The 57,862-nt window shown below is 40.8% G+C and overlaps 1 protein-coding gene across 2 annotated transcripts; it reads right to left on the reverse strand.

The window, feature by feature from the left end:
* Window positions 1-2,467: 2,467 nt before the first annotated feature.
* Window positions 2,468-50,825, reverse strand: tpd52l1 (tpd52 like 1). Of its 2 annotated transcripts, XM_041188694.1 has the most exons (6): window positions 50,624-50,824; window positions 28,325-28,425; window positions 23,225-23,373; window positions 18,259-18,360; window positions 9,949-10,009; window positions 2,468-4,908 (listed from the first exon to the last, which is right to left on the reverse strand). In XM_041188694.1, the coding sequence occupies exons 1-6, from the start codon at window positions 50,640-50,642 to the stop codon at window positions 4,783-4,785; spliced, it is 558 nt and encodes a 185-aa protein (XP_041044628.1). In that variant the 5' UTR covers window positions 50,643-50,824; the 3' UTR covers window positions 2,468-4,782. The 2 variants fall into 2 exon arrangements, with proteins under 2 accessions (XP_041044628.1, XP_041044629.1); XM_041188695.1 differs by lacking the exons at window positions 2,468-4,908; window positions 9,949-10,009 and having other exon boundaries at window positions 18,255-18,360; window positions 50,624-50,825.
* Between the last annotated feature and the right edge of the window lie 7,037 nt (window positions 50,826-57,862).

Raw genomic sequence — 57,862 nt, forward strand, 5'->3', positions numbered from 1 at the left:
TTTCAGGCACTGTACTCTCACCCATTGCAGTCATGCCTTTAGAAGATGGGTAGAGAGGTCTCAACCATCTTCCCATCCTCCGATAGATATAATTACCTCTTTCATCTGTTTGTCATCCCTCCAGACGATATGCAACCTGAAATGTCAAGTCTTACCACTTCTTTAAAGGGACTCTTATGTTACATCATGTAAAATTTCAGTTACCTTAAAAGTCTTACTCAATGTTAAATGATGTCAGATAGAATTATAAACCTCTACAATAAAAGTGTGAATTTCAGCCTCAAGTGTCTCTTTTTTAAAAAAAAATGTCATTGCTTCAGTTTTACTTGGGTTTCTGATTGTGCTTAATTAATACTGCAGTCTCAGCTTGTGGCATGAATAGCCAATTACCATATCAATAGAAAAAAATGGTCAGGGAGCTGAGTCATTGTTGAAGCAGTTGAGAGAGAGCGCGCTTTACCTTGCATTTACTCCTTGCCACATTTAATTTGGAGTACCTGACCTAGCGACAGAAACAACTACTGCCAGACCACAATCTAACACGCCTTGGAAATTGCACAAGGGATATGGTAATTGTCAAGCAAGTACAAGATCAAACTTAACTCAAGCAGTAGTGGAGGCCCCAGATGCCTATGGAACCACAGTGTTGCAGGTCACAATTTTGAGCAGAGGAAAAACTTTGTTCCATGTAACAAAGCAACACCAATCAATCAGGACAGTTTGCTCACAGCCTCCTCCCATGCAATCCAATACTACAAGAGGAAAAACCAGAGCAGCAACCTACCATAGAAGGGAAACATTCAACCAGGTAACGTGTACACATCATTTCCTCATTTACTGACTTAACTCAGACCTACACAAAAAGTGTGGAGCTACATTGTTCGAGTGCAACACCAATAAGAAATAAACATGTATTTCTACTGCATCTTTCAAGTCCTCCAGATATCCCAAAGCACCTCAGCCAGTGAACTGGCTTTTGATGTGTAGTCGCTTACTTTTGTAGGCAAACATGGCAGCCAATTAATGCACGACACAGCCCCACCAACAGCAACATGAATGATCAGCTTCTCTTTTTGGCAGTGCTGGCTGAAAAGTTGGTTAGCACACTACAGAACCTCTCCATTCTTCCTTAAACCTACTGTATGATTGTTTATGTCCATTTAACAGGGTAGGGTATCAATTTAACGTAGTCTTGAAAAGATCGTAGCTCCAACATTGCTGTATTCCCTCAGTAGTGCATTGCAGATGCACTTCAGCGATTTGAGCACAAAAATTTAGGTTGACACTCCATTACAATATTGAGGGAATGCTGCATTGTTGAAGGTCCCTTTGTCCTGATGAGGTGTTAGATCTAGGCCCTGTCTGCTGGATGTAAAAGATCCCATGGAACTATTTTGAACGTCCTAGCCAATATTTATCCCTCAACCAATATCACTAAAATAGGTTATCTGGTCATTAATATATTGCTGTTTGTGGTACCTTGCTGTGTGCAAATTGATTGCCATGTTTCCTACATTAAAATAGCAATTATATTTCAGACAAAATTCATTGGCTCTGAAGTGCTTTGGGACATCCTCAGATCATGAATGGTGCTAATATAAATACAAGTCTTTTTTTGAAGTGTTCAATGACATTGTATTTCCAAGTCCCAGAGAATCTCCTCACTTAGAAAAGAGAGTTAACACTGAGCCACGGTAACATTGTGCTGCTTTTGTAGCACTGTGCAATCAAAATGTACAATGGCTTATGAAATATATATGTAAAAAATATATTTTCAGCAAAAGCATGAGGCCTACATTTCCACAAAACCAACTGATCATTCTGAAATTTCTATATTTAAAGCATTAAATAGAACAAAAATGGTAGGTGGGGGGAAGATGGTGACATAAGTGGTAATATCACTGGACTAGTAATCTAGAGGCCCAGGCTTATGCTCTGGGGAACATGGGTTCAAATATCACCATGGCAGCTGGTGGAATTTTAATTCAATTCATAAAATTTGTAATTGAAAGCTAGTCTCAGTAATGGTGACCATGAAATGATCATCAATTGCCATTAAAAATTCATTTGGTTCACTAACGTCCTTTAGTGGAAGAAAATCTGACATCCTTACCTGGTCTGGCCTACATGTGACTCCAGACCCAGAGCAATATGGTTGATACTTAACTGCCCTCTGAAATGGCCTAGCATGCCACTTAGTTCAAGGGAAATTAGGGATGGGCAACAAATGCTGACCTTGCCAGTGACACACATCCCATAAAAATATTTTTTAAAAATTAACATTTAAGACATCAGATATGCATTATGTACTGTCATCCCACTTCCAGAGAGATGAGAACACACAAATAATTCCCAGTGCAAATAATAGATGTGTTAATGAGAAAGTTACTTCTAAATTTTCAAACCCAATGCTGAAAGAAGCTGCTGCCCTCACACCTTGTGTTAATTAGGTTAGATGCCATCTTCATTTCTTGTGGTGCTGATTTATTTTACTTATGCACAATTCAAATACAACCAATTTTAAACCGTGCTTGATTAGAAAATGGTTAATAACAATCATCGTTAAAGTTGAAAGCAAAAAAGTAACTTGGAAATGAACAAAATAATGCTAACCTGAGTGCCACAGTAGCATTCCTGCACCTGTACTAAAAGGAAAATATTTTCAAAATGTTTATTCAAATTTACTATCAATAAAATTGGTTGGTTTCTCCTCAATAATTAGCAAAATGTGGGTTTGAACTTTGTATAAGTCTCTGCTGAAAGCTCCGAGTTTATGTAGTAACTGGTGAGGCATTCAGACCAACTCAGTTCCAGATTAGCATTGAGTTAGCTACAAGTCTGGTACAATGATAGTAGAAGCATTGCAATTAGTCTCAGTACCTTTGGAGAGGAACTATTGCAGGTGTTCTGGATGGCTATGTAATTGGTCTGTTAAGCAAAGAAAATTGCCAACACTTGCATGTAAATCATTGTAACTTGGATGAGGTACCGGATAACAACTGGTGCTCAAAGAAACTGAACCTAGCAGTAACTTTCATGGAAGTGGGAAAAAATAATCTGGATTTTTTTTGGACAGGTTTTGAGACATAAAATATGTTTGAAAGTTCTAATTCATCTTCCTATCCTCCTGAAAGTACAGAAAGGGTTAACCTCTTTCTGCTCCGTCACATTAAAAGGAATAACTTCTTCATTTCCTCCCCCTTCCACAGTAAAAGAAAGACTTGCATTTTCATGGCCACTGGATGTTGAAAAATGCTTTACAGTCAATGAAGTGCTATTTATGTGAAATGTAGTCACTATTATGTGGGAAACATGGCAGCTAATTGCGCTCAGCAAACTCCCACAATAGCAATGTGATAATAACCAGATAATCTGCTTTTTTTATGGTATTGATCAAGGGATTAAACATTGGCAAGAACACCAGGGATAACTCCCCTGCTCTTCTTCAAAATACTGCCAAGGGATCTTTTAGATCCACCCGAGCAGGCAGATACGGCCGCGGTTTAACGTGTTAACCAGAAGACAAAATCTCCAACAGTGCAATCCTCCTCCAGTGTTACACCTTAATTTTTGTGCTCAAGTCCTGGAGTGAGATTTGAACCCAGAACCTCGTAATTCAGAAGCGAGTGTGCTATCAAGTGAGCCACAACTAACACAAAGGACAAACATCTTAATTTCCTCCCCTGCCGCACAGTACTGAAAGCACTATCAATTAGTCAATACATATAAATTTATTTAATTTAGAATTTATAAATTTAAATTTTCTGAACATACTCCTCTTGTGGGGTGGGGAGAGAAATCTGTTCTGACAATGTTAATGACACATTTTGGAATAATGACACTAGCTGAGATTTGGAAATTTCAGATTATAACATTTTCATATGCAGTATAACAATTGAATAAAAAATATTTCTCAATTATAGCATCTTTAGAATGACTTTCATTTTGGTGTTGGTTTTTTTAAGGCAATCATCTCTTGATCATCCTTCCTTTTAATTTCGTCTGGTGAGCTTCCAACTAAGAAACTGGACCACAAAGTAAATAGTGCGTGTAGGTGCTGAGCAATTACTCTATTTATGCATAAATCCATCCTGGGTCTCCCCATAAAAACACATCCAATTAGAGCTTTACCATTATTAATTGAGAGGCAAAGCTAATGTAACATTCAAAATTTTGAGTATTCTGGATATTATGTATACAGTATCTTAAAAATGCTTCCAATTTACATCAAACACAATGCCAAATTATTTTAACAGAACAAGCTGATTGTAGAGTCAATTTAAAAAACATTGTAAATTGCTAATTCTACTTCTAAATACTTAATTTTAGAGCACTTCACTTCATGACCATCAAGAAGTTGCAAATAGAGCTGGTATCAAGAAATTATTTATCCATTCTTTTTTTCTGTAAGACCTCAAACTGGAGTACAATACATTAAGTCTTCAGAACAGTGTTTTATAAAATATTTCTTAAAACAGGTTTTGCTTGAAGCATGTGTAACTCAATGAATTCTGTTACAACACAAGTACAGATAGAGCTTAGAATAAAAGTTCAGAATAAGCTCTTTATAAATATAGTAAAGACATAGTCAAAGAATATAAGTGTGTATGAAACAATTTTCTTTTGATAACATGTAGAAAGTTTTTTCCCACTATTTTGTTTTGAATAATTCCAGGTTGTCTTTCCCAACTCACTCAGGAGAGACAGGTCTACTGGATTTTAAATAAAATCTAGTAACACCAAGATTTATACATTGAGATTTTACAGTGTTAAAGGAAAGATTTAAAAAACTCCAAAGTCTTCATTTGGATGATTTCCTGCAGTTGATTCCTGGACACTTGCATTGACAGTAGAGTTCAGGACATCTTCAAAACTTCCACTGCTGTGGGCAGGCACACCAACTTTACACTAAACAGACAAAATTATTGAAGGCATTTTGAAAAATCCACAGTATCAGAGAGGTTATGTCTGCTCAATAACCTCTATATAACAGCAACACATTTTTGATCAGTCTGAATATTATGGTTACATTTCAGTAGTCAACTTACTAGGTCAGGAGCTATTTTTAAACTAATTCTAGAGAAACAATACACCCAACAATAAATAACTACATTATCCAGATAAAGAGAAGAAAAACAGTTTGAGTAAGTAACTAAAAGGAATGGAGACCACCTTAGGGTGTCAATTATACTGGGAGAGATGAAAGGCCAAAGACTACTGAAAATACGTTTGACATTATGAAGTAGTGAGGAATACTAATCATACTGGCAGTAAAATCAGCACACGTCGGGTAACAGTAGCACAGGACCTACACATGATTGACTATATAACCTCAGACAGGAGGCGAACACTGAAAATTCGGAGTAGCCTCAAGAATCCTGATTTAGCAATCTATTATTTAACCTGATGATTACCTTAAGTATAACGTTTCCCCCTAGCTTTGTTATTTATATCTCTATTCCACAATGAATTTGAAATTAAAGGAAAGCTTGTGTGAAAAACAAATCTCTCACAACTTGTTTATTTAAAAAGCACCTCTCCTAAAATTATTTATACTTTGGCACTGTGTAGTTAAGTGTCTAACAGTCTTTTAACAGGACTGTCTGGCCCTGTTCATGCAAGGAACTAGTATTATCACTCAGCCAATCCATCTCCTATGGACAAATGTTAGTGCACAACAATATTTTAAAAATAGGTGCATCAATATCTTTTGATGTTTATTAGAACAAAAGTACTTGTGCAGAGTACATTGTGCATTTAAAGAAAATTAAGATCCACCTCTCCCAATCTGTTGGTAGACCGTCAATTGGCAAAGGCAAGGAATTTAAACAGGATATACAAAAAAGAAACAGCTGAAAAGACTGGAGCTGTGAAGTCAATTTAACAAAATACCAGAAATACTCAGCAGGTCAGTCAGCATTTATGGAGGGAGGAACAGCTAACATTTTGGGTCTGTGACAAGCAAGTGAAAGGAGGACAGGGTTGAAAAAAGAACAAAAAGGTCTGAGATAGGGTGGCAGACAGGAGATAAAATGACAAAAGAGTTTTCTCTTTCTTTGCTTTGGGGTGGCAGCTGATTGTCCTTCTGCCACTCACACCGCCTCTAGACACATCTTTCATATCTTTACTTAATCCATTACTACTCCTTTTGGCCTTGCATAATCAACACTTTTGTCATTTAATCTCTCCCGTCTTCTACCCTATCACAGATCTTACCTTTTAAGCAAGTTCTTTTCTAGCTCTGCCTCCTCTCAATTGTTTAAAACCTATTACATTTCTAACTGTTCCCAGTTCTAATGTAAGGTCACAGATCTGAAATGTCAATGCTGTTTCTCCACAGAAGCTACCGGATCTGCCAAGTTTTTCCAGCATTTTCTGTTTTTCAGATCTCCAGCATCAACAGTTGTTTGGTTTTTGTATAGTTGTAGTTACTCATTGAAATCAAACTAATCTTGGAAGCATAATTCTGCACTCAATGAAAACTAAGTGGTTCCAGATGTGATTTGTAATCTTTGCACAGGTGGCTGAATATACAGCCACTACATTAACCATCAGGAAGGCAAAAAAAAATTCAGACAGAATTCACATTCTCAATTGTTATTCAATAATTCTTACTGAAAGTGCAGCTGTGAATATTTGGTAAGGATAGCATCAAACTGGACTTTTATGCCCCCAAAGTTAATTGCCTACCAACATAATAAATATGCTTACAGTTTTTTTTTACACAGTGGAATGTACTGCCCTCGATGTGTGTAACTATTACACAAGGAGAATATAAGCTCATTCGTTATGGACAGCAGTTACATGTGGTCAATCTGTAACCTGGAATTATTAAATAATGTTGAGAAGGTTAGGACAGGGATCTATCAAGAGTAGCTTAAAGTCTTTATAAAATAATCCTGCAAAAATATTTTAGGCAGTTTTCTACTCTTTTGAATGTATCAATTATCGTAGGTTGTCACTGCATACTTTCCAAGGTGTTGCCTAAGTGGCCATTCTTAATCTGTGAGAGATGTGAGGCTGTAGAATTCATTTCCAAGGTTAGTAGTTGAGGTAGAAATTGTGTCAATACTCAAGTTTAGATTAGATAAATGTATGGTGGAAAAGCAAAGATAAATATGACTCAGACTATTTGCAAGACTAGAATGCAAGAGCCAAGATGGACTTGATTGGGCTGAATGAAGTTACAACTCAGAAAAAGAACAATGTGACTTGAGTGTTTTATGTTTTGGTTTGCACAGCTGCACTTTCAGTAAGAATTATTGAATAACAATTGAGAATGTGAATTCTGTCTGAATTTTTACAGACCAGATCCTCCTCCATCTCTGAAGGAATAATATGGATATTAGACTTTCCTACAATGCCTTGATGAACAGTGGCAGCAGGCGCAGAGGAACGGACCATCTCCATGTTCCTCTGCAAGTCACACACCATCTTGACTTGGAAATATTTTGCTGTTTGTTCATCATTGCTGGGTGAAAATTCTGGAACTTTCCAGCCAACAAATAGAGGAAATAGAAATAGTTTAAGTAAGTTATATTTGTATTTGTAGGTGTTAGGAATAAGTTTTAGCTTTAAAGTTTAAGTTTGATTTGAATTTATGTATCTGTGTGTTAAGAAAAGGTCAAATTGAGTTTTAGTTTCACTTTAAAAGGTGCCTGCATTTCTAATGTGAGTTTTACGACTGTTGCAGCTAAGTTAAACAAACAAGAGTAGGGAAATTGGGCTGTTGCCTAGCAGAAAGGGTCCAGGGTGGCAGGTCCCTCCCACAGAGACACACAGAAGAAACCAGAAACAACAGGTTGATTTGGAAGCTGTTTGAGTTCAGTTGGTTTTGAAAGTAGCTGCCAGGAGAGACTGGAGAAAAGGGAACAGATAGCAAGTCCCAAACTAAAGAGAGCCCAAAATGCAGGGGACTGGAATAAGAGAAAGTCCCAAGCAGACCTTCTGGTAAAATGAAAGACGGGAACCTGGAAAGAGTCATGTTAAGTGAAGTTAAGAGTGAGGGGCAGACAGAAAGGCTCCAAGCTTCAGATTTAAAGAGACAAAAGCTGCAGAAAACAGACTTAAAGTGAGAATAGCTTACAAGAGACGCTGAAAGTCTGTAACTCTTCGCTATGGGCATGTGAAGCAGTGGTGTACTGTTGACGGCTGAGTCAGTGAGAGAGAGAGAGAGAGAGAGAGAGAGAGAGGAAGACTGCTTGAATGCATGTGGTGACTCAGGGGAAAGGAAGATCAGAAGGAGAGTTCGAAACCCTGGAGGTGAACCCTTGCGGAAAGCGTCTGAAAGAAAGTGTTGCCTTGGGAGAAGATTCCAAAGTGAGTCCTTCGACAGTGGAGATTGGAAACCCTCGTGAAAGACGGAGTTCAGTGAGACTGGTTGACTCACGGTGTGTCAAGCATCTGGGGGAGTTGAGGAGAGATCCATAGCATCTGGTTGAGGTGGCATCTGTCACTTGGTTTCAGAGTGTGGTGTGTCTGACCACAGGTTATCTATTGGTTTACATGGACTGTATACTTATTATGAACATTAGAGTATAAGATAGCTTTTGTAACTTGTGTTAATCCTTACAAATCTGTAATATATCTGTAAAGGTATACTTGTGGGTGAAGGAGTATTTTAACATAGTTCATCTTTTCTTGTTTAATAATTTGCCTATTTCACAAGTGGGCAAGCATACTATCTATACCTCCAATTTAGTATCATCCACAAATTTTGAAATTGTACTTTTGATTCTTGATCATTGGTCCATCAAAATATGTTTCCTTATCTGCTAGATGCTGGTTTAGATGCCCATCAGAAATCTAAACTATACCTACCAGCTCTGTTGTCCTTTAAATTTACCCTCTACTAAACTCAGTTCCATTGTAATATTTCCAATATTATTGCACGAAGTTCCTCTAAGACAGTAAAGTATGAAATCCTGAAATGTGACATGCCTCTCATTTGCCTTCTCCCCTTTTCAGTGACTGGGTCCCATTAGTCCCCTACTCTCTTGACCTCAATATTGCAAATGATCACAACTCCTCAGGGGTAATTTTGACTTTGGGAAATGGAGTAAAATGGCTAATATTGGATTGGCCATCCATTATACATCTCCCAGTAATTTTCATTTCCATTGAACCAAGTGATTAATGTGTCAACTAAGTTCAGAAAACTTAGATAAATTTATGCTGAACTTGTATTGAACCTTGGCTAGACATACAGAGTGCTGCATTCAGTCTGGTCGCCATATTATAAAAAGGACATAGAGGCACTGGAAAGGGTGCAAAGAAGATTTACAAGGATGACATCAGAAATAGATGGGTATACATATCAGGAAAGGATCGACAGGCTGGGTTTCTTCTCTCTTGAAAAAAAGAGAGTGACCTAATGGAGCTCTTTACAATTATATAAGGTTTTGATAGAGTGGACACAGAGAGAACGTTTCCTCTTGTGGGAAGAGCATAACTAGAGGCTATCAATATGAGATAGTGACCAAAAAATTCAATAGGGAATTCAGAAGAAACATCTTCACCCAAAGTGTGGTAAGTAAGTGGAACTCGGTCCCACAGGGAGTGGTTGAAGCAAATAGTATCGATTCATTTAAGGGGAAGCTAGACCAGCACATAAGGGAGAAGGAATAGATAGTATAATGATAGACTTAGATCAGAAAAGATGGAAGGAGGCTCAAGTGGAGCATAAACACCAGCATGGACTGGTTGATGTGCCGTGTGCCCTATGTAATTGGATACATGTATGAAGCCTCCTATAAATGTGGGACTTAATTACTTTAATTAATTTTGAAGAATGAAGATGATCTATGAAATTTCAAATGTATTAAGGAAGATAAAAGGTGAAATTCTAAATGCAACATAACCAGATCAAACCAAAGTAATAAGCTAGGTTTAAGAAGTATGGCAGTGCTGACATATTCCACCATCAAATTATAATAGCAAAATCTTTACCTTCAGACTGCTAACTGTAGTTTCGACCCGCTCCTCAAAGGACTTGAACATCGGAGAATTTCTGTGGCAACAAGAAACATTGAATGATTTGTGTTCTGCAGTTTTATTCACTTAATAGAGTGAAGGCAAATGGCTCTCACATTTCGGTAAGACTTTATAAATATGAACAGTTTTACTAAGAATCACATTTTAATACACTCTATGTATAGTACATTCCAATTTATATTGGCAGGAAAAACAGCACCATAACGTGTTTAGTTTAAAAAAACTGTTGAATTCACTATTAATGAACTTCCAAACTATTGATGAAGTAGTACATTGAAAAACTTTACAATGGCTCAAAGTAAGTTTCTACTTATTGAAGACGGGTACATTACCCTAAGCTGATGGGGCCTAAGTGTTCTCAAAATACAGATGCAACTAGTAAAATTTACAGTTAAGTATATTTTAAGAACAGAACACAAATTTAACAACAATAGGAACTTTAATTATGCTAACATACAAGATAGCAACCATAAATTGCTCTGTTAGTAGTATGGCATGGTTTCACCAATAGACAGGCAATAACAGTGGCCAAAAATCATGGCTGCTGTCAAGCTAAATACTGCTTCCTCTGCAAACTGTAAATTAACCAGCTTTAGGACAACTTGTAAAGTATAATGACTTCTGTGCTGAACTGATAAATCCAGGAGGTGATATTGTTCAAAACTTACTGTTGGCAATATTGGTAAATGAATACTTAATATGTTTGAGTGGAGTCACTCTGTTCACTATTTACTGGAATTGTAAACCAATTAAAATAACCTATGTCTACATTACAGACAGAAGGCAAGTCTTATGAATGTGTTAAAGATTTTGTCTGTTAGAATCATCAAATAGGCTAATATTTGACAAAAAATATTTCTTATTCCCTATTCCAGCTTAAGTACTTATTGCAGAATCTATGGTAGTGGTAGGCAATTCCAAAACCACTTCAATGGAGGACCAGAAGAAAGGCAGTTGGACTAATCAAAGCTATATCTTCTGGTTGTTGTTAACTGTTCCTGCATCTCTCCTAAATGGAAAGTGCCTTTTCAAGCCAACAAAAAGGCTGGGCTTAGGTTAAATGGGCTTCCTAAACTTGCAAATGGGAACCATACATTTACTGAACTCTGGTTTGTTAGAATTAAAGTTAAAATACATAATTACTGTCTACAAATAGTAATTCCTCCCTGACACCACTGGGCCATGTAATTCCTCCAAGCCAGGTGCATGGTTGTGAGAGTTTATTATCAAAGTAAAATTATTCCAATAAACATGAAAATAACGTTGGAGGTAATCACAACTCTGTTTTGATTTTTAAGTGGCAACTGATGTATGGGGGAATAAGTCTTAAAACTTTACCAATGTAAGTAAATTGGTAATTCTAGTAATCTGATTTAATCTACCCTGATTGATAAGCATACATCTCCATCAAACCAGCAACTCCATTCACCAGTTTCTCATCTTGAAACAAAAAATGTTCCCAAGCCTTGGAGAAAGTTTCAAAAACACTTAATTTCTCCCCCAAATCATAAAAAAGTTTAAGCATTTAGCTTTTAGTTAATGCGGTCCAAACAAAATCTTAAAGCTAAAATTTAGCTATGTCTCAATTATGTCAACACACATTACCTCATAGCTGGCATACTAATTGAATGCTGCACAGGGTAACTGGCACAGGGAAGCATTAAGGAAAAAAAACATTATGTTTAAGTCAAGCCTTAAGTGTAGAAAAAAGGCCACAGCTAAACACTTATTAAACAAAACTACTTAACATTTGGAATACAGGCAGTGACCATGTTAACATACAAGAAAACATTTAAAGCTGGTATCATAGATGTAAGGAGGAGGCTGCTGTGTCTGAATCTGCTCTGCGCTGGAGCAATGCAAAATTAATCCCACTGCCCCACACACTTCCTATAGCCCTGTATCATGCATTGTTCTAGCTGATGACCATCTGTTACTGAATTTCCAGATGGAGGAAATAGTCCTTATTTATTTTTAAGACCCTTCATAATTTTAAAGTCTACTAAATCTCTTCTAAGCCTGCTGTGCTCCTATGGAAATTCTCCTCAAAACTATAATTTCCCCATTCCCATGAATCTACAGCCTTAATGTTCTTTTAATAAAACTGCACACACATTTTAACTGTGGCCTAAATCAACACATTTATTATTACTCATTAATTCTTGTACTCTGCATCTCTATTTATAAATCCCAAAATAGTATTGGTTTTAAAATGTTTTTATCTACCTGCACTCATTCTGTTTGGGAATTATATATATGAATCTCTCCATTCATGCACATTTTTCAGCACCTTTCCTTTAAGTGTATATTTCCATTCCTGGTTTTACCTTCTGTAATGTATTAACTCATTGATTAACACGTTAAATTGTTTCAACTAACTCTCTGTCTACTCCACAAGCATGTGCCTCACTGAAATCATTGACCATTCTCCCCAAATGGCTGCCAAGGGTATCTCATGAAAAACTTTAATTTTGTGCTTCTTTTATTGACTCTATTGACTGGAAATATCCAGGTAGAAAAAGTAATACATAATTGCTTTACTTATTCTGCTTTCAACGGCCAGTTTCTTTAACCAAAAGAATTGTTACTCAAGAACATTATATGCTGAAGTTGCATCATTTTCACTATAAGGCAATACTATTCAGTCAGGTAGGCCAGTATGCAGGTCAGAGGCTGGGAATTCTGTAGTGAGTAACTTACCTCCTGATTCCCAAAGCCTGTCCACTATCTACAAGGTACAAGTCAGGACTGTGATGGAATACTCTCCACTTGCCTGGATGAGTGCAGCTCCAACAACATTTGAGAAGCTGACACATCCCGAACAAAGCAGCCTGCTTGATTGGCATTCCATCCACCACCAACCTAAACATTCACTCCCTCCAACAGTGACGCACCATGGCAGCAGTGTCTACCATACACTAGGTGCACTGCAGCAGCTCACCAAGGCTTCTTCGACAGCACCTTCCAAATGTTCAACCTCTACCTCTAGAAGGACAAGGGCAGCAGATGCTTGGGTACACCATGACCTGCAAATTCCTCTCCAAGCCACGCACCGTCCTGACTTGGAAACGTATCGCTGTCCCTTCACTGTTGCTGGATCAAAATCTTGGAACTCCCTAAAAGCACTGTGGGTGTTCCTACACCACATGAACTGCAGCGATTCAAGAAGGCGGTTCACCACCATCTTCCAAGGGCAATTAGGAATGGGCAATAAATGCAGGCCTAGCCAGCATTGCTCACATCCTGAGTGAATAAATAAGAACAGCAGCAAAGCCATTGCTTTTATAAGCTTGTTTTTAACATTGTCAAGGAAACAGAATGAGCTCTTTGGCTGGGAAATGAGGAAATTAATAGGATATAGATCGTAACCTCCATTCTCATGATTTGTATCAATACTTGGTCTGTTTACCTCCCTCCTTGTCCCCAGTCCACTGGGCCAAACTCCCTCAAGGACTTCTTAACCCCACCTCCTCAATTCTAGTCTTGAACTCACATCTGTGCTAGCTGCCATCATGCACTCTGAGCTCATCTTGTCTAAGAGACTCACCTCTTGCTCCCTTGACCCTATTCCCACTGAACTGACCACCTAACTTCCCTTTCTAGCCATCACATTAGCTAACATTATTTAAGGTTCTCTCCCCATAGGTACAGTTCCCTTTCCTTCTAATCTGCCATCATCACCCAGTCCTTAAAAAAAAAACCCCTTCTCTTTATTCTTTCTTTCAAGAAATGTGGGAATTGCCAGCAAGGCCAGCATTTATTGCCCAACCCTAATTGCCCTTGAACTAAGTGACTTGCTAGGCCATTTCAGAGGGCAGTTACGAGTCAACCACATTGCTGTGGGTCTGGAATCACATGTAGGTAAGACCAGGTAAGGATGACAGATTTCCTTCCTTAAAGGACATTAGTGAACCAGATGGGTTTTTACAAGGAGCAGGAATAGGCTATTCAGGCCTTTGAGCTTACTCCGCCATTCAATAAGATCATGGCTGATCATCTGGTTGTAGTCTCAACTCCACTTTCTTGTCTTCCCACATAACCCTAGATTTGTCTTGTCTCTGCTTGTCCAACTTTCAGTACAGGATGACCAAAAATTCCCTCCATCTTAATATTGTGAGGATAGAAGAATGGCTTTCGATTGCTGCCACAAACTCCATTCCATAGCCACGGTCTCCACCCCTTTAACTGTTAAAATGCGTGAAACTCCTAAATGTTGATATTCGGAGAAACTTGGGTGTATGCATAGAAGGAACACAGAAAATTAGCATGAAGGTATAGCAAGCAATTAGGAAGGTGAAAGGCATGTTAGTCTTTATTGCAAAGGGACTGGAGTACAAGAATTAGGAAGTCTTGCTGCAATTGTATAAGGTTTTAGTGAGCCCACACCTGGAGTACTGCTTATCACTCATAACCACTGTCTGCCATGTTGTGTTAACTATCTGCAGCGATATTGGAGTGTTCTCTCTAGGGCCTGTAGGCTGCCCAAACAACAAAGTCTCCCTTTTGACCTCCTCAACTGAGTCCAAAAGAACGCAAAGCATGGCTTGGCCGCAGGAGTTGGCAGAAAAATTACATATTTAGACATCACTCTGCCTTCGGGCTCCACTCCAGATTTTTAATCAGGGTTACTCCCTTAGCCCTTAGCTCTCCTGAGGTAGCCACGAGACAGTTGAACTATTTGCCCATAGCTGGTAGTTTGGTTCTTGAGTGCCAGGATGTATCCAAATGCCAATGGGCCTGCTCACTTCATATCTCGGGGCCAAGCCTCCTCAGAATTCCTCTGAAGCTTTAGCCTGGGACCACAAAGGGTCACTTCCAAATCATCTTCATTGCTAAAACAGCCTCCAAGAAGTTTCCTCTTTCACATTAAACACTTTTTCACTCAACAAATGTTAACTCTCTATCAAGTCCATGCCCATCCAAGATTTGGAGACTCTGCTCATATCTGGAAAGGATCTTTTGCTTGCCTATAGCTTCAATCTCTCTTTCTCTCTCATTTTACTGCATTCCATTTTTCTATTTTATTGGTACTATTATGATGGAAGGAGCCATTCATCACCATTCAAATGCACAGCCTTGCTGCACTATATCTTATTGGATGCACAATAATGCACGAATAGGCCAGAACTGTTCTGCATTTTTTAAAAAAAATCTGATATCTGCAAACTTTGCTGTTTATTTTTACCATTAGATCCATGCTTTACTTTGTACTTGAAGATATGTTGTATGGTGTGGAAGTATGAAAGAGCTGAAAGCAATAAACAGCTGCAAAGAAAATTACATGACAGAAACAGCTGGATGTTCAAAATAAAATGCTTTAAAAAAAACTTACATTAATGCATCATGCCTGAGAAATGTCACAGCACAACACAAAACGCAGTGACTATTGTTATATAATAAAAGTGCATATACCAGGGGTTTTACAATCCCATCATGGACAATCACAGCACTGTAATACTTTCATTGGTATACTAATTCCATTTTTTACACTTTATACCACAGGTCAATACTTCCTCTAGATATCATGATTTGAGCTGCTTTGCTCAACAACTGTTTTCACTTTATGACTCCAAGAATCTTCACAAATGGGAGAATAACTTGAAAGGGATTCACATATGAACCTTTTTGGAATATTCCAATCAACACACCCTGCCACTGGGTGTATAGTTTTATACTAGTATTTCTATTTTAAACTGTCTAATTTGTCAGTCGTGACAGTTTAGAAATTAATGGGGAAAGGAAAAAGGAGCTGAATGTCAGATAAATTAACTTGCTTGAAAATTTTTAAAATATATTTGGTGAGTAACTAGGGAGGTTCCAAGTTTGATTTCTGATGTATGGGCAATCTCAGCCTGGCGCAGCAGCTGTGATGATACCATTGGCCTCTGGACCAAAGTTCAGGAGGGGAAACAGTGCAAATTCCTACTCCTCATCAACAACCAGTAACTCCGCTGGAAATATTGTTTGCCTTGTGAGGATTCAAGGTGAGGCTAAGATTAGGCTCAGTTGTGAAGATGCCCCTTCCCAACATTCACCATCAGCATCACGTGTGATCATGGGCCAAAATTTTAGGCAGATGCAGTGGCCCCACTTGGGCCAGGGTGGAGTGCATGGGCAAGCCCACTTCTGCATGGCCATGAAGCCCTGAGGAGTGGCTGGGGAGTGGAAAAAAACAGGGGCTCGATCACTATTGGGGGAGGGGCTTCATTGGGCACATGGCCCCCAGCCTGTAGCCAGAATACTAGGATTCAATTAGTGGCCTTGCCACATGGCTTGGCCAACTCCCACCACTGGTAAAATACCAGCTGTGGTGGGAAAGAACCCTTAAGTAGCCACTTAAGGGCATCAATTGGCCCAAGGGCAGGTGAGCACCTGACACCAACTTCTCTACTAGTAAAATTCCAGCAGGTAGGAATTGGGGAGACCCACCACCACCCCCTACTGGCCAGCCCACACCCAGGGCCGGGGGTGGGGGGGCAATGTGAAGTGTGCGGCTCTAGAATTCCACACACTGTTACAAAATGTGTTACTCAAAGGTGCCTGGCACCTGTACCTTAGTACATACCTTTGCGAGGCCGGGGTGGGAGGGTTGCAGGTGGAATGCCATGGGAGCAGGCGAGCATGAGAAAACTGAGGGGTGAAAAGAGAAAACTGAGGGGATAAATTTGTAAGAAGAAAAAATAACATGTGGAGCATTGTTATCCTGGGCACCATTCCTCATAAATCACTTCCATTTCTCACGTTCCCCAGGAACATAATGTATCACTTAATTGGACTACTATTTTATTGGTTAGTGAAAATAAAAGAAGATTCAGTACAAAAATGATGTGTGAAAACAACATTTAGAGCTCTGATTCTGTATGCTAAATTGCCTTACAGAAAATAAAATCATTCAGAATGAAATGTCAAAAAGGATATATTGTGGCAAACCCTTTGTATATGCACTAACTCATTAACCAGAATGAGAATGTGGAATTGCGTGTCAAACAAGCCTTTCCATGGTATCTTAAAAGACAACTCAAAAAATCCAAACTATTTTAATCTCACCTGTTTGGGAGCAAAAGTCTGAAGTAATACAAGCTACAGCAAAACAGTTAGTCAGTTATAGATATCAAGCAGCACAGTTAGTACACTAAAGGATGCAGTCGCTGGAATAATACATTACGAAACATGAAGAAGCCAATATATTTACAAATATCACAGACTGCATTATAACGCTATCTTTGGAAGCTATACAAAAAAAACATATTTGTTCCGATCCCCACAGAGACCGACAACTCTTAAAACGATATTTGAATTCCAGTGACATACTGAAAAGATCACACAAGATTTCAAGTTTTAAAACTTTTACTGTAATAAATGAACTAAAACAAGATTGACTAAACACTATTTTTGAAGGCAACTTTTACTCTAAATTACAGAGCAGTTCCCCCATTTAAAACGACCAAAAATCCCCCCGCACAGTTATATTTCACTCTGTCCCTTAAGTGGACACTTTATTCTCCCAGAATGAGTCCAAAGCTATTCTCCACTTCTGATGGCCTGCTTCAGGTGCAGGACTGGTTGCCTCTACTTTCCTGCATGTTCTCTCCCTCAGATTCCTGCAGCCAGACTTGTTTCAGTCAGGTTCAGTGATATCTTAGAAAACCATGTAGCATGATACTACAGTGGCTTTTAATGGACTTGACCCTTCCCCAAGCCCATCTCCATGGCAACATGAATCACATGGGCCTTGTATTCAGGTAGAAATGTTAAATAGCTATCTTCTTGACTCCCAGCTTCATTCTAATTTGGAATTTAATAAGATAGTTTAAAGTACAACCATTACAAAACCTGACATTACTTAAGCCTTCCCTGTGAGACTTGGAGACTAACAGTCTATCCACAGTCAGTACAGATGTTCTTACTATTGTCTACAGATGTGAACATCTGGCACCTTCTCAACAAGTCTCTTGCCTTGGGCCCCTTTTATCCCCATAGCAACTAAGCCACCCAGGCTTGTTGTTGGGTAGAATTCAGAGCAGGTCACATTGACCATCTTCATTCCTCCATTTTACCTTAAATTAAAGAGACTGTCTCAAAACATAACAATCTTACATAATATGTTAAAGCGCGATATTGTATGGGTTCTATATTAATCACTTAAAACTGAAGGTTGTGATAAGTAGACTAAAGGTTCTAGCGTATGTGCTACATAAACTATTGTGATAACAAACTCTTTGCATTCAGGATTATTGAGTCAGAGTTGCATTCACTCTTACTTACTTCATCTCTCCCAGTTTCTTGCTAAGTGTAGAGCTTACATTATTCAAAGCTGCTGACGCCTTTTGTCCTGTGGTATTGAGAGTCTCCTGTGTTTTTTTGTATCTGTAGAAATAAACAGAACAATTTAGGCAAGACAGTGCCTACTGAAGGAGATGAGAGCTTAGACTTCTGTATAATCATGTTTTAACAGAGAATATAGCTTTGAATGAACCTATGAAAAAGGGCATAAAAAGTCTAGCTGGTCCATCTCATGCAGTTGTGTTGCATCTGAATAACATGACCCTTAATGCTCCCCATCCACCAGCAGCCAGTGTAATCTCCTGGGAGAAGCAAAAAAGTTTTTTTTTTAAATTACGTCAATTCAGGAAGAAAATAATTCTGGAAAATTCCTCTGCATCTCCCAGTGATCTAAAAAAACAAGTTCTAGGATATAACAGTGACCACAAAACATATTGTGCAATATCCCGCCTACCTCTTGCATGCAACAGTATCAGCTGCTAAGAAGTCATCCAGCTTCCTTCTGAATGGTTGCCATTCTCTGCACAAGCCAGAAACTTATTCCAAATCCAACAGCTTGGTTACAGTTGAGCACCATTATAGTTCACAGCTAGTTTCATTATTTAAGGCTATATCAAAGATAATTATGCCTTACAAAAATATATTTTTAAGAAAACAATTGTGCAGTAATTACTTAGAGGGGAAAAAAACCTCAGCAATTTCAACTTTTTAATTAAATTAAGAAAGTACCCACAGCATTGCAATAAGCTAATCACAACCTACTGAGGGATCAGTTATTAAACTTGATCTACCTGCCTTTCTCTGCTTTTACAGCTCAGGTTTACTGACATTAATATGCTGTCTCACATGTAGATGCCTCTCCATGGCAACAATGATCTGCACAGGCACAAAGAACCTTGTCATACTGCGTTATGGATGAACCCAAGGTGTGACTGAATATGGCATCACATTAAGTCTATCAGGCAGACTTAGTAATTTGAAAAAAAGTAATAAAGACACCTATCATAACGTGTGCATACAGAAAAATGTTAAGTTCAAATTATAAATAGGGTTGATAAACCAAAAAGTTCAGAATTTCAGAATTGAAACAAATGTAAATGAATATTTAAGATTCCATTTTACCATTGTTGTGTTTAGCAAATTTCAACATTTTGCCTTTCTAGAGGAGCTTAGTATAATTGATATTAAACTGTGCTTTTAAGTTAAAGCTTTCTTTCAAGGAGTTAAATTCACAAGAAAGCCACATGCTGAAGATACAGATCAGAGATCAGATTAAATATTGTTACAAATATCCCAGAAAAATTGCAATCTAGGGATAAGACTGTCTCATCTTTCAATGCCTGAATAGAAAGGCAGGTATGGTCTAGGGCAGTCCAGCTTAAGAGTAAGCCTTGATCTGAATTAGTGGCATGGTTGTCCAAAAACAAGTGTTACCTAGCCCACAGAACAGAATGGTGCATTTTTACCATTCGCAGAGATGGCCAGCATGTTAATTTGAAGTAAAGTAGGTACTGCTAGAACTGTTGCTGTTCATGTTCAGTTACTGATAAAAAAAAGTTTAACAACTTCAATCTGACCTGATCCCTCTGAAATATTAACTAATCTGCTTTCCATAAGATTGAAGAAGGGTAGATGACAGGGTAGATGCTGAGAAGATGTTTCCACTTGTGGGGGAATCTCGAACTAGGGGACATAGTTACAAGAATAAGGGGACACTCATTTAAAACCGGGATGTGAAGGAATTTCTTCTCTCAGAGAGTAGTGAATGTCTGGAATTCTCTACCCCAGGGGCTAGATTATTGAACTTATTTAAAGAGGAGGCAGATAGATTTTTGAAATATTCGTGAGTTGAGGGTTATGAGGAGCTGGTACGAAAGAGGAGTTGAGGCCTGGGGCATGATCTTATTGAATGGCAGGGCAGATTTGACAGGCTGAATTGCCTGCTCCTATTTCTTATGTTCTTATGTACATATGCAAAGTTCACAATGTCCAATTCAAAGGACAACGGTGTCTCACTGTTATACCTCTACATTATTACATTATTGTATTACTAGGTATTGGGAAAGCTTGTGAACATAAGGGATGCTTATTGGAGTGACCAGCACCCAAGAATCTGAGAGAATATCCAAGGTGAATCCAAAGCATGTAACAACCAAAGATAAGATCACAATACAAGAATAAGAGATAAAGAGGGGGGATGGGGGGTGGAATCATCCATGTAAATTCCTGTCTTACTCCTTTGCAGTACAACAAACTTTGTCCAGTGTTCTACAGCTCCATCAGTCATCAGCTACAACACTGGAATTTACCCAATGTGGAAAATTACCCGGGCATGTCTATCAACAAAAAGCAGCGCAGATCCAATCTGGTCAATTACCGTTTCATCAGTCTACTCTCAAATCATTCGTAAAGTGATGGAAAGTGTCAGTGACAGCAATATCAAGAAGCACTTACTTGTTCACTGATGTTCATTTGGGTTTTGGCAGAGAGGGTCTTGGCTCCAGATCTCATTACAGCATTTGTCCAAACATGGACAAAAGAGCTAAACTCAGGAGGTGAGGTGAAAAACATTGCCCTTGACATCAAGGCAGCATTTGGCCGAGTGTAGCTTTGAGCAGCCCTAGTAAAATTGAAGACAAAGGGAATCGGGGGAAAATTCTTCACTGGCTGGAGTCTTAGCTAGCACAAAGAAAAATGATTATGGTTGTTGGATGCCAATCATCTCAGCCTCAAGACATTGCTGCAGGAGTTCCTCAGGGTAGAGTCAACCATCTTTACCTGCTTCATCAATGACTTTTCCTCCATTATAAAGTCAGAAGTGGGAATGTTTGCTGATGATTTCATAGTGTTTGGTACCATTTGCAACTCCTCAGATATTGCAGCATTCTGTGTCTGTATGCAGCAAGACCTGGACAACATTCAGGCTTAGGCTGACATGAGGCACAAATGTTACTTGTCACTTAAGTGACAGACAAAGACCATCTCAACAAGAAAGAATCTAACCATCTCTCCTCGACATTCCACGGCATTGCCATCAGTGAATCACCCACTATAAACATCCTGGGAGTTACCATTGACCAGAAACTTAACTGGACCAGCCATATAAGCACTGTGGCTACAAGAGCAGGTCAGAGGCTAGGAATCCTGTGATGAGTAACTCACCTTCTGACTTCCCAAAGCTGGACCACCATCTACAAGGGACAAGTCAGGGGTATGTTGGAATACTCTCACTTTGCCCAAATGAGTGCAGCTCTAACAACATTCAAGAAGCTTGACACCATCCAGGACAAGGCAGCCCACTTGATCAGCACTCCATCCACCACCTTAAACATTCTCTTCCTCCACCACCAGCGCACAGTGGCAGCAGTGTGCATCACATATTAGATGTACTGCAACAATTTATCAAGTCTCATTTCACAGCATTTTCCAAACCTGCGACCTTTATCACCTACAAGGGCAAGTGCAATAGATGCATGGAAACACCTCCACCTACAAGTTCCCATCCAAGTGGCTCACCATCCAGACTTGGAACTATATTGCCATTTCTTCAAAATCCTGGAACTCTCTTCCCAACAGCACTGCGTCTGTACCTACCCAACATAGACTGCAGCAGTTCAAGAAGGTGGCTCACTGCCACCTTCTCAAGGGTAATTAGAGATGGGCAACAAATGCTGGCCTAGCCAGAAATGCTCATATCTCATGAACTAATTTTAAAAATTGGAAGTATTTTCCAATTAATCATTTTTTTAATAGAGTACAACACTTGCAAATTTAATCTAATATTGGAATGCAAACAAAACATGGATATTTAACAAGGATAAACTTTGATTGTTCCCACCGGACCTATTGCCTGAGTTGGGGCTTGATGACAGTATAGTCAGCTCTCAACTCATGTCCAAAGGCTATCACTTCATCAGTACGACGTGCAGCCAAGGTAACTATTCAAGTTGGGATTACTTTCAGAAACACAAAAAGCATGAATTTTAAACATTGTCATCTAATCATTCATTTCAAGCAAGTTATAATTGTAACCGATTTATTATTTTCTTTTAAATTTTGAAACTGAAATTCAGGATAATGTTTGTATTATTGACTGGGCATATTTCAGACTTCATATCCCAAAAAGGGAAGTGAGGACTATATTGATAAAATCAACAGCTGGATACAAATATTATGATGAAGTTCTAACCCTTACAATTCCTGCTTATTTTGAATAAAACATCAAAGGTGAAAACAGATCTCTTTCATGGCACAAGGGAGTAAAGTAGGTCAAATGAAATAGCAGCATGTGGCATTTATTTAGTCAGCATAAAAGGTCTTCAAAAAGGTGGATCTTTTGCTCAAGTTGCAATATTTTCCCCATCCACTCACATTAGGCAAAATGAAAACAGCTTAGAAAGGTTATGTTGGGAGTTTTATACAGTCTACATTTATCTGCTATCATCTCTTCCAGGTTATCCAAATACATGAAAAATAGATTTCCTATGAAATACTTACTCAACACATTATCACTTATTAACTAAACTATTTATTAATATATGTTTCTGATTCTGGCAGAAAGCTCCGTAGATGCTGGCAGCCCACAGGTACTTTACCCAAGGTTGAGAATAGATAATGAGCGCCTTCCAAGCAACCAAATGTGGTGCAGCACAATTCTATCCTAGCTCGATGTCTACATGTGCAATTTTCAAATTTTGATCTGGATAACCCAAGATTAAATGCAATGCATTTACTCCAGTAATGCCAATTGGGGGAATTGTTCACTTTAATTTTTAACAGGTATTTCAATTGGGTCAGCTAAAAATTAACCAGCATCCAAAAGTACATTTTGTATCAAGCAAATAAACATTTGGGTGAATCACAGCAAAGCACTTCTGCATACAACAGGAGGAATAATGCACACAAGGTTGAATCAAGTTGCAGCAAACTCCTTCAGTCAAAAACTTACATCTCAAAAGTCTGCATATCCTGCCAGCCTTTGCTTAAATTGTGTTTTATTTCATTCAGTGGGGTGATGCCCATCTTCTGCTTTATTTCAACTAGATGCTTCTCCTTGGCAATCAGAGCATGTCGCAATGTAGAGATTTCATCTTCTAGCTGACATTAAAAAAACACTTAATTCTTCATGTACACATTCTAAATAGATATTTCAGTAGTTTATGTTACAATCTAAAAGTCATACCCACCCTCTAGACCAGTGGACATCTTGCCCAGGTAAACCACTACATAAAATTATAGCAGTACTGAATGCACTCAGTTTGCAAATCCATAAGTTCTAACTGCACAAATATTACTGCAGAGCCTAGAGAAAGTTTACTTCTTTTAAAATATTGTCATAAAATTACATTTTCTTTATGGAAGTCTATATAGGCTATGCAATTCCTGTGGCTGAAAAGGCAACCTGGTCCCATGCTTCTCATCGTCTGGACACTGCTTCCAATATTTGATTGGAGGAAATTTCGACTCATCCAGTACTAGATGCCAGATAAGCAATCCAATAATTTAGCAGTGGCAAGTTGAGAGAAGTGGAGGTGAGGTACAGCTATGTGTTGTCAGCATACATGTGAAAACTAACACTGTGTTTTTGATGATGTCACCGAGGGGCGGCATGTAGTTCACAGAATTTTAATGGCACAGGAGGTCAGTCGGCCCATCATGTCTGAACCAGCTCTCCAAATGAGCATTATGACCTAGTGCCATTGCCCTGCCTTTTCCCCGTACCCTTGCACATCGTTTCTATTTGAATAATCATCTAATGCCCTCTTGAACGCCTTGATTGAACCTGCCTCCACCATACTTCCAGACAGTGCATTCCAGATCCGAACCACTCATTGTGTGAAAAAGCTTTTTCTCACGTCACATTTGCTTCTTTTGCAAACCACTTTAAATCTATGGCCTCTCATTCTTGATCCTTTTACGAGTGGGAACAGCTTCTCCCTATCTACTCTGTCCAGCCCCCTCATGATTTTGAACATCTCTATCAAATCACCTATTAGCCTTCTTCTCTCCAAGGAGAACAATCTCTCCAATCTATCTTCGTAACTGAAGTTTCTCATCCCTGGAACCATTCTTGTAAACCTCTTCTGCACTCTTTGCAATGTGCTCACATCCTTCCTATAATGTGGCGCCCAGAACTGTACACAATATTCCAGCTGAGGTCTAACAAGTGTCTTATATAAATTTAGCATAACTTCCTTGCTCTTGTACTCTATGCCCCTATTAATAAAAGCCCAGGATACTACATGCTTTATTAACTGCTCTTTCCACCTGTCCTGCCACCTTCAACGTTCTATGCATATATATACCCAGGCCTTTCTGCTCCTGCACCCCCTTCAAAATTTCACCCCTTATTTTATATTGTCTGTCCATGTTCTTCTTTCCAAAATGCATCACTTAACACTTCTCCACATTGAACTTCATCTGTCACCTATCTGCCCACTCCACCAACTTGTCTATATTTTTTTGAAGTTCTACACCGTCCTCCTCAGTTTACAACAGTCCCAAGCTTCATATCATCTGCAAACTTTGAAATTGTCCCCTGCACACCAAGATCTAGATCATTTATATATATCAGGAAAAGCAAGGGTTCCAATACCAACCCCTGGGGAACTCCACCATAACCTTCCTCCATTGACCATTACTCTCAGCTTCCTATTTTTCAGCCAATTTTGTATCCACATTGCTACTGTCACTTTTGTTTCATGAGCAATAACTTTTCTCACAGGTCTGTTGTGTGGCACTGTATCAAATGCCTTTTGAAAGTCCATGTACACCGCATCAACAGCATTACCCTCATTGACCTTTTCTGTTACCTCTTCAAAAAACTCCAGCAAGTTAGTTAAATGTGATTTCCCTTTTAGAAATCCATGCTGGCTCTTCCTTATCACCCATGTTTTTCCATGCGACTACTAATTCTATCCCGAATAATTGTTTCTAGAATCTTGCCCACCATTGAAGTTAAACTGACTGGTCTGTAATTGTTAGGCTTAACCTTACAACCTTTCTTGAACAAAGCTGTAATGTTTGCAATTCTTCCATCCTCTGGCACCTCCCCTCAGTCTAAGGAAGACTGAAATATTACAACCAGTGCCCCTGCAATTTCTACTTTCACTTCCTTCAATATCCTTGGATGCATCTCATTGGTGCTGGTGCCTTGTCAACTTTAAGTACTTACAGTCTATTCAACACTTGCTCCTTATCAATTTTGAACCCTTCTAGTGACAGTTTCCTCGTCTATCACCATGGCCTGGGCAGCATCTAACTCCTTGGTAAAGACAGATGCAAAGTATTAATTTAATACCTCAGCCATGGCCCCTTCATTTACTTGTAAAATTCCTTTTAGCTCCCTAACCGGCCCTACTCCTCCATTCACCACCCTTTTATTATTTATATGTCTATAGAAGGCTTTGGGATTCTCCTATATGTTGGCTGCCAGTCTTTTCTCATAATCCCTCTTCGCTTCTTTAATATGCTTTTGCACCTCCCCTCTGAACCTTCTGTATTCCTCTTGGTTCTCAATTGTATTTTCTACCTGACACCTGTCAGAAGCACACTTTTTCTTCTTTATCTTAATTTCTATCTCCTATTTCATCCAGGGAGCTCTGTTTGTTTGCCCTAATAGATAGATGAGAAACAGGAGGGGGCCAAGGATAGATTCTTGGGGACACCAGAGGTAACAATGCAGAAGTGGGAAGAGAAGCCATTGCAGAGATTCATTGTCTATAATTAGATAGATAAGAATGGAACCACACAAGTGCAGTCCCACCCAGCTAGACGATAGTGGAAAGGTGTTGCAGGAGAATGGCGTGGTCAGCCATGTCAAAAGCTGCAGGCAGGTTGAAAAGGATGAGGAGGCATAGCTTACCTTTGTCACAGACAGGAGAAAAGCAATCAAAAATGCCAGCATCATGACACAAATTTTTAAGAAAGTTTGTTCTCAGGATGTGGATGATATTGGAATGCTGCATTTATTATCTATCACTAGCTGTGCTGAGTAACTTATGATGAGCTTTCTTTAGACCACTCTGGTGATTTGTTCCTACAATGGTGGCAGGTAGAGAATTCCAGAATGTTGACCCAGTGGAATATAAACTAATCTCAGTAACGGTGACCATGAAACTATCATCGATTGTCATAAAAACCCATCTGGTTCACTAATGAAGGAAGGAAATCTGCCACCCTTACCAGGTCTGGCCTACATGTGACCCACAGCAATGTGGTTGACTCTTAGCTGCCCTCTGAAATGACCAAACAACCTAAGTTCCAGATGAAATAGGGGCGAACAACAAATGCTGGTCCTGATATGCCCACATCCCACGAAAGAATAAAGAAAAATAAATTCAATTGAAATTAAAGAGGATTGGAGATCTGCGAATGTTGTAAGATTGTATCATTACTTAAAAGGGTGCAAGGGGTAGGCCAGAAAATTATAGGCCAGTCAGTCTGACCTCAGTGGTGGGAAAACTATTGGAAACAAATCTGAGGGACAGAATTAACTGTCACTTAGAAAGGCACGAATTGATCAGGGATAGTCAGCATGGTTTTATGAGGGGAAGATCGTGTCTTACTAACTTATTAGAATTTTTTGAGAAAGTAATAAGGAAGGTTGATGAGGGTAGTGCAATGGATGTTGTCTACATGGATTTCAGTAAGGCATTTGACAAGGTCCCACATGGCAGGCTGGGCAGGAAAGTGAGATCTCATGGGATACAGGGGAAGGTAGCAGGTTGCATCCAAAATTGGCTCAGTGACAGGAAACAAAGGGTAATGGTCGATGATACTTTTGCGAATGGAAAACGTTTTCCAGTGGTGTTCCACAGGGTTCGGTGTTGCGGCCCTTGCTGTTTGTTGTATATATTAATGATTTAGACTTAAATGTGGGAGGCATGATTGGAAAGTTTTTAGATGACAAAAATTAGCCATGTAGTTGATAGTGAAGAGGATAGCTATTGATCCAGAATGATATCAATGGTTTGTTTGAGTGGGCAGAGAAGTGGCAAATGGAATTCAATCCAGAAAAGTGAGAAGCAATGCATTTGGCGAGGGCAAACAAGGGAATACTCAAACGGGAAGTTATTGAGAGGGGTTGAGGAAGTGAGAGACTTCGAAGTACAAGTCCACAGGTCCTTGAAGGGGGCAGGACAGGTAGCAAGGTGGTTAAGAAAGCATATGGAATGCTTTCCTTTATTGGGTGAGGTATTGAAAACAAAAGCAGGGATATAATGATGCAACTGTATAAAATGCTGGTTAGACCACAGCTGGAATGTGTTCTGGTCATCACATTACAGGAGCGGCATAATTGCTCTAAAGAGAGTGCAGAAGAGACTTACAAGAATGTTGCCAGGGCTTGAAAATTGCAGCTATGAGGAGAGATTTGATAGGCTAGGGTTGGTTTCCTTAGAACAGAGGAGGTTAAGGGGTGACCTAATTGAGGTGTACAAAGTTATGAGGGACCTTGGTAGGTTAGACAGGAAAGACTTGTTTCCCTTGGCTGAGGGGTCAATTATCACAGAGCATAGATTTAAGGCGATTGGGTAGAGGGGACATGTGGAAAATCTTTTTCATCCAGAAGGTGGTGGGCATCTAGAATTCACTGCCTAAATTGGTGGTTGACGTTGAAATGCTCTACTCATTTAAAAATGTACCTGGATCTGCATCTAAAGTGCTGTAAGCTGCGAGTCTACAAGCTAGGTGCTGGGAAGTGGGATTAAAATGAACGGCTAGATTTTTTTTCTCTTTTTGGCCGGCACAGACTCGACTGAATGGCTTCTTTCTGTACTGTAACTTTTCTATGGTGATTATTTTTAATTTTTTGTTATTGTTCACAATGTAGCTTAACAACGCAATATTCCCATGAAGAAAAGGTGTGGTCATATAAGGGCTTTTGGATATTTTCCCCAACTTGTTTCAGGTTGGTTACTCTATACATTATTATTTTTAAACGTGTTTTGTTGGAATACTCTAAAGGTTGATTTATATCAATAGCTTTCTCAAAGTAGATGACAATGTAATAACAATACATTTTATACACACAAACAAATCAGATTACCTTGGCCAATTCCACACCAAGATCTTCTTTCTCTTCTTCAGGGAGTGTGCCAAGGTCAATATCAGCACCCAGATCACTAAAACGTCTGGTTTCAAGAACGGCTGTGAAAGTATAAGAATATTGTTATAGACCCTGCTTCTGCCTTAGGTCAGGAATTGAGTTAGATGGTCATTGTTGAGCTACAGAGTCACTCAGTACCAAGATCCGTGGGCTACCCAAATGTTAACTGCCACTTAACAGTCCTTGCTATAGACAGGCATAGGCTGCTTTATTATTAGAAGAGTTGCAAATAGAGCTAAACACTGAAACCATCACTCCTGCTCTTAAGATAGATTTATTTTATTAAAAAAACTAACTTCATAAATTTTATACATAGATCTTTACCAGGGTACTGATACAGATTCAGATTGCTGGGCAGTAGTGTGTGGGAAATCCATACACTTACCTCATCTCAGATGTCATGGCTCATGTTGGAGGCCAGACCTCAGCAGGAATGGGTTGTCAGCTGCATACTGAATGAAAACTTCTGTCTGGGTCCAGACAGAACTCCCATCTTTGTCAGGTCTCCTGCAACCGACTGATACTCTGGATATGCTGGTAGGCTGAGGATTTTTGACTGTTTTAATTCAAGTTGGAATCTTGAATGTTTTCCACGAGAGTGATCTCTGGGATTTCTAACTCACAAAGGCTGTTTAAAGAAGGCTTTTCAATGCTATTCAAATGGACTCTGGAATGATAGCACTCCAGGCAATGTCCACAGACTGGATCAACTTGCTTTTTTGATGGAGGGACAATCGTGTGGACAGTGCAGGAGAGTCCTTTAAGGCAGGTCAGGTGCAGTAGGATTTTGGAAAATTCACTGCCTGGAAAAAATGTTAGAAACTTTCTGCACTCCAGGTACTGCAAGTATAAATGTGAACGGTTTGTAAACACTAGTTGTAGATACTGGACGAATAATCAGTCAAAGTAATGAATTATTTTAAAAATCCAAGCAAAATGGGACAAAAGGGTTTTAATCCTATTCAATATGTAAAACATCCTTTCAGTGCCAATCAAAACTTAGCAATTCCAGCACCACAGACATTTTATACACAGAAACATTTTTATAATGTGATGTAAAACAAATTTCAGAGTTTGTGTCCTGCACCCCTAGCCCCCAGATCAATCCACTAAATTTCAAGCTGGATATTTTGACTTCTTGTTTGTTGCATTATGTCACCAGATCATGATACTGTATCAAACGTTGGCACAATAACATTTGCATAGGGTAACTTCAAGGCCTCAGCAAAATTAACTGATGACTCATTAAGGTGCTGTCAACTAATATCCTTCATAAGCGAATGGTAGGTTGTCAATTAAATACCTATTACCAGCAATGGTCAATTCCCAAGTTCCAATGTGCTGTCAAGAGATGTATCAATTGACATGTATCAATCATCAATACTACTTTTGGACAATTAGGCTTTTTCACCTGGTGTCAATGGTAACTGCAAAAATCAGCATTAACCTTGTCATTAAAAATTTAAACTTAGCTAACAGTGATGAAAATTCAGACTAGCTGAGTTTAAATTTTTAATGACAAGGTTAGTCACATTTTATAAACTTGATTGACAGCCTGCTTTGGAACTAAAGTCATGATTGAAGCAACAGTGGTAATGTTCAGTCTATAATTCAAGGATGTGTGGTGAAGGGAAAATCATTATCTCAGAGCTCTGCACCATTGGGTTCATCAGACCAATAGAACTAGCACCACTTCTAAATGGAACAAGTCTATCATAAGATAAATGTACTAACCTTTAAGTACCAAACACAGTCTATACAGAAACTATTTTTTATATTTTCTGCAGTGTTACAAGTGAAAAAATAGGTTCTGTAAAACTTTCAAATACTACACATAATATTCTACACTGAGGGTTTTCTTTGAAATCAAGAGAACACCCCAATCACAAGTACTTTAAAAAAAAACAAAAAATAGTCATTTTAGTACAAGAATGGAATCAGATGATTCGAATTATAAAATGGCAAATGCAGTGACACTTGCAGCTGGAACAGCATTTCATTTGAAAGTAAAAACCGTGGTCCTCAGGGAAAGTGGAGAGTAAAGTTACAAGATTGCTAATTCATCTACAGCTCATCTAATGTGTAATCTATTGGATTAAATTACATAACACACAAAGTAACCGGACTCCAATTACTCCACTTCCTTGAATTACCAATTTTTAAAAAAATTACATTGTTTATTATTGGAGCCTGTGGGGAAAAAACTGTTTTGATGACACCTGTGCACCTTAACATCTCTACTTTCATTAAAACTCAGGTACCATTTTGCACCAAGAGTATACACATTACAAACCTTTGACTCAATTGAAAAATAAACCAATTCAGAAATAACAGGCTCTGTAACAAGTGCAAAACAAGTTAACCTCATTTAAGATTGATAACAGAATTAATATTTTCATTTTATGATAGTACAGAACTTGAGCATTGCTGAAGAGAGAGACATGCTGTTAAAGCTTGTGAATCTGTCCTGATGAGAGCAAGATGGAAAGCTTCAGCAGTATGTCCTTTTCTTTCAATAATATTGTTTATGTCAAGTGATTAAAGATTACATTTTGACAGCTAATTTGCATTATGCAGTAGCTGTTTCTATACTTTTTGATACTGGATTCAGATTAGCCCTGCAAATTAGGATGCAGTGTATACTGCACATAAACTTAAAATGTAAAGGATGATTTTTTTTAAAAATAAAGCTTATGGCCTATTCCACATGATTAATTTGTGCTAAATATTTCATCTGTGGATTTCATTGCCCAGAATATATCTTAAATATTGAATGATTGGTGGCAATTTCAAAACTAGACAATGTTGTTTGATAAATAGAATTTTACAGGCTAGAGACAGGGTTTATGCTCCACACAAGCCTCCTCCAATTTACTTAAACTTACCCTGTTGAAATATCCTTTAATTCCTTTCTCTCTTACGTACTTAGCTAGCTTCCCCTTAAATGCATCTATGCCATTCCATGCAGCCACTCCAAGAGGCAGCAAGTTCCACATTCTCAGCACTCTGAGTAAAGAGCAACCCGTGTATTTATCAAATAATATCTTGTGCATTACTGTTAGATGGACTAATATCGAAATTGGCTAACTTGAGCCAAACACAAACAATTTTATTGCTGCTAACCATTACTTAACCAGATTTTTTTAAAAATTATTTTGAGATAAAATTGAAATCCCCCTAGTAGCAGAAAATCATCTGGTGAGGTGCCCAGGCAAATTTAGGGCTTTACATTTTATGCATTGGTCATTAACCCAGGATCGAATCAGATACATCCAAAGATGCTAAGGAAAGTAAGGGTGGAAATTGCAGAGGCACTTACTATAACTTTCCAATCCCCTTCAGCTATAAGGTCAGTGTCAGAGGACTGGAGAATTACAAATGTTACACCCTTGTTTTAAAACGGGTTAAAGACAAGCCAACTACAGACCAACCAGTTTAAAATCCTTAGTGGAAAGACTTATAGAAATGATAATCTGGAACAAATTTAATAGTCATTGGGAAACATGTGGATTAAGGAAAGGCAACGTGGATTTGTCAAAGGAGTAGTGTGTTTAATTAACTTGATTGAGTTTTGTGATGAGATAACAGAGAGGGTTGATAAGATATATGTGGACTTCCAAAAGGCATTTGATAAACTAAAGTTGAAATCCATGGCATAAAAAGGGAAAATGGCACCGTGGATATAAAGTTGGCTAAGTGACAGGAAACAGAGTAGTGGTGAAACTTTTTTGGACTGGAGTAAGGTATACAGTGGGGTTCCCCAGGGGTAAATGCCAGGGCCATAGCTTTTCTTTATCTTAATGACCTAGACTGGGGTGCGTTGGGCACAAAATTTGCAAATGACATAAAACTTGGAAATATTAGGAACTATCAGGAGGATAGTGATAGGCTTCAAGTAGACATAGGGCGGGATTTTGAGGTTGTCAGGCAGGCCCGAGTGTAGCCGGGAAACAGTCTGCTGCCCGCGATTGGCCCCCAACCATGATTCCACACTGACGAGCCAGTTAAAGCCTGCCCAGCATGAACTGCAGCTCGTCACTGGTCGGGAAGGGCTGCACGGGGGCGGGTGCCTGTCAGCCACCAGGTCCAATGGCAACACAGCGTATGGTTTAAAAATGGTCTAGGCACCCCTCAGAAGGCGACCACAGAAGAACGTCTGTTGTGCATTAGCAAACTCAAAGTTGAGTGCAGCTGGAGACACCAAACGGGAAGGTAGGTTGGGTGGGCACTCGGCCTTCTACTTTTCGGATGAGTGCCTTGCCGTCCTGCTGGAGGATGTGGCTGTCAGGAGGGACACCCTTGTCCCCAGAGACAGGAGGAGGAGGCTACCACACCTCACCAAGAGGGCATGGGAGGAGGTGGCAGCGCTGGTAAGCAGCCATGATGTGGTGCAGCGAACATGGGTGCAGTGCCAGAAGCTGTTCAATGACCTGCTGCACTCAGGAAGGGTGAGTACTGTGTTGGCATAAGTGTTAAGGTGTGGCTGTCCCCCTGTACACCTCAGGGGTGTTAGAGTCTGAGTGCCAACTGTCAATTACGCCTGAACTGGCCAAGGGGGTGAGCCTTGGCTGCTTGGACTGAGTGCCTTGCGGCTTGAGGGCCATGACTCGGATGTGCCCTGCAAAGTGTCCCTCAGCTGGGGTTGGCCAGGCTGCAATGGTGCTACAGTTAGAGAGTGGACCAATCAATGCTCCTCTGTCCTTTCGGGAGAAGACGAGCCAAGCAGAGCAGACATGTACAGATGGCAGCCCACCCAATTTCCTGCTACTCAGTAGGTTTGAGCAGGACACCCTCGAGTTCAAGAGCCAGCACACTCCCTGTGCAACCGGGCATGGAGAGGCGGGGGTGCCAAGTGAAGGTCAGAGTGCAGTGCACAGCAGTGAATTTCAGATTGTGCAACCATTCTAGTGTAGTCTCTCCATTGATGTGAGCCTCAAAACTGGAGTTCCCATTGATCATTGAAAGATGATGGCACCATGATGCTTATCTCCATTGTCTCATCAGGTTGCCTGGCATGCACAGTGACAGTCTGGTGACTTTAAATAATGACATGTCCTTGTTCTCTCTTTTAGGTTCACCAGCACGCAATTGCTCTGTGGACCCTGAAGAGCCACCCCTGAAGCCAGGGAACTGCTGGGCTTCACTTGCACCTGCGTCACATGAGCTCTCTGAAACAGGCACCAGCGCAGATACCAGCACCTTGGTGGGCATTAGATCAGCAGCTAGAATGTCGGTGCACATTGGTGAGGTCACTTCACACTTGCTTGAGGTGCAGGTGGAGGTAGAGAGTGCCCAGGGTGCCGGCAGTCGGAGGACTCTTGGGGGCCAGGACGATACTCAGTGAAAGGTAGATGATGAGCCTCTGGAGTCATCCATTAGGCGGCAGGTACTGGATGTCCAGCGAGATGTACGGGAGGATCTGGTGGAGGTCCATGAGGGCATGCATGCCATGGTCTCTGTTGTGAGGAGTCCATGTGGAGCGGGAACACTGCGTTGATCCTCATGGCTGAGCGCATTGTCTCCTCCATCGGGGAAAGGCAGCTCCAGGGACAGAATGAGGGGTTCCTTGGGTTACGCTCGGACCTGCAGGCCCTCACACAAGTATGATCTCAGGTGGTCAGTGTCAGTGTGGGAGATGGATGAGGCACGCAGTATCCCAGCTAGGTGCCCGTCCATCAATGGTGAGCAGGGAGGTACAGAGCGACCTCAAGTTGGTGCACGAACTGCTTGTCATCTCTAAGGGCTCCTCTCAGGGAACTCTGGATGATGGCAATGGCAGCAGCTCCTCCACCAGTGACCATGGCATCTGATGAGGCTGTGACAATTGGGGAGATGCCAACCGTGGCACTGGCTGTTCCCTCCCAGGCAGGGCCAGCACAGGCTCCACTGGCCAGAGGACAATCGCCAAAGTCACCAAGGCTAACGAGACAGCAGAGTCAGCATACTGCCTCCAATGCTGGTGCCAGAGGTGTTTGGGGGGGGGGGGGGAGCGGAGAGAGAGAGAGAGAGATGGGGGGAGGGAGGAAGGGATGGGGTGGCATCGAAACATAGCATTCGCAAAGGTAAGTTAAAGGCACCATGAGCACAAGCGGGGCAGTTCACAGGTGATTTTCTGTCCATTTATGTTTGGTTTATCTTTATTGGTTTGGGAATGAACAACAGAAAAGGTTATGTAAATTTTTTTGGATTGTCAAAATCAGATAAATTTTGATTTTGTCATAATGGCCTTAGTATATATCACCTTTTTATTTTCTTGATGCAGGGAATGGTGGTTCTAAACTTTATTGTACAGGCACTGAGTGGACTTTGTGTTCAAATGAAAGGGTCATTTCAGACATCCACAGTGGAGGCGGCAGCCCTAGCATGAGGTTGAAGCGGATCTTTGGCAGCCTAGCTGGAGGATCTATCCCTCCTTGGAGGTTACCGAGGTCTGCCTCCATCCCCTCAACATTCTCCTCACCGTACTCCTCTTCTGACTCACTACTGGACTCATCATCTGTGGCCTCTGCAGCTGCCTCAAGATCCTCTTCTTTCCGTGGATCCCCCCTTGCCAGTGCCAGGTTGTGGAGAGTGCCACACGCAACCACTATCAGTGACACCTGCTCTGGGGGTATTGCAGTGTACCTCCTGAACGGTCCAGTCATTAGAAGCGCATCTTGAGAAGACCTATGGTCCTATCATAGCCCTTGTGGAGGCATGACCCATATGGTAATGGTTCTCTGCCTTTGTTCTTGGTGGTGCAGAGGGGTGATGAGCCAATCGATAGCCCTTGTCACCCAGCAGCCATCCATCCAGCCAGGCTGGAGCACTGAAGAGCCTCAGCACCTTGGAGTGTCTCAGGATGTAAGCGTCATGGGAGCTGCCAGGGTACCTTGCACAGACTTGCAAAATCTGCATCCTGTGGTCACACACTATCTGCACGTTCATGGAATGGAATGTTGACAGAATCTTCCTGTTGACGAAGGCACCCCACTGGCACGTTGATGGCCACATGTGTGCAGTCTGTTGCACCCTGGACGTGGGGGAACCCAGCAATTGCTGCAAAGCCTCTGGCTCGCTCAGCCTGGCTGGCCTTGTCCATACAGTAAAGAATAAAGTTCAGTACCCATCAGAACAGAGCGTCTGTCACCAGCTTGACGCAAGTCTGGAAAGCTGATTGGGAGACTCCACACAGATCCCCACTGACCCCTGGAAAGAGCCAGAGGCAAAGAAGTTAAGGGCCACTGTGACCTTCAGAGCCACTGGCAAGCGGTGTCCAACCACACAATCGGAGCTGATCTCAGGCCCAATCATGTGACTAATAGAGGTCACTGTTTCCTTTGAGAAGCGGTGCCTCCTTTGGCATTGCTTCTCGGACATATTGTGGTAACTGCATCGCTGCCTGTAAACTCTGGCAGCAAGGTAGTGGTGTCTTCTGTGGCCCCTTCCGCCTTGGACTTCCTGCTGGCCCTGCGTCCCTTGTGCCTGCGCCTGTCCTCCCAAAGGTCGCTTTTCTGGAAGCTGCACTGGGACACTTGGCCTCCCCTCCCTTTCGTCCCTCTCTTCCTCCTCAGAGGAGGTGATCCAGCAGAGACCACAATCCCCATTACCAGAGTTACAGAAGGCTGATGCCCGGAAGGGTACACACAGTCTGAATTCTTCAGGGGCCTTGGAGACACCAAGGGGTCCTGAAAAGCAGCCTAGAAATGCTAAGAATGAAGCTTCACCAAGATGAAGCTGCCAAGTGCCAATACATCACCAGTAGCAAACTATGTACCAAACGTCCCACCACTGATACTGACAATGCTGCTCACCCCTTTTATCCTGCCCGTGCATGAGGTTTTTAAAAATGTCGGCTGGCCGCCTGCCCGCTTTGCATATGCAACGAGCATAAAATTGCATGGGCAACGAAAAATCAGCGTCAATTAGCTTTTTAATAGCCTTAAGTGTCCTCTTAATTAATGGCAGGCGCAGCTCCGGCACCCGCTTGTGCCCTCCAACCAAAATATTACACAAGTGCACCATGATGTCGGGACACTCACCCAATGTCATCCCGTGCTATTTTATGCCCAATAGGGTGCGCGCCCGTCCGTGAGACATAAAATTCTGCCCATAGACACATTGGTAAAATGGCTGGATAGGTGGCAGATGAAATTTAATGCAGAGAAGTGTGAGTGGTACATTTTGGTAGGAAGAACAAGAAAGTGGTTAAAAAGGCACAGAGGGTCCTGGGCTGCATAAATAGAGTACAAAAGCAAGGAAGTTATAGTGAACCTTTATGAAATACTGGTTTAGCCTCGACTGGAGTAGTGTGTTCAATTTTGGACACCATGCTTTAAGAACATGAAGACTTTAGAGAGGGCGCAGAAAAGATTTGAGAATGGTTCCAGGGTGAGGGACCACCAAGTCACTATCAAGTGGATTTAAGGAAAAGTAGAATTAGAGGGCTAAGAAACTGCAGCAGAACATAGATATATAATTCAGTCTCCATTTTAAAGTCAATAATTCTACTTTTATTTCTGTATTCCAATTATAAATTCCAATGCCCAGATCATAATAGAAACTGCATATCTAAATCAGTCACATTGTAATTACACCCTATTATGGTGCTAAAACAGGGAGTGGGATTTTGTTCAGGTGTCAGCCGGTTGGGGGGTGGTCTAGCCTGCCTGCTGGAGAGCAGGCAAGGCACCCACGCTGCTTATTTTCAGGAAAGCCCAATAAACCACGTGCCAATAAGGAAATGCCGGGGCTAGCAACAAGCTTTCTCCTGGAATCAAGACTCCAGGGTGGGTCTATCGAGAGCTGCTGGCCAATTAGAGGTTAGCAGCTCTTGTGCTCAGCAGCGCCACAATGGAGACTTTAATTGCTGCCAGCAGGACAGGCACCAGAGTCCCAGGATCACAAAGGGGCCCAGGGCGAGGGGGGGGAAGGGGGATGGCTCTCAGCGGGCAAACCCTTTCCCGATGTCAAGTCCCTTGACCAAAGACACTCGATGGTTGATTGACAGACCCCTTCCTAGGAGGTGACAAGCTGGCCTCACGGTTTTAGCAGCTGTGCACACCACATGGCGACGGGTCCATCTGCAGCTGGGTTAATACCAGGGGTGGCAGGATGAGGCCCTTAAGTGCTCATTGACTAGCCAAGGGGCAGAAAGGTTGACCATGGGCCTTTCCACCCAAAAGTTAATTCTGGTGGAGGTGGGAGGGTGGTGGGGTTCAGGTATGCCACTATCCTGCCTAATTAAATGCCCTTCCTACCTCCAAGCTCACCACCAGAAAGAACAGAAGATTTCACCAAATAACTCTACTATAATGAGGGTAAAATTGCAGCTTTTCAAGTTCAAATACAGATACAATAATCTACAATGGAAAGAGCCAACTTAAAGTGTGCTCAGATGAAAATTAGTAAGTGGAACAGGTTATAACGAGTAATGCAGGGCACAATACTGGAAGTCAAGGGGTTTTATATTGGAAATCAGACTGGCTTAGTTAAATACCAAAGCCTGCATTTTCTCACAGACGGAGAGCTTCTTCAATGTTGCAAAAATGGCGCCGGACTCACAAATCTGGAAGTCCCACCCCAGAACCCACCCCCCACCATGAACGGGGAGAGAACGGGGAAGGAACATGGGCCTGTTGTACTTTGCACCTCTGCGGTTCACAGAGGCAGCTGCACATGTTAAAGTGCAGCTGCCTTTGGTCAAATCCAATTTTGCTAGTAGGCTGTTTGAAACATGACTTGTGCACTTCAGTCCCATGAGGAGAAATCCAAAGTTAGTAAATAAGTTGGAGAGGTAGGGTACCCTTTTGGATAGGTCCAGAGACACCACTAGGAGAATTAAGGTGCCCTTTGAGAGAGATAAAATATCCTTTGGGAGATGCAAGGTGCCCTTTGGAATTGTTGAAGTAGACATGAACGTGTGCAATAAGTGGATGAAATCAGTGGCCGGGATTTTCCAAGTCCACTGACTTTCAGCGGGACTGGATGATGCCGGCGGTGGGCAGGCTAGAAATCTCACCCAGTGTAACTGTCAAGCTCATTGGAACTGTCGAGGGAGCTGTCAAAGCTCCATGGAACTGTAAAACTGTCAATGAATTCAAATCTCCAAGCCTTTAAATTAAAAAAAATACCTGTCTGCAGGCTAAAAAAAAGTCCGCTTGCTATTTCACTGTTTGTTGACATAAGCCTGAGGGTTATCATTATGTGATGTGCTGCATGACTGATTTCACAAAATATTATCACAGTGTGGTGTCTGTCAGTTCACAGATTTATTGACAGCTGCAACTGCTTATAAAGTCTTTGAAGTTGGACTATGAATACAAATGTTTGTTGCTCTCAGGGATTATATGGTCGGTCAAATTTAAATGTAGTGAATGGGTTTTTTATCAATGACAGTGTTGTTTTTTTAATAGTGAATTAATCAATAGACAGAACTTTATTTTATTTCCTTTCAGTTTGGGTCATGAGGTCTGCCCATGGAGGATACTGGGTGAGTTAGCATGTAAGGTGTAAGGGAAAAAGGTGATGAGTGCGGGGGAATGGGTTGGCATGAGTTGACACTAAGTTGGCAAGGGGCTATAAAGGGCTATAGGGATGGGCAGAGGGGTATAGGTTGATATGAAGAGTATGAGAGTCCATGGGGCTGAGTAGAGGGGCATAGGTTGGCATGGAGGGAGATGTAGGTAGGGGGTCCTAGGATGGTACAGAAGATATGAGGGGCCATGGGAGGCTGGATGGGGCATGGGTTGGCATGGATAGAGTGTGTGGGAGGTGAGGGCTAGAGGGCTGATTGTCTTTTTGCAGCTGGGCCAAAGTATAAGAGCACCAAGGCCAACCTGCCTCTTAATTGTTTCTGGGTTCAGACTCTCTCATCATCCCCCAGCCACAACCTCCCCACCGCCGCTGCCCCCCCCCCCCCCCCCCCCCCCGATGAAAATCATAACTTCCAGGTCTGTTTCTCAGGAATTCTCTTGACTTTGCATTCCTGACCCGGAAGCGAATATTCAGGCCCAAGAATTGATTTGATGAGGCCTAAAAATCAGCAGATTGGGCTTGGAAAAGAGGAGCCAAGCACACAACAGCTTTGGGGAGTTGCAGTCTGGTTGCACAGTTCCATTGGAGAAGTACACTCTTTGCACATTAACCATGACAGAGACTCGGGTACAATTGGCACTCACCATGATTGGCTGAGAACCTTGAACTCTAAAGTATCAAAGGAAGATTCTTGCAAGTTCAGAGTCTTTGAGATCCAACAAAGTGTACTGTACATGGAGTGGGTAGAATTGTTGAACAACTGGAAGATGCATTGGGTAAAAAATTGATTTCATTTAAATGAATTATTACATGTTTTAACATTTTTGTTAAATGTTTTATCTTTTGGAATATAATTTGTGGCAGGGAACCATCCTGATAACTGTAAGATATTGGAATATGATGAAATGGATAAAATTATATCCAAGTAGAAAATAACTAACTGGAAAGAAAAATTAACGCAGGATGGAATATGAAATGAAACCGGATACCACAATAAACTCGCAGTTGACACATATTTCATCATCATCCACACATGCTACTGCTTGCCTCCCCAGGATCTGCATAACTTCCTCCTTCTAACCTGTAAGAAGTTGCAATTTTAGGCTCCCTACCCCCACCACAATCCATCCTGTCACAATCTCTCCCAGCTGTTGTGTGGTGCCTTGAAGAAAGAATGAGAAAAGTAAGCCTGTTAGTCCCCGAGAGTTGCAGAAAATGCATGTATCACCAAGCAGATTGCAAGAGATGCACTGTCAGATGCATTCAGCAAGCTGTAATAAAACACGAGAAGCTTTTTTTTAATAGCAAGTTTAATAGGGTGTGGGTTTTCTAGCACAATGTGAGGAAAAAGAGACTGTAACACATGAAGTTCTGCTGAAGATACCTTCTCTGTTTTAATGACACTAATAATTTGATCCTATAACATTGCCTCACACTGATCAATAGTAACTTAAATGATTGTTGTACCTCCTGGGTTATTAAATGTGTAGTTCTTAACATATGAACTGGATACTGCCATCCCTTGTTTAGAACTGCTAATGTGTTTCAAAAAGCTGCATGCTAAATGAAAGGCAACAAACGAAAATCACTTTCCCATAAGAAAACATGTAATAAGGATGGGGTGGGTTACGTTACCTGTAATATTTATTATTGGGTGCCTTGAAGGTAACTGGTCTAAAAATACTCTTTCAACTTACCACTCTTACTAACTTACTATTCTTTCAATTTGCAACCCACTCGCCACCCCGTTGCTCACTCTTGCTCACCGCTTCCCTCTCCTGACCCCCTACCTCCCTCTGATGCTGCCCATCTCTTGACCCCATTGCTGCTTCTCTCGCTCCCTCCCACTTGCCACCCCTCTCCTGAACCTTCTCTCACGGAGATGGCGAGCTGGAAGCAGCAAGCTTCAGGAGATGGCTGGCAAGCAGGAGGGAGTAAGGGGGACAGGAGAGGGAACTGGCAAGTGGGAGGGTGCGAGCGGGGCAGGAGAGCAGCAGCAAGCAGGAAGGAGCGAGGGGTTTGGGAGAGGGAAGTGCCGAGCAAAGCACCAACGTGTTTAAAAAAAGATTTCACCATGCACTGTTACAATGTGGTTCTTGCACATGTGCAGTAATTGCGTTAAAATGAAAACCGAGGCAGTGCTATTTGAGTAAGTTCCATTATTTACAAACCGCGCTAAAATTAAAACACACTATTAGAACATGTTTTAAATGGGGGATACCTGTGTGTTATCCTGTGCAGGTACCTCTGTGTGCTTCTCCACACATGAGACAAGGCCAGAATGAGGCTTTAAGTAGTTATATTTCTCAGACAGCAAATGAACACATAGGACAACAGTTAATATCAGATTCATTTAATTAAATCTGTACAATTTGTCATTACAGAATAATACAAAACAATCACTCACCATCACATTAACAAGTCACCTTGTTTGATGTAAACAAAATAACTTCTACCCTCAAACATCATAACTAAAGATCATGGGCTAAGAACGGATCCAGGTCGAATAAATTGGAATCAAAGGCTGGCAACAAAAATGTTAGCTGGACAATGAGCTACCTTCAAAGAAGAGATAGTTTGAGACAGTCAAGGAAGATTCACTTGAAAGCGAAAGATAGGGCAAACAAATTCAGAGTCCCTGGATGACAAGAGATAGAAATTAAGATGCAAAAAAAAAAGTGCGCTTATGATAGATGTCAGATAGGCAATACAATGGAGAACCAAGCTGACTATTGAAGGTTCAGAGGGGAAGTGATAAAACAAATAAGAGAAAAGACAGAATACGAAAAGAGATTGGGAGCTAACATAAAGGGAATCCCAAAGTCTTTTATAGGCATAAAAGAGTTTATAAGAGGAGTAATGCTGATTAGAGACCAGAAAAAAGATTTACACATGGAGGCAGAGGCATAGCTAAGGTATTAAATTAATATTTTACATCTGTCTTTATTGCTACCCAGGCCACCATGAAATAAGAGGTAATTCAAACACTGTAAGGATTTAAAATGGATAAGGATGACATCTGGCACATATAGAGTTAACGTCAGGTTGAGTACAGTACCACCCATGCAGTGATATAAGCGAACACATGACTCGCACCTAGGGGTCAGGGTTGTATTGGACAGAGCCGCGTGTAGAAGCAAGCATGAAGACAGCTCCTAGCTTCAACTCTTTACTATACATATGTACATAGTTCTTTTAGTTAATAAATATATTGTTAACCTACTTAAAACAACGAAGGCTTCATTAAGACTTATCAAATGGTATCCAACACCAAAAACAAGAACTAGAAGCCACAAATATAAAATTACTAATCAATCCAAGAGGGAATTCAGAAGATACCATTTTACCAAGACAGTAGTTAGAGTTCAGAACATACAACCATAAGGAGGCAACTAGCTTAGACACATTTAAAGGGAATATAATAAATACATGAAGGATGGGGTCAGATGAAGAAAGGTGGAAGGAGGCTCTTGAGGAACATAAAGGCATGGCTCTGTTTTATGCTGTAAGTGCAATGTAACGCAATATAATAATGCTCTAATCATGTCCTTGCCTCAGCCATTGAAATCAAAACTAACTGAAGTTAATCTGCCAGCCATTCATTTGTGCACGACATTTTTAATTATTTATGACTAAAAATAAGAAACAAAGAGAGTATGAGAAGAGACCAGCTAACAGAAGGGAACTTAAAAATATGCCATAGATATATAAATAGTAAGAGGGTCATAAAAGGAGGGGTGGGGCCAAAAAGGGGATTTACGCATGGGGGCAGGAGGCATGGCTGAGGTGCTAAATGATACTTTGCATCTGGCTTTACCAAGAAGGTGCTGCCTAAGTCATAGTGAAAGATGAGGTCCTTGAAACAATGGATGGGTGTTAGGCTGGTGTACTTAAAGCTGATAAGTCACCACCGTCAGATGACGTGCATCCAAGGAAAATTAGAAACACAGAAAATAGGAGCAGGAGTCGGTCATTTGGCCCTTCAAACATGCTCCACCATTCATTATGATCATGTCTGATCCTCTATCTCAACGCTGTATTCCCGCGCTCTCCCCGTGCCTCTTGACCCTATTAGAGTCCAGAAATCTATTTCCTTCTTAAATATATTCCGTGACTAAGCTTCCACAGCCCTCTGCAGTAGAGAATTCCAGAGGTTCACCACCCTCTGTGTGAAGATATTTCTCCTCATCTCAGTCCTAAACAGTCTACCCCGCATCCTGAGACTGTGACCCCCTTGTTCTAGACACCCCCCCAGCCAGAGGAAATATCATCCCTGTATCCAGTCTATCCATCCGTGTCAGAATTTTATGTTTCAATGAAATTTCCTTTCATTCTTCTAAATTCCAGTGAATACAGGCCCTAGTCGACCCAAACTCTCCTCATACGACATTCCAAGAATCAGTCTGGTGAACCTTTACTGCACTCCCTCTATGGCAAGTACATCTTTTCTTAGGTAAGGAGAGCAAAACTGTACACAATACTCCAGGTGTGGTCTCACCAAGGCCATGTACAGCTGCAGTAAGAAACCCTTGCTCCTGTCCTCAAGTCCTCGCGCAATGATGGCCAGCATACCATTTGTCTTCTTAACTGCTTGCTGCACTTGCATGCTTGCTTTCAGACACCCAGGTCCCTTTGTACACCAACATTTCCCAATCTACCACCATTTAAATAATACTCTGCCATTCTGTTTTTCCTACTGATGTGGATAACTTCACACTTATCCACGTTATACTGCATCTGCCATGTATTTGCCCACTCAATATATTTAAATTGCTTTGAAGCCTCTTAACACCCTCCTCACCACTCACATTCCCACTAAGTTTCATGTCGTCAGCAAACTTGGAAGTATTACATTTGGTCCCCTCATCCAAATCATTGATATATATTATGAATAACTGGGGCCCAAGCACTGATCCCTGCGGTATCCCACAAGTCACCAACTGCCATTCCAAAAAAGACCCATTTATTCATACTCTGTTTCCTGTCGGCTAACCAATTCTTATTCCATGCCAATATATTACCTCCAATCCCATGTGATTTAATTTTACACACTAACCACTTAAGCGAGATTTTATCAAAAGCTTCCTGAAAATCCAAATATACCGCATCCACTGGTTCTCCATTTTCTATTCTGCTGGTTATGTCCTCAAAAAACTCCAGTAGGTTTGTCAAACATGATTTCCCTTTCATAAATCCATGTTGACTTTGTCTAATCCTATTGATATTTTCGAAGTTTCCTGTTTTCACATCCTTTATAATAGACTGTAACATTTTCTTTACTACTGATGTTACTAGCTGGTCTGTCTCTGTTTTCTCCCTCCCTTTTTAAATAGTGGGGTTACATTTGCCACCCGCCAATCTGCCGGGACTGTTCCAGAATCTACAGAATTTTGGAAGATGACAACCAACCCATCCAGTATTTCCATGGCCACCTCCTTTAGAACCAAGGATGTAGATTATCAGGCCCTGGGGATTTATCCGTTTTCAGTCCTAATAATTTCTCCAGCACTATTGTTCTAGTGATGCTAATTTCCTTCAATTCCTCCTTCTCACTAGACTCTTGGCTCCCTCGTATTTCTGGGCAGTTATTTGTGTCTTCCTCCTTGAAGACAGAACTAAAGTAGTTGTTTAATTGCTCTGCCATCTCCTTGTTCTCTGTTGCAAATTCTTCCATTTCAGACTGTAAGGGACCTACATTTGTCTTCACTAATCTTTTTCTTTTTACATACTTATAGTAGCTTTTGCAGTCAACTTACGTTCCTTGCAAGTTTACTTTCATACTCTATTTTCCCCCTTTTAATCAATCTCTTGGTCCTCCTTTGCTGAATTCTAACCTGCTCCCAATCCACAGGCTTGCTACTTCTTTTTGCAACTTTATATGACAACCCTTTGGATCTAATACTATCCTTAGTTTCTTTTGTTAGCCATGGTTGGGTTGCTTTTCCTGTTGTTTTTGTGCCAGAAAGGAATGTATAACTGTTGCAATGCAAACATTCATTCTTTAAACATTAGACATTGTCTATCCACCATCATGCCTTTTAATGAAATTCACTAATCTATTTTAGCCAACTCATAACTTCATATTTCCTTTGTTTAGATTTAAGACTCTAGTTTCTGATCAGACTACTTGACTTTCCACCCTAGTGAAGAATTCTATTATGTTATGGTCATTACTCCCTAAAAGACCCCACACAACAAGATTATTAATTAGCCCCTTCTCATTGCACAATACCAAATCTAAGATAACCCATTGCCTAGTCAGTTTGACATACTGGTCTAAAAAAACCATCACGTACACAACCCAGCACAGGTTCCCATCTCCCTGCCAATCTGGAGGGGGAGTAAGGGTGGAAATTGCAGAGACACTGGCTATAATCTTCCAATCCTCCCTAGATACAGAGGTGGTTCCAGAAGACTGGAGAATTGCAAATGTTACACCCTTGTAACAAGGTGCAAGGATAAACCCAGTAACTTCAGGCCAGATCTTTTAACCTTGGTGGTGGGGAATCTTTTAGAAATGATAATCTGGGACAAAATTAAAAGTCACTTGGACAAATGTGGACTAAATCAGGAAAGTAAGCATGGATTCATTAAGGGAAAATTGTGTTAAACTCACTTGTTTGAGTTTTTTGATGAGGTAACAAAGAGGGTTGATGAAGTAATGCAGTTGATGTCGTGTGCACGGACTTCCAAAAGACATTTAATCAAGTGTCACATAACAGGCTTGTGAACAAAGTTAGAGCACATGAAATAAAAGGAACAATAGAAGCATAGATACAAAACTGGCTGAGTGACAGGAACCAGAGAGTAGTTGTGAACGGTTGTTTTCGGATTGGAGTAAAGGTATATAGTGGGCCTCCCGAAGAACGTAAGAGCATAAGAAAAAGGAACAGGGTTGGTATTAGGGCCCCTGATTTTCCTGATATATATAAATGACCTGGACATGGGTGTGCAAGGCACAATTTCAAAATTTGCAAACAAATAAATTGGAAGGATTGTGAACTGTGAGGAGGATAGCGATAAACTTCAAGAGGACATAGGTTGATGAAATGGGCGGACAAGTGGCAGATGAAATTTAATGCAGAGAAGTGTGAGGTGTTTCAGTTTGGTCAGAAGAAAGAGCAGAGGCAATATAAAATAAGGAGTACAATTCTAACATGGGTGCAGACGCAAAGGGACTTGGGGCTATATATGCACAGATCATTGAACGTGGCAAGGCGTTTTGAGAGAGCAGTCAGCAAAGCAAATGGGATCCCAAGCTTTATAGACAGGGCATAGAGTTCAAAATCAAGGAAGTTACAACAAACCTGCATAAAACAATGATTCAGCCTCAACTGGAACACTGTGTCCAGTTCTGGGCACCATGCTTTAGAAAAGATGTGAAAGGCATTAGAGAGGATGCAGAAAAGATGGTTCCAGGGATCAGAGACTTCAGTCACAGGTGGACTGGAGAAGCTGGGGCTGTTTTCCTTGAAGAAGAAAAGGTTGAGAGATTGGATAGAGGTATTCAAAAACATGAAGGGCCTGCACAGAGTAAATAGGAAGATACTGTTCCCATTAGTAGGAAGAATCGAGAATCAGAGGGCACAGGTTTAAGACAACTGCCAAAAGAAACAACAGCATGATGAAAAGCTTTGGTATGGAGTGAATGGTTAGGACCTGAAACGCACCATCTGAGAGTGTGATGGAAGCAGATTGAATTGTGGATTTCAAAAGGGAATTGGATAATTATCTGAACGGAAAGAAATTGCAGGATGATGGGAAAAAGATGGGGGAGTGGGATTTGGTGAGTTACTCTTGCAGAGAACTGGCAGACAGGATGGGCCGAATGGTCTCCTTCTGAGCTGTAAGCGTTCTATGATTCTATGAACAGAATTAAAACTCAGCAGCTGAATCACCCACATAAACAAAATTGAGAGGATAAATGGTCCACTGAACAAAGAAACATACATAAGCAGCAGCTTCTTCTGAACTTGTATAATATGTCTCCATGTGTTTGTAAGTGGTACAGAAAAGCACATTTATTTTTTAGTGTGCTGTGCTGTAACTGAAAGCTTTGACAGAACTGAAACAGAAAGGACAGAACAATGATAAAGGAAAATAGAAATTAACGTAAACATTAAAACAGAAAAAAATAATCTCTCAAAAATTTTAGAAGCGCATTCGATATAGTCTCAAGAAAACATAAGAGCCAGTCTTTTCCTGTGATTACTATATTTAGACCTGTGATTACACATATATTTAAGTGTACTAGTAGACAACCAGGAGCCAGAGACATGTATTTAAACCAAGGACACTATTTTTCCACTTAATCCTTCTGCTAGATTTATGTAAACAATTGCATTATAGTTGACGCAAGTGATTTACAGTCATGCTTGGATACAGTATCAGCTGCTTGTGATATTGCTGACAGACTTTTTCTTTTGAAGTTGGAGTTCAGGTACACCTTGAGTCTGATCTGAGCCACCCTGATTCCCAACCTCTTCAGGAAATCCAAAACAAAAACAGAATTACCTGGAAAAACTCAGCAGGTCTGGCAGCATCGGCGGAGAAGAAAAGAGTTGACGTTTCGAGTCCTCATGACCCTTCCACAGAACTTCCACAGTCAGTTTTTTGTTTTTTTTTATCTCTTCAGGAAATGCTCAGTTTTAACATTGGGATATAAAGATGAAAAAGTGTTCTTGTGCCCAGCTCTAACATGTCTCACCTTAAGAACAGAATTTATTTTTGACAGTGCCAAATTGCAAACTGCATTGGAAGTATATCTTCCTAGTTACCTTACTTAATGAGTGGTAATAAATTAGAGAAAAGTCTTGAGAATGTCACGATTTATACATGGCACATTTACATTCTTTTTCCTTAGAAAACAGAGATTAACTTCAAAAGTAACTCACTGGTTGTGAAAGATGTTGGAGTTTCCTAAGACTATGAAAGACACTATATAAATTCAAGTTCCTTCTTTTGTACACCAAGCTTAAGTATTTCTTCAAGTGCCTCTGGAGTGGAGGAAAATGGTAATCTTGGGGTGCTTATTTTAATTTAAGTCTGATGATTTATCTCCCCAAAATTAAACGGTTTAAACCTTTTAGTGCTCGTACACTTGGTGCAATTTTTCCCATACTTCCAAAGATTCCTCATGGCTTTAAAGCAGTTGATTCAGTACTCATCCCTATTCTAGCCTATTATACGGTGGGGGTGGGGAGTGAAAACAGACACACAAGAACAGCAACTCCAAGGAATCACAGCCCTGGTTCAATAGCAAGACCCAATTTAGTTTAATATTACTGGTGATCAACCATGGGATATTAAGTCTGTACAATGAACACAGCCAACACTAAATTAAAAGCGTATCAACTTTCATTGATTAGTGACTCCAGATTAATGGTACTTTAAGATGCCCGCTTCTACCTCCTACCCAAAATCCACAAACAGAACTGTCCCGGTAGACCGATCGTGTCAGCCTGCTCCTGCCCCACGGAACTCATTTCTCGTTATCTTGACTCCCTTCTCTCTCCCCTTGTCCAGTCTCTTCCCACCTACATCCGTGATTCCTCTGCCACCTTACGTCACGTCAATAATTTCCAGTTCCCTGGTCCCAACCGCTTCCTCTTCACCATGGACGTCCAATCCCTCTACACCCCCATCCCCCACCAGGATGGTCTGAGGGCCCTCAGCTTCTTCCTCGAACAGAGGCCCGAACAATCCCCATCCACCACTACTCTCCTCCGTCAGACTGACCTTGTTCTCACACTGAACAATTTCTCCTTTAACTCCTCTCACTTCCTCCAAATAAAAGGTGTGGCTATGGGTACCCGCATGGGCCCCAGCTATGCCTGTCTCTTTATGGGGTATGTGGAACATTCCTTGTTCCAGTCCTACTCCGGCCTCCTTCCACAACTCTTTCTCCGGTACATCAATGATTACTTCGGTGCTGCTTCATGCTCTCGTCGGGACTTGGAAAAATTTATTAATTTTGCTTCAAATCTCCACCCCTCCATCATTTTCACATGGTGCATCTCTGACACTTCCCTTCCTTGACCTCTCTGTCTCAATCTCTGGTGATAGACTGTCCACCAATATCCATTACAAGCCTACCGACTCCCACAGCTACCTCGACTAAAGCTCCTCACACTCCGCTTCCTGTAAGGACTCCATCCCATTCTCTCAGTTCCTTCACCTCCGTCACATCTGTTCTGATGATGCTACCTTCAAAAACAGTTCTTCTGACATGTCCTCCTTCTTCCTTAACCGAGGTTTTCCACCCACTGTCGTTGACAGGGCCCTCAACGTGTCCGGCCCATCTCCCGCGCATCCGCCCTCAAGCCTTCTCCTCCCTCCCAGAAACATGATAGGGTCCCCCTTGTCCTCACTTATCACCCCACCAAAGGATCATCCTCCGCCATTTCCCCCAACTACAGCATGATGCCACCACCAAACACATCTTCCCTTCAACCCCCCTGGCGGCATTCCGTAGGGATCGTTCCCTCCGGGACACCCTGGTCCACTCCTCCATCACCCCCTACTCCTCAACCCCCACCTATGGCACCTCCCCATGCCCACGCAAAACATGCAACACTTCACTTCTTCTCTCCTCACCGTCCAAGGGCCCAAACACTCCTTTCAAGTGAAGCAGCATTTCACTTGCATTTCCCCCAACTTAGTCTACTGCATTCGTTGCTCCCAATGCGGTCTCCTCTACATTGGAGAGACCAAACGTAAACTGGGCGACCGCTTTGCAGAACACCTGCGGTCTGTCCGCAAGAATGACCCAAATCTCCCTGTCGCTTGCCATTTTAACACTCCACCCTGCTCTCTTGCCCACATGTCTGTCCTTGGCTTGCTGCATTGTTCCAGTGAAGCCCAATGCAAACTGGAGGAACAGCACCTCATCTTCCGACTAGGCACTTTACAGCCTTCTGGACTGAATACTGAATTCAATAACTTTAGATCTTGAACTCCCTCCTCCATCCCCACCCCCTTTCTGTTTCTTCCCCCTTCCTTTTGTTTTTTCCAATAATTTATATAGATTTCTCTTTTCCCACCTATTTCCATTATTTTTAAATCTTTTATGCCCTGCTAGCCTTTCCACCCCACCCCCACTAGAGCTATACCTTGAGTGCCTTGCCATCCGTTCTTAATTAGCACATTCATTTAGATAATATCACCACCTTCAACACCTCTGTGTTCTTTAGTCTGTGACATCTTTTGATTATCTGCTCCTAACACTGCTTGCTTGTCCCTACAACCACACCACCCCCCTCCACTTCTCTCACCCCCACCCCCCAACCTTAGACCAGCTTATATTTCACCCCTCTCCTAATATTCACTCAATTCTGTGGATGGGTCATGAGGACTCGAAACGTCAACTCTTTTCTTCTCCGCCGATGCTGCCAGACCTGCTAAGTTTTTCCAGGTAATTCTGTTTTCTTGTGCACAATTTAACTGTTCAGAAGACACTACCTTCAGCTGCAGCAACCTATCTTAATGGTGAGATGACAAACTAGGAGTTGGAAAGCTCACCCGGAAAACATTCTCCTGCAACAAGAAGTTTTGGGAAGATGAAAATCATTTGGAGAAATTCACGATCAAAGGAATTTCGGACATTTCTCCCCGTTTTTCTCCCCTCACTCTTGACAACATTCTGGGGGGGGGGGGGGCGCTAATCAACAATTTGGACAGAGAGGCTCCAGCCCCGACACACACCCACTCGCCACAGACCCTTACCTCTCTCAGTGGGCTCCATCAGCCTCCGACCCTCCCTGTGACAGGACAAATCCCGTGTCCCCGCTGGGCTCAGACTTCTCCACAACAGATTGCGCCCCGCTCCAGTAAAGCTTCAGCATCGGGAGACTCACTCTCAACGAACACAACTGCACCGCCGCCAATTGGAGGACTCACACTCTCAATGGACACATCAGCGCCGCCGCCGGTTGGAGGACTCACACTCTCAATGGACACATCAGCGCCGCCGCCGGTTGGAGGACTCACACTCTCAATGGACACATCAGCGCCGCCGCCGGTTGGAGGATTCACACTCTCAATGGACACATCAGCGCCGCCGCCGGTTGGAGGACTCACACTCTCAATGGACACATCAACGCCGCCGCCGGTTGGAGGACTCGCACTCTCAATGGATATAACAGCGCCGCCTCCAGGTGGTTGGTGCAGGTAGTGCAGTGCTTGACTTAGATGATAATTGACATGAGAACATAGCAACAGGAGTAGGCCAATCATGTTCTTGAAACTAAACAGAAAAAGCTGGAAAAACTCAGCAGGTCTAGCAGCATCTGTCGAGAGAGAAACAGAGTTAATGTTTCGAGTCCGATAACTCCCTGAAGAAGCTCCAGTAGCTCTGAAGAAATCATACGGACCCCTAACAAAAATCTTTCAATCAATTTGACGAATGATGATTAAATATTATTTTATTCAATTTAATTTCAAGGCAAGACTCAGCAGGACTGGCTGCATCTCTCTCTCTCTCCACAGATGCTGCCAGACCTGCTGAGTTTTTCCAGCATTTTCTGTTTTTGTTTCAGGTTTCCAGCATCCGCAGTATTTTGCTTTTAATTTCAAGGCAGTTTAAGATAACAAAAAGACGCAGGTGAATGAAAATAAGAACTTCTGAAGGCAAATACATAAGGGAGGAATTATCCAGGAACAGATTGACTTCAAATGAATTCCTAAGCAAAGTTTTGTAGTTAGCGAAAGCCTTGGGTCAAAAAGCCAGATTGTATATCTCTTGAAACTTAAAAGACAATCCTAATTTTGCATATAATTTTTAAAAAAGCTATGTAATTCAATTTAATATTTTTTCTTCTAAGTCAATTTCTTAGACTTCTTCAACATTTTAAAAATGTTTTTAATTCGTGATTTTCAATTAGGGTATGCAAGTAACCAAAGCCATTCTTCTGCTTCCAAAGGTTACTTAGAATCATAGAATGCGTACAGTACATAAGAGTACCAGTTAGCCCATTGTATGTGCCAGCTCTCTGCAAGAGCAACTCAGCAGGTCCCACTCCCCCGACTTTTCCCCTGTAGCCCTGCAAATTTTTTCTCTTCAAATAATTGACCGATCCTCTTTTGAAAGCCTTGATTGAATTTGTCTTCACCACATTCTAAGCCAAAGAATTCCAGATCCTACCACTTATTGTGCAAAAAAATCTTTCCCTTATGTCACTGTTTCTTCTTTTGCCAATCACCTTAAATCAGTGTCCCCTGATTCTCGATACTTCCGGCAATGGGAACGGTTTCTCCCTACCTACTCTGTCCAGATCCTTATGATTTTGAACACTTCTATCAAATGTGCTCTTAATTTTCAGTTCTCCAAGAATAGCCTCAGTTTCTCCAATCTCCAATCAACACAACTGAAGTTCCTCATACTTACAACCAGTCTCCTGAATCCTTTTTGCACCCCTTTCTCAATCTGCCCTTCCATCTTCAATGATTTGTGCACATGTACTCCCAGGTCCCTCTGCTCATAACCCCCTTTAGGATTGTACCCTTTATTTTATATTGTCCCTCCTCTTTCTTCCTACCAAAATGAATCACTTCACCAGAGTTTGATGGATCCTACTGCTGGTACCATGATATATTCTGTTGTTGCTATGCTTGAAAGATACTGTTTGGACATCACAGAGCAGTCTTGTATAAGTTACAAGGAAATCTTTATTAACAATACTTAACTATGTACGTTAACAGTAGGTGCGGAGAGGACTCCATATTCGGTCCTTGCACATTGATACTCACTTCTAGATTAACCCTAGCTCTAGGTCATGTGCCTTCTTAAATCACCATGTGGGCGGTTCTGTACTCAGTTTCATGTTAAACCTTAAGGTACCAGATCCTTCTACTACAGTTCACTAAATCCAACAGCAGCTGGGGATATTTTCCAATGGGCATTTACCTAATCTTAGAATGGATGCTTCAGTCCTAGAAGCTGGTTTATTTATTCAGCTATAATTATGGTGATGCAAATATTTATTTTGAAACAATCTTGAGTTGTGCGCCTTTGTTTCTTTTACTTGCAAATTTGTCATAATTACAAGAATGCTTGAAAAAATGGACACAGCAACACAAATTCAAGCCTTTGCCAAAGAGTTTGTGTGTTTGGCTGGTGTCAATGAAATATGAAATGAATGTAAAAGATGAATAATTCAAATCTCACCTTAATGCTAAGCACTTACTGAAATTATAAATATTTTCTGAAGTAACTGAAAAGCATTATAAAACAGTCATTTCATCAAATAATTAAGAACAACCAACCTGTAGCCAATACAGAATGGACTCAAGTTCAGTGAACATTTATTCTGGTGCTTTGGGTGTTTTCAATTTACAGTACTGAATGCTGTCAGCAGAGTCTAGTAATAAATATATAATTACCATGTTTACACAAAGATTCCTATTGGATTGTAGCAATGAATGTAGCAGTGATTTTTAAAAACTGCTTCACTGGCACTTTTTCCATTGGAGAATTAACTTTTTGTATGTGACTTTCTTATTTTATATTTGACTTTGATAAAAAAAATTCTATTATTAAAATGTTGCACTGCATCACCCTTATGGTAAAAATAAATTTGAACAGTTTAATTACTTTTTCAATTTAAAATTTCTTACCTAAGGAAGGGCATATTTGCCTGAGAGGGAGTGTGACAAAGGTTCACTAGAAGGTTCCTGAGATGTGAGGATTATCCTACATGGAGAGATTGAGTAGACTAGGCCTATATTCCCTGGGGTTTAGAAGATTGGGAAGTGACCTAATTGAAACATAAAATTCTTAAGGGGCTTGGCAAGGTAGATGCTGAGAAAATATTTCCTTTGGCTGGGGAACCTAGAACACAGGGTCACACTCTTAGGATAAGGGGTCAGTCATTTAGGACGCTGATGGGGAGAAATGTATTCACTCCAAATGGTTGCCTGATGTTGTATGATGTGCCTGCATGCCATTGTAATGTAACAGTGCTCAACAGAGCAAGGGTGAATGTAAGACTGGAGAATAGCACTGCCCACGGTATGACGTATAGAGTCACATAGTAATAGACTGAGAGAACAGTTTAGAGACAACACTATAGAAGCAACCCACCAGCATGGGAGAAACAACACCATGCATGACAGTAACCTGGGATCTGTAAATAGTTAAAGACTAATAATAAAGGATTCATGTTTAAATATACAAGTTATCAAGATCTCATCATTGGGACATCTAAAGAACCCATATTACAACATGGTTGGCAGCAGTTGCTTCTAAAAGATGTCATGTCAGCAGTGATATGAAAGGTGGCATTTAAAACAATGAACCCAGAACCACATTCCAAGGTATGAAACATTTAAAACAGCTGAAGCCAAACTAGAGAAGAAAAATTGAAGAAGCTTCGCTATGGCCTTAGAAGTTGAGGAATCCACCAGACTGAGTGGGAGTTTATTGCAAGGCCCCTAGTGACGCAGAGTAAAAGAACCCAGAAAGTTTACAAGACAGTGGGCAAAATTACAAAAAATAACCTGTGCTTACATTATAGAATAGGAGGCGGTCCCAGGGCTCAGCAGATGGCAGCAATGGTACACTGAAGTTAAAAACAAAAGAAGTAAATAAATATTGGCTGGCAGAGTCAGATGTTTAAGAAGAAAAACTGCAGAGTAAAGAAGAAGCTGCTGAAAAAAAGAGAAAGTTACCTGAAAGAAAACACAAAGGACAGACAGCGCAGAGGAGAAAACTGCTATCACTTTAAGTTAAAAAAAAAAGCCCTGATTGGACCATGAGCCCATCAAAATTCCAAAGAGGACCTGCAGTAAAAAAAAGTAAAGAATCGCAGAGAAAGCAATACTCTTGCCTTGAAAGTTTAGAAGTTCGAAAACGAAAGCAGCCACGATCACCGAGAGCCTGGAAAAACCCAAAGAAGCATGACAAACTCCCAGCACAGAAAGCCAACAGCTGCAGACAGTTTGGGTGTTACCTTACTGAAAGTCTTAAAGGGGTAATGACATTTAAAGCAGTAACAACAAGAAAAAAAAACGGCCATGGACAGCAAATTAGAAGAGCCAGATGAATTTCTGCTATGGAAAGGGCTAAACCAGACTCAAGAGTGGGAGTCTTGGAGAAGACAATTTTTATTGTACAGGAAGTACAAAATTAAAGAAGGAATTATTATGACACAGCCGATAATAAAGGCTGAGTTGTTCAAATCCCAGAGGAAACTTGAAACAATTGTCATAACACATTTTTGCAATTTATATGTTTCAAGATGCAGACTTCAAATTCAGTAGTGATAAGACCACCCAAAAGGTCTTTTTATCAAACATTTATTAATACAAGAAAGATTATAAACATACATACGTCTACAAAATTACTACTCTAATAACTACAAAAATCCCCTAATTAATCTGACTCTCAGTTACACCCCCATTAAGGGAACAATAAATCTTATAGATTTAAACAGACACTTGACAAAGCACACCCTAGACAGCCGCATTCAAGCTTTGGGTCCTTGCAGACAGCAGCTTGAGGCATACAGGCTGGAGGCTTCTCACACTTGTTGGATCTTAAAATGCCTCTACCTTACACACAATACATTTTCTCCTCTATAAATATAATTTTCTTCGAATGTAAATTTTCCATTGTATCACTAGGCTTTTAATTTTACCTCTTCTAACAACAACATCCTTTCATCTCACCAATTTTATTAGTAGAGAAAAAATAAACACATTGCTTGGCGTCTTCTAGCTAGGTGTAAGATTTCACCCGCTGTCTTGAATGGCTTCTTTTAACAAATGCAAATTTACGCTTTATCTTCTATCCTCGTTACATTTACCTAATTAACATCTCAAAACATTAACATCAAAGCACCCAGACTAGCTGGCTTTAATCTAGTTAAGACACATACAGACATACACATAGACACAGATCCCACTAGACCTCTATTTTAAAATAATTTCCAATAACATTATTATATCTTTTTGACAACCCCTCCTTATTGAAAAATGAACCGTCATAGTTCTAAAAGATGGTTTCATTTTTTATTAACCCATCTTACACTTTCACCTATACTTAACTATATACTTACACTATTACATTACCAGATGCATGCATTAATGTAAAAATATATAAACAAATCTTTGGTATCAGCAGAAATCACTCCAGTTCAGTGTCCAGGTTTTAAAATGTCCAATTTTCCCTTTAAGCTTCAAACTCTTAATGCTGCAATGCTAACGCCAAACCCAACATCTCATTTTCAATCATTGAATATCTTCTCTGTTGTGTATTCAACTTCCGTGAAAAATACCCTATCGGTTTTTTAACTCCAGTGTCATCTTCTTGTAACAGTACAGCCCCAATGCCTATGTCGCTTGCATCAACAGCCAAGAGGTCAACAAGAAAATAAACAGTTGAAAGAACAACTTGCCCTTCAAGACCAAATGCAAAAGGAATGCGTAACCATTCAGCAACATCAAGACATGAAGTTGGTCTTCAACAGCAGAATGGAAGCGTAGCAGAAGAAACTTGAAGAGACTCTACTGAATTAGAAGAAAGCTCAAGATGAAACAAGCGAGCTTCACAAAGAGAAGGAAAACCTATTGAAAGACATTCACATACTACAAGTATCCCTCAGGCGAAGTTTATTCTTCTAGAAAATTACACGGAGAAGCAAAATGAGTGTAATGTAACTCTGAATAAATTGAAGAACCATTTGGCAGAGAAGACTCAGCGATGTTCAATATTCCAGGAGGAAGCCGAAAGCTACAAGAAACAGACCAAAGAGTGAAGAAGCAGTTGAATGGAAAAGGGGAGACATTGAAAGGAAAAGCCATAGAACTTTACAAACTGCCAGCGGATAATGAAGCCATGAGTAGCACAATACAGAACTGAAACAAGTTAAGACTTTGCCGGAGACAGACCTGGCCAACGGTGAATCTAAGATGAAGGACAAGGACAAAGTTCTGTTGCAGACAGAGAAAGAAAAGAAATGAGATTGGAAAATGTAAATCCGACACGGAAGCACAAGGCACTAGAAGAAGAAAAAGCTAAACTGGATGAAAAGATTCATAAGCTTGCAAAACCATTTGAAAATAAAACAGCAAACAAATGTTTGGCTGAAATTGTGAAACAAGTGGAAATGAAGGTTCTATTTGTGAAACCTATACACCCAGCAAGAACATGGCGGACACCACGGACAAAGAAAATTCGAGTCCACTCTAGGAATGAATGAAGTGCACATTCCCCTCGGAAGGAATAGGACAAACCCACTGTATCCAAAAAAGCAGATGAGTTATTAATAAAGAGAAATGAAACTCAAAGGAATGCAAAATGCCAAAAAAGCCAAGTACCAGGAACACAGTTTACTACTACCATTCCTTCAAACATGACACTGAGATGTGGAAGAACAGTCAAGTCTCAAGACCATCTGAATTTATGAAGTCAGAAGCTTGATGTGGGGGAGAAGGGATAGCAGGTAAAGCTTGTATTACAAATAGTTCCACTCCGTTGGACGGGAAATTTTTCTTTGGTGAAGAAAGGGGGATGTTGAATGATGCTGTATGTGCCTGTATGCCATTGTAATGTAAAGGTGCTTGGCAGAGCAAGGGTTAATGTGAGACTGGAGAATGACACTGCCCACTGTATGATGTATGGAGTCACATGGTAATAGACTGAGAGAACAGTATAGAGAGAACACTCTAGAAGCAACCTACCTGCATGGGAGAAACAACATCATGCATGACAGTAACCTGGGATGTCTCAAGATCTCATCATTAAGAGATCTAAGGGACCCATAATACAACAGCGACTATTTGGAATTCTCTTTCTCAGAGCGTTGTGGATGCTCAGTCATTGAGTATACTCAAGATAGCAAGATAGGGGTCCATAGATTTTTCGATACTAAAAGGATCAACAGATATGGGGATAGTGTTAGACAGTGGAGTTAAGGTGGAAGATCAGCCATGATCTTATTGAATGATGAAGCAGGATTGAAGAGC

This window comes from Carcharodon carcharias, chromosome 5, assembly GCF_017639515.1.
Source record: "Carcharodon carcharias isolate sCarCar2 chromosome 5, sCarCar2.pri, whole genome shotgun sequence".
Taxonomy (NCBI): domain Eukaryota; kingdom Metazoa; phylum Chordata; class Chondrichthyes; order Lamniformes; family Lamnidae; genus Carcharodon; species Carcharodon carcharias.

Excerpts from the sequence above, each read along its gene's own strand:
- tpd52l1 (XM_041188694.1), bottom strand. Across the intron at positions 18,361-23,224 it reads GATATGCAGACTTTTGAGAT|ATACAAAAAAACACAGGAGA; the intron begins GTAAGTTTTTGA and ends TTATTTCTACAG. Across the intron at positions 4,909-9,948 it reads CTACAGTTAGCAGTCTGAAG|TGTAAAGTTGGTGTGCCTGC; the intron begins GTAAAGATTTTG and ends TTGTCTGTTTAG.